Below are 72089 nucleotides of genomic sequence, written 5' to 3' on the forward strand. Positions count from 1 at the left end.
ACTACATGCTCTACTCGGACTACTTCGCCGACGCTCCATTGCACGATGAGAAAACATTTCGGCGCCGTTATCGGATGAGCCGAAAGCTTTTCCTCAAGATTGTGAATTCCATCCGGGAGTTCGACAGCTACTTCAAGTGCAAGATGGATTGCACCGGCACACTTGGATTCACCTCAATGCAGAAGTGCACAACAGCTGTGAGGATGGTTGCATACGGAGCTCCCGGTGATTCACTCGACGACTATTGGCGCATGGCCGAGTCCACCACCATTGAGTGTTTCTACAAGTTCTGCAGGGCAGTGGTGGCAGTGTTTGGACCGGAATACTTGCGAACACCCAATGGGGAAGACACTGCTCGGATTCTAGCACAGAATGCAGCAAGAGGATTTGCTGGGATGCTTGGAAGCATCGACTGCATGCATTGGAAATGGAAGAACTGTCCATTTGCTTGGCAGGGGTTGTACAAAGGCGCCAAAGGCGGTTGCAGTGTGGTACTTGAGGCAGTGGCCACACAGGACCTCTGGATTTGTCATTCTTTCTTTGAGATGCCAGGAACTCACAATGACATCAACGTCCTAGAGTGCTCCCCTGTCTTTGCCAAGCTTGTTGAAGGTCATTCTCCTCCAGTGAACTTCGAGGTCAATGGGTGGCAGTACAACAAGGGGTACTATCTAGCTGATGACATCTATCTGAGATGGTCGACATTTGTGAAGACCATCTCGAACCCTGTGCCAGGAGGCAAGAATTCCTGGTTTGCGAAGGTTTAGGAGGCTTGCAGGAAGGATGTCGAGCGGGCATTTGGTGTGCTCCAATCTCGATTTGTTGTTGTCCGGTTCCCTGCTCAGACCTGGTCGAAAGATCAAATGTGGGAGATCATGACTTGCTGTGTCATCTTGCACAACATGATCATTGAGAGCGAGTAGGAAGAGCCAGTGTTTAACACTGAACCATATTATAGGCAGGGTCCTCTTTCCCAAGTTGATCACCAGCTACCGACAACCTGGACTGACTACCTCAATATGCGTTCGGAGATCCGAGACCCACATGTGCATCAAGAACTGCAACACGATCTGGTGGAGCACCTATGGAGGCTCAAGGGCGAGGCCAGGGTGACGTGGGAATGACGTGTGATGAAACTTGAGTTTTTATTTGTTAAACTATATAATTTTTATTGAACTATTTGTTGAACTATTTGATTTATGTGATGTAACACGCAAAAACATGCCGAACCATGCCGAACTATGTGACGAACTAATTGATTTATATTTGTATGCGAAAATTCACGCTGAAACACGCCGAACCGCACCGAATATGGGCAGACTCACGCAGATACCGGGTCGTTTTTGGACACAATTGGGTCGAACACTGGGCCGAAATCGGCGCCTGGGGGCGACGGCTGGGTGCCCAACCGCCCCCAGCACCGAGTATATCGCCGGCTCACCCCCATGCTACTCTTTTTCGGTGCACTTGGGGGGGGGGGGGTGAACGACTGGAGATGCTCTAACCACGCTCATGCGGCGGCTATGGCGGCGATAAGCTTCTCGGCAGCGCCGCTGCATCGACCTTCCCTCCTCCACTTCCCAGCAAAAGGAAATCGGCCACCGTCGCTGCTACGCCTTCCTCTGTTGGCCCCCTATACTAGCCAGGGCCCAGGGTGAGATCTTTCTCCTCTTGGTCGTCGCCATTCTCCTCCTCCGGCGAGAACCCATCCGCCTCTGACTCCTCCAAGCCCATGGCGAGCGACCGCTCCTCCTTGTCCTCCGGGTAGCCTTCCTCCCCGTCAGATTCCAGCCATTGGACCCTGGTGTCGCCGGTCCTCATGACTGCTCCCGAGCTCCCGCTATGCACAAACTCCATCGTCCATACAGTATCCAGTATCCACCATACCGATGTCCCTCCGCACACCCTCCTTACTTCGGTTGATTGTTACTTCATCCTTTCTGTTTCCTCTTCCCCTAATTCGATCCCCATCAAGTTTATAATTTATTTTTGCTGACGTTATTTTGTTTACTCCCAGCTGAATGCATTTGCTCTAAATTAATGGGTTCGATCTTTGTTCTGCTGGGTGTTGGGTTTCTCTTGCCGCTCCAATCGGCCAGGTCAGTATCCAAGTCATATTACTATGTATCATGCCACTCCTAAGTGAACCTTTGATTGACATAAAAAACACTACTAGTTGTTCTTGTTGCTGTATGCAGAAGGTTTCTTCAATACATAAATGAGAAAATAAAATAGTAATGTTGTAGAATGGACACATATGTACTTAGCGAATTAAACTTCACATCAATGAAAACGATAATAGCCCAACTATACATATATGATACTGATCGTAAATCAAGAATAAAATAAAAGGATTGTGTAAACAAGACAAATATATTAATTGTGTATTGGATCAGCCTAATGTTAGAAAAAGGTAATGCACATGTGAACCCACTTGTGAAACAATTCAGGCTTGCTAGAGGTAAAACTAGGGACCATCCTGGCTAATGTGTTGCAGTTAGGGTGTTGGCTCCATAGGTTAATAGTACCACTACCTCTTATCATTTTTCTTTCCAAGAAAATCGCTTAGTGATATTATATTCTATGTCCATATGATGTAGCATTGCAGTATGTGTTTCATTTGGTTGTTCAGCTTTAACAACTTTTGGTGATTTATAGCTCTTTTTTCGCACAAGCCTATTGCTATCCCTGCAGGTCGTGTGTTTTTCTTAAAAAAACTATCTTTAACTGTTGTTTGCACAAGCCTATCGCAATATCCTTGAAATGTTCCTTTGTTGTTTACATGCTCATGTTTTTATTTAATACAACCATGGCCTAGGAATGAAGATCCAGAGGGGTTCCCAGTTTGATGCTAAGTACTATCAAAGCAAGATGACCCAGTTGTTGTGAGTCACTTCTCTACCAGTTTTGTTATATAAGGTTATTCTTTCTTATACTATGATACCATCTTTTGTATATTGATTGCAATATGTAGAACCAAATTGATACTGAGGAGTTTGTCACTTCATATGCTTGAAACGCATGAGTATTGCTGATATGAAATTCCAAGAGAACCTTGAAATGCATGAGTACATTATTTCAAAATTGTATCCATATGGTCACCAATAATAATTCTGCCAGTTTGCATCATTTGATACATAAGAAACTCAAAGTCGAACCCAATGAAATAATGCTGGCTTTTAGTCAAATATATGAATGTTGATAAGCTATGTGATTTATTTATGCTTGGTGACTCATAGTGAGATATACTTCCTCTGACTTTTGAGTTTACCTTCACATTTATCATGCTAATAGGAAAATGCTACTGAAAGTGGAATAAGGCACTCACGTTAATATCTTTGTTTCCCCATTTCCTTGAATTACTAAGTTTCTCCAATATCATCTTTAGACAACCATGTCCTCGATCATACATTATTAAGAGTCCCCAACTTGCTATTTCAAATATTGTTTCTATTTTTGGACCATTTGATTCAAGAGTATTGCTCACTTGGACATTGATAAGAGATTCAGTATAGATACAACATGATGACACTGAGAATGCCATCAAGGCATACCATTTTGTAACCAAAGATATGTTTACTCATGTTTCACCAATTCATTTAAATGTTGTACATTTTTTCTTACTATTGTTTCATTCTTCATGACGCAATTAAACATTTGTTTCCTTATCTGCATGAATGATGCTAACATTCAGGATATATATGATACTAAGAAATGCGATCTCATGATCAACTATGTATAAATTTCTGTTAACAACATTCATGATGGTTGGAGCTATATTTTGAGGAATACACACGTAATCTAATGGGATTAATCTTATGTAACGTGTTTTCAATTGTCAGATTATGCATTGTACTCATTGATGTTGCCAACAAAGTAATGTCGTAACAGTTGGGCTGCATGGTGACCCTCCTAAATGTGGAACATATTGGCACCCAATCATGCCACCATATATTTGCATAAATACATATTATTACCTTGGGGGAATAGACATGCACTGCAACACAGGCCATCATGGTCCAAACCAATTCAAGAGGAAGTTCTCCATATAGTAGTACAACTTTTGAAATTTTGCATCATAAGGCTACCCATAAAATTAATTGCCATGTTATCTTAATTTAACAAATAGAGTATTTGGATTGATATATTTGTATCTAACCCTAACATTATAATGCCAAAATGTATGGGCGCAGCAACGCGCGCCATCAATGATCTAGTGTAATATATAGTGAAGTTGCCATGTTCATCTAATTGAAGTTGCCAAGTAGTGGGAACTGATAGTTACCATGTTCGTACAACTAAACATGCCATCAGACAGTAGGGTTGACATGCGTGGAGACAAAGCTGTCGTGCTTGGCAAAACATTGGTGCCTCCGACAAGAACAAGAAAACGGAGCAATATGACATGTAAACCCGCGGGAATTGGCCGTACACATGGAAATACGAAAGAAGGGCAAAATCTTACGTGTTTCCCTACTTTGTGGACTTCACATACTCGATAGGGAAATGCTTGATCTGGACCTTCGAGCCACTGTAGTGACGCGCCCAGGTTTCCTTCAAGTTGTTGATGAAAAACTCTGTGTGAGAGCGAAGCGACTCGTGAACTCCCGAACGGATTGAGTCGAGAACTTCGAAGCGTTGCTTTGCCAAGTTGATGCAAATCGTCTAGTAGTGACCAGTTTTGTTGTGTGGGTCTTCGGGAGTAAGCTCTTGAAACATCGCGAACATCACCTGCACATTCCGCGGGGAAAAATTGTCAAAGGTAAAAGAACCGTAAGGGCTAGTTAACAAAACAGGGAGGTAATACTAAGAATAACAGCCGTGTGACAGTGGGTGAAGGGTGTAATGGGACACAACATGTTGATCATGTACAAGCAAAAAAAAGCAGTGGTGAAAAAAGATTTCACCAACCGAAAAGGAAAGGCTACATATAAATTTCTTCATTGTGAGCTTGAAGTCACCATGCTGGTCAAACGCTTTACGAATTTGTTTGTGTGAGAAGTCTCCATAAAAAATCCTCCTCATGATAGTTGTGCTCATAATGATCTTATCGGATGGATGTCGACGTGGTTGTTGATGAAGCCAATACCCGCAGAGATAACATTCTGGGATAATCTCCCGGTAGGCATCACGGACTCAGCGATATCATCCATGTGAATAAACGTCTCATGGCAGTCGATGACCTTAGTTCTGTCCAAACATGAGCTAGAATGAATGAGCAAAAAAAAAACTGGTACAGATGAAGAAAGGTCTGAACTAAAAAGGTTTGGGCAAGAAGTGGAGGATGAGAAGCAACTTACTCTCTGATTGCATTCATATGCTTGTTGTTGCTTCGCGCATTTCCAAAACACCTAACGATATCATAAAGTGCTTGCTATTGCTTTGTGGCCTTTATTGTAGGTTCATAGTCCACTTCCGGGGGGGGGGGGTTGCACAACCCTTGCCCGCCGCATAGAACCTGGGGTGGCGCTGCTCTGCACATCAACAAAAGTGGTAGCGTGTGCAACAGGTGTGCTAGAAGGGGCTTTTGTCTGCATTTTTTTCTTGAGGAGCACATCCTGCTCCATCTTGCATAGCACTTCATCCATTGATGATGATATCTCCACAAGTGATCATGCGTGTGGTAAACAAAGTTGTCACGAAGGATATTTGTAAATGCCCATACAGTTAATAGACAAAAAAGATGACAAAATAGGCAGTGGACACATGGAGTACAACGTGTTGGAATTGCCAACAAAAGAAAAAAATGAGGTTGCCACCGCAAAAAGTGATATGTGGATAATACCTTGAACAATAGGCTCGGCAAATTTGACAGCCTTTCTGCCATCTACAATTGGCTGCGCCATCATCTGTTTCGGCTGTGACAAGAATGCATAAGACACCGGGATAGCATCAACTGGCTCGATTGGCTTGCTCAAATCAATTCCGAGGATGTACGGTGGTGGTGTGAAAGCCATAGGGTGCCTGAACTTACGCTCATTCTGCTTGTCAATCACACGAAGAGACGCTGCCAACGGAGACAGATCAACAAAGACGTCCTTGTCAACTGATCCGACGTCCTTAGGATTGGAAGTGGGGCGCGGAGTCGTGTCCGAAATATTGATAGGCACCTTCTTAGTTGTCCCTTTCACTGGATAGTCAACTCTTGGAGTGTAAGGGACCCCCATATCCAGTGGGACACGTGTGTGCTTGAGCGTTGGATTTGGATGAATCTTTTCTTTCTGAGGGACTATCGGTTCCTGGGCAGTTCCACCTCCAAGTACATTTGTCTGAACTGGATCGACAGTCTTGCTCTGGAGGGTAGGCGGGAATAAGGTTGAAGCAGATACATACCGTGTGTGCTGACGATGCACGTTGCCTGACTGATCAACTTTGTTCCGAGGGCTCTTCCTGGTACTGACTACCTGTTTTGCTGATTTCTTGTCGGCAACGTGTGGAGCAGATTTGGAAACAGTGTGCGGATGAGCGGTACGAACATGCGGGATAGCCTGATGTGCTTGTTGCGTGACAGCCGGACCCTTGTTTTGAATAGCAGTTGCGGTGGCCAAACTTGTGCAATATTTACCTACTGAACGAGGTTTCTCAGACGTATCAACAGTGGAGTTTGGCGCATTCACCTTAGGCTGGTGTGCTTGGTGCGGAGGAACAGACGGTACTGGGCTACCTCCGAGCCCCTGCCTCATGGATACCAATGCCGGCGCAACCTCAGTTGATCTTGGGGAGATCAATTCATCAGAGCCCCTGATGCTGCACCTTCATTGCTGGTCAACACGGTAGCAACAAAAGACAATAACTTGGTTGGTGCATGAGAACTAGTGGCAGCAGGTGCTTTGATGAAGACCACATTGTCAGATGAAGCAAGATTAGCATGCATGCGCTGCAACAGGTCTTTTTCGGTAGGTTTAGTCATATGACCAGACATATTGCTTCTCATCTTTAGCCTGCATGCAAGTAAGGTAGTAACAATAGAAAGGTTGTAAGTTGTCATGCATGAAAGGCATAAGTAAAATTTGACGTGGTGTAATGAAGGTTAAAGGGCTCGAAACAGATGGAAAAAAGTTGGAAGTATCAAAGAAGCAGAAAAGTTGTCATGTGATTAATAATTTGTAAATATGAACAAAACTAAGGTGAACCAGCAATAAAGAGTGCACAAGTTATGGATCAGTAGGTAGTGATGAAAAGCCATTTCTGCAGGGGTTCAAGTTACCACATGGCGGGTACCCCGAAAGTTGGCGCATGTGGTAGAAAAAATGTAAGGAAGTAAAGTTGCCACCTTAGCGGGTATGAGAGCAAAAAAGTGGGAGGTGACATAAGTGTGCAAGGTAAAAGGTTGACATGTATGGACAACTAGAAGTTGCCATGTACTGTACGTAAAAGTAGACATACGAAAACATAACACTTAAAAATGTACGGTAATGATAACTCCCGAACGTTCGAGAGTTAAGCATGGCAACCCGAACGGGTTTAGATGGCAAGTTTAGTTTGCGTGAGATTTTGGAAACATGGCAATTTTCTGTCCAAAAAATGAAAAAGGATGAAGTTGCCATCCCATATGAACTGAAGTTGCCATCCCCTATGAACTGAAGTTGCCATCCCATATGAACTGAAGTTGCCATCCCCTATGAACTAAAGTTGCCATCCCCCATGAACTAAAGTTGCCATCCCCTATGAACTAAAGTTGCCATGTAAAAACGTTCGGGACGAAATGCTCAAAATTCGAACGTTCGAGAGTTATTGGATTCCGTATGTCGTAGTGCTTACCTTTTCCCTGCACCCCTTATGTCCTCAAGAACAGCCAGATCCCCTGTGTTGGAGGATGCAAAGCAAGGAGATGAACATGTAGCCGTCTGAGCCTTGCCTGCACGAGTAGAAGATCTGGGTGGATGTTGGGCAATTTTCTCTGTGGTTACTCTTTCGCCAGCGGTTGCCTCCCTACAAGAAAAACAAAAAGGCACTAGTTGTTGAGTGGGAAGCATGAAGCAGCAAATAGGTATAATAAATAATAAATGATTTACAATTGCAAGAATCAGTGGTGAACAGGAAAGTGTACCTCTTTCTAGCAGCAACGGGGTCCAACTTTGTCCTTTTAGAAGCAACTTGAAGGTCTGCATCTTGTGCTTCCCTATCCCTTTTCGAGGCTTGAGTACCAGAATGACCACCCAAACACTATGCAGTGGATGTCTCAGCACCTCCGCAATTGTGCTCAGGCGACGTGTCATGCTCGTTGCCGTCCATTCTGTTATCGCCATCATTATGGGTGTCATCTTGCGGGTCATCGTCGTTGTAGTCACTATCGTCAACTGATAAGTCTTCATCGCTAGGGGGTACCTCTTGTGAATCGTTGTGGTCATATCTACCCCTAGACCCAGTTGGACAAGAAGTGCCACCACAAACAAAAGAACGAAACTGGTTGGCAACTTCTTCTCCGTCACCAGTCGACATTGCAGTCCAGCCCCGTACAAGGTTGCCGAGGTTGGTCACACTGGACGCAAACTGACCAACGAGATTCTCGATGTTACTTCGCGCCTGCATTTGGAAAACACAAAAACAAAAAATGGAAGAGATCAAAAATGCTCAGCCAGGAGTATGAGTTATGTTGAAAAAAATGGTGCATCAGAAAATTGTGTGGTACTAATAGTTAAAGGGCATGAATCATGTGTGTGTCTATCCATCCATTTACTGAAGTTGTCGGGGCCCCCGAAGATGCTGTAGTGAACATTGTGTTGTCCCATAAGCTGAAAAAAGAAGAAGAAAAGGTGGCAAGTTTGAAAAGTCGGTAAAAATATATATGTAAACTAAATTCAGCGATGATATGTGAAAACTAAATTTGGCATGGTCAATTATGAAATTAACCATGATCCATAAACTACATTTACAATGGTGAAATAATTAAATTTGCCATGATTAATTATTAAAAAAATTGTCATGCACAAGTTCTAAATTGAAAAATTCAAAAATGGTACTTTCATTAAATTTGCCATGTTTTAGTTATCGTTTCTCGTGGCAATTAGCGATCACTTTTCATGGCAAATTTTTTTTGAAAAAAATGGTCGCAACTATTTGATGGACGGTGAGTTTGCCATGATCCAGGAGAACTTTGTAAGTGTGCCTTGTTGAAGTGATCATTTTAAGGGGCAACTGTAGAGATGTACAAAAACATGGCAATGAAGCCATGTGACCTGAGTTAAACTTGCCATGGGGTAAATGTATAGTGAAATTATGATTTATGTAAAAAGTAAATTGCCAACGATATGACAGGAAAGAATTGGGCCATGGGCCGTAAAGTATAGTACGGGTAGAAGGACTAACCTATAGCTTGCCAAACGTCCCATCAGGCCTCCTGTCCGCAGCGAGAACATCCTTGATTGCAGCATCAGTCCAAGAACAAGCAACAAATTTGTGAGGTGGAGGCAGTCCACCAAACGGGTTAAGATTGACAGTGCTGATGTCAAGCTTATCGACATACATGAGCTGAAAAGAAAGTGTGAGACATGCAGGTGGAGCCACTGGCATAGAAAAATGGTGTAATGCGTAAAATGAGTAAGAAAGCACTGTCAAGTATGGGGAGGGGGTGTGAATAAGAGTGTAAAAGTCAGATGGTTTGGCATGAAAGTAAACTTGCCATCAGATGCAGCCGACAACCTTTGTTGAACGCTTTGTTTGATAGTGAAGTGTGAAGGAAATCAACTATGAACTTGCACCAGTTCATGTTGGCAACATTCCCTATTTGGTCCTGTGAGATGGAGGAAATGACAAAAGAACAAGGAAAAAGGCGTAAGCTGCAACATTATGTTGGTGAAGAAAAAGGAGATAATGATCTTGAAAGCTAACAAATAAGTGAATGAATAAGCATGTAAAGGTGCACCCGAGGGTACATGGCAAAAAGTTCATACCAAAACAGGGAAGCATCTGCTGTTGGGGCGTAACGATGTCGTGGGAGCAAACACATTTGAGACCAGGTACATAAGCAGCTTCCTCTTGAAATCATCATCGCTTGTTTCCATCGCAGCAAGCATGTTCGCAAAAGCAAAGTTCGCCAGGAGGGTCGTAAGCCCAGGGAACATTTCAGGAAAAAGACGTGCTTGCACTTCCGTATTGATCTTGTATGGGACATCCATGATGCCATTGGGGACACCAAGTGTATTGAAAACAGATTCCTCATCTAATGGAATCCTTCCACGTCCTGGTATGAAAAATTCCCTCTTGTCCAGATGGTATAACCTCGCAAGCTAGTCGCATGGGGTTATTCAGGTTAGTGCACTGAATGTTCATCAATGCCTACATCCCCATTTCCTTTGCAGCTTCTTTCTGGGCAGCATCGAAATCTTCATACAGTCCCGTTAGGCGTTCATGTGATCCCCTGTTGTGCGCGGCTTGCTGCTGTTGAACACATGTGTAAAATTTAAGTTAGAAAAAGGTGATAATAGGGGCTTAGGGGTTGGTACCATCACATACAAAAACATGTTTAACATGAAAAGAGAGATAGAGTCATGTGGACTGTACATACCTTCTTTGCATTGTGATTAGCAGCACCCGCAACTTTAGCTCTGGGCGGCATGAAGTCATCATCGTCGGGGTCAGGGGCGTTCCGAACCATGGTGCTGTCAAAAAATGGCAATAGGAAACGTCAATGCAACCTGAGTGGTAGTAAAGTTGCCGTCCTAAAGTGTGAACTAAGTATGTGTATTAGAAGCTGACAGATGGGAAATGTGAAAGAACAAATAAAAAGAATGTTGCCATGTGGCCGACGATCAAGTCACACTAACAGTGCGCCAGGTGGTCAGAAATGCCATGCAAAAAAAACTAGGACATGTACATATGTTAAGTAGGCAAAGTTGCCATCAAATGGAATATATCTGCAAAAAAACTACATAGATGGGTATGAGAGCACTGTAGTTCCATCCACACTATAGATGTAACATGTGGTAAATTGCCATCCACTAAGCTGCAGTCAGCAGACATAGAATATGCCTTCGGAAACATAGTTCGCATGAGTCACTCTCTTTGAAAGTCGGACATATATATGTAAGAAAGTGCAGTTGCTAGTAGTAATGTCAGAAACTTGCCATCGGCATGAACGGGGTCAACATTAGGAATGAAGGAATCTCACATCATAGAGAGACATGATAAAATGTACTTTGTGTGTGTTGCAAAAGCAGCATCATCTGGCTGTATATAATGAAAAAGGTACCTCAACAACAGGAAAACAGAGTGTACTCTATTCTAAGCAGATGAAATTCCAGAGTATAGCACACAAAACATGCTGATGAACAACTTTGGACAAAAGTTTCCATCCTCTGTCTAGTAGACAGTCAAACAAGTTGCCGTCTGGGGGTATACTAGTGAATCTAATAAGTTGCCATCCACGAAAAATATTGCATCCATATTTTACTCTAACAATGGCAACAACCCACATGTGAGGTTCAAAATATGCACTGCACTAACATCAAATTTGTAGATGTAGCACTCCACAAATCACTCTGCTCTAGCATTAGATTCGTGGGCCTAGCTTAAGAACAGAAAATCCGTATGTCACTCTGCTCTAACACCGGATTTGGGGATCTAGCTTAAGAACACACCCAGATAACATGAGGAAACATCCATAGACGACATGAAAAAGTGTGTGCGCTGTGACTGACCTCATCGAGGAGACGGAAGCTTCGGTGGTCGCCAGATAGGAGATCCACCGAGGAGTAGCTCCGACGAGCAAGCGCTTGTACACCCAATCTCTGACACAAATCCGTCATCACCTCGCACACAAGCTCCGCTGGTCGACTAGATAACTTCTTCCAGATGAAGCACTCGACTCGCTGGTGCAGCCTGCAGGTGCCCCCAAGAACAACGGCAGCCGGCTGATATCCGTCGGCTTCAGATCTCGCCGGAGAGAACGAAGTACGCGGGTGGTATTGAAACCACCCAGCGAACGGGCGGGGGAGAGGGGTGCAATGCATATGGGAAATGCAAGCAAATAGAGAAGCGGGAGGGGAAAAAGGGGGCGCACGGTGGCGGTTTTGCCTTGGTGTAAGGCAAGTGCTCAGCGGAGTGGTGGGGGAGGAGAAGTGGGGTGGGGGAGGGGAGTTCGGACCGAGAAGCCAATATCCCGAATGGGTGGTGGCTGTCCTATGTGGCAGTGGCTCGAGTCAAGATTCATGCAAAATGAGCGTGCGTCGATCAGCGCGTTCGAACCGAGGGGCTGTGAACGCGGACGTTCAGCACTTATCGATACTGTATTTTTGTGCAGAAATAAAACTTCTCGGAATGACCTGAAAATCCTCAGAGACACGTTTTGGAATTAGTAAAAAATATTGGCGAAAGAATCAGCGTGAGGGGGCCCGCACCTTGTCCACGAGGGTGCAGGGCGCCCCCCGGGGCGTGCCCCTGCCTCGTTGGCCTCCTAGACCTCCACCGACCTCAACTCCAACTCCATATATTCACTTTCGGGGAGAAAAAAATCAGAGAGAAGGATTCATCGCGTTTTACGATAGGGAGCCGCGGCCAAGCCCTAATCTTCCTCGGGAGGGCTAATCTGGAGTCCGTTCAGGGCTCCGGAGAAGGGAATCCGTCACCATCGTCATCATCAACCATCCTCCATCACCAATTTCATGATGCTCATCGCCATGCCTGAGTAATCCCATTGTAGGCTATAGTCACCTACTATGTGTTATGATCCGGCAACCCGAAGTGACAATAATCGGGACCACTCCCGGTGATGACCGTAGTTTGAGGAGTTCATGTATTCACTAAGTGCTAATGCTTTGGTCCGGTACTATATTAAAAGGATGCCTTAATATCCCTTAGTTTCCAAGAGGACCCCGCTACCACGGAAGGGTAGGACAAAAGATGTCATGCAAGTTCTTTTCCATAAGCACGTATGGCTATATTAGGAATATATGCCTACATTACATTGATGAACTGGAGCTAGTTCTGTGTCACCCTATGTTATAACTGTTGCATGAGGAATTACATCTGACATAATTATCCATCATTGATCCATTGCCTATGAGCTTTTCACATATTCATCTTTGCTTAGTTACTTTCCTGTTGCCACTGTTACGATTACTACAAAATTGTTGCTGTTACTTTTGCCACCGTTACCGTTACCTCCATACTACTTTGCTACTAAATACTTTGCTGCAGATATTAAGTCTTTCAGGTGTGGTTGAATTGACAACTCAGCTGCTAATACTTGAGAATATTCTTTGGCTCCCCTTGTGTTGAATCAATAAATTTGGGTTGAATACTCTACCCTCGAAAACTGTTGCAATCCCCTATACTTGTGGGTTATCAAGATCTTTCTCTGGTGCCGTTACCGGGGAGCATAGCTCTATTCTTTGTGTCACTTGGGATTTATATTTGTTGATCACTATGAGGAACTTGAAAGATGAAAGAACCAAGATTTTCCCCTCAACTACGAGGGGAGGTAAGGAACTGCCATCTAGCTCTGCACTTGATTCACCTTCTGTTATGAGTAAATTTGCGACACCTACACCTGCACCTACTATTGGTTCTGATATGTCGCATGTTATTGATGATGCCACTTCTGCTATGCATGATGCTTATGATGAAACTACTTCTATACTTGATAATACTGTGCCATTAGGTGAATTTCTTGATGAACAACTTGCTAGGGCTAGAGAGAATGAAATTATTGAAACTGATAATATTGATGAAAGTGATGATGAAGATTCTCCCCCTAGATATGAACTGCCTGATGTGCCTGAGGGTTAAGTTATGGATGAAGAAACTACTAGAGACCATTTTGCTTGCAAAGATAGATATGATCTTAAGAAACTGTTAGCCAAGCTTAAAGAAAAGTCTTTGAATGCTAGAATGAAATATGACCATGCTTTTGCTACTTCAGCTATCTGCGTTATTGATAAGGATTATGAATTCTCTGTCGATCCTGAGTTAATTACTTTGGATGAATCTGGTCCTTTTTATCACTATGAATCTGAAACTATTGAGGCACATCTTACTAAATTGAATGATATAGCCACCTTATTACTCATGAGGAAAAAATTCGCTATTATTACACCCTTAAGTTTTTCTGTTCTCAATAAAGGGTGATGCTAAAACATGGTTTAATTCTCTTGCTCCTGCTTGTGTGCGTAGTCCCCAGGATATGATTTATTACTTCTCTGCTAAATATTTCCTTGCTCGTAAGAAACAATCTGCCTTAAGGGAAATATATAATTTTGTGCAAATTGAAGAAGAGAGTCTCCCAGAAGCTTGGGGGAGGCTTCTCCAATTACTTAATGCTTTGCCTGATCATCCTCTCAAGAAAAAAATGAAATACTTGATATCTTTTATAGTGGACTAACCAATGCTTCCAGAGAGCACCTGGATAGTTGTGCTGGTTGTGTTTTCAGGGAAAGAACTGTTGAGCAAGCTGAGTTGCTATTAAATAATATATTGAGCAATAATAATGATTGGACACTTCCTGAACCAACTCCTAAGCCAACTCCGAATAAAAGGGGTATTCTATTTCTTAGTCCTGAAGATATGCAAGAGGCAAAGAAATATATGAAAGAAAAGGGTATTAAAGTTGTAGATGTTAAGAATTTACCACCTATTGAATAAATACATGGTCTTAATAACCCGACACAGGTATTAAAGGTAAATTCTCTCTATAGATTTTATGTAGGTGATATCCCTTTTTATAAGTCTGCTAGCCAATGCTTGGATGAGTTTGATAATTTTATTGTTAAACAAGAAAACTTCAATGCCTATGTTGGTAGACAATTGAAACATAATGCTTATATGATTGAACACTTGAGTGATTATATGTCTAGAGTTAAAGGTGACCTTAAGCTTATTAGTAAACATGCATCCGTGGTTACCACTCAAGTAGAACAAGTACTTAAGGCACCAGATGATCTGCTCAATGAATTAAATAATAAGAACCATGATAATGCTGTTAGAGTCATGACTAGAGGTGGTAGAATGACCCAGGAACATTTATATCCTCAGGGCCATCCTAAGAGAGTTGAGCATGATTCTTAGAGAATTAATATTGATGCACCTAGTCCTTCTAAGAAAAAGAAAAAGAAAAATGACACTACAAGAGATTAGTCCTACTATGACGAGCCAAAAAATGTCATCGAACATCTAATAACATCACAAATTACACCTGGGTGACATTTTATGGGCGTCATAAGCATCGTCACGGAATCCCCGTCACAAATTACTCTTGGTGACGGCGCGCGCAAAACAATGTCACTGAAAATGAGACCTTCGGTGACGTTTTCTAGAACGTCAACAACTTCCTATTTCTACGACGGTGGATTAATGTCACAAGCTAGGAGCAAAGATGCCATATTGTACAATATTCAATGATGGAGCAATGTCATTGACTTTATGCCACGTCAACAACCACACAGATACCCCGCTAGTAGCATCACTACTTTCATTATTGATTAAGATGACATCATCAAAATATATTTACTATATTTTGGATAATTTGGAATGAATTATCAGATCCACCACATTGCAAATGCATATCACAGCAAGCATCACATCACATTATATATATATATATATATATATATATATATAAAAGTTATGAGACAAATAACATTATAAATTGAAACAAAAGAGAAATCATATTATATATTCTATCTCTTAGCCAAATCATCCTCTAAATAGAAGTGAAAATAAAAAATAACACTGACTCAAGTTTGACACGACAATACACAAGACAATGGATTCTTGCTGAGTTGCTTGAGCCCTTAAGAAAATCCAATCAGGTTATTTGTATCACGCTGCTTCTTTTCCGAGGCTTGATTCTTCTCTTGTTGTCTCTTCTTCACAGCTTCCAATTCTTATTGATGCTTCCTTTGTATCTCTTCAAATGCTCTATCTTGTGCTTCAAGTCTCACAACTAACTCCCACCAATGCCTATAAATTGAGGAAACACAACAACGTGTTGCATCTTAATGAGATGAAAACATACAAGATAATAACATATAATAGTACCACTAAGAAGCATACAATTTACTAAATTGTGAATCTGAGTAAATTATTAACTAAATTTGCGAGTATGCGGATGGGTCAATAAAACGGTATATTAGTTTGGCAAAACAAGAAGACACAAACTTTTATAAAAATTGCTAGTCAAAATAATTTACATGGATCCCTGCTACACTTTTAACTAGTGTGTTGCTTAAAGTCTTAAGTAGCATGTGAATGACTAGTGAGTCCACTAGGGCAGCGTACGACAATGAACTATAATAATCTACTAGACATATTTCATAATTAGTTGCATAAGTATAGTTGTTTGACGCTTTGGTTACTACAAAAGTTTAGATCAGCACATCACTAAAAAAACAGATCAGTAATGTACCAAAAATTTGCAGACCAAAACACAAAAATGTTTCTTTAGTAAGGAGTGACATCCATTCATCCATTCAATATATTGAACGATCTCAGAATAATGCAATATCTAGAGGTCATCACCCAACCACTACAGGCCAAATTATTCCTATTAACTTTGTGTTTTCTCATCTCTGAGTTGATTCAGACATGCTATGAATTTGGCCGTTCATCACCTTACGTACAACCAAGTGCCATAAGCAACTAGCACTAGTACAATTGTGTGCTTACTCACCTTCCCCGGCAGCTATAGCTAATTGTGTACTTGCACTTCAGTTGTACAATGCTTCCTCGATCTAAATATAACAAATAAAAATACAAGTTATGCACAAAGGAAGGACACGATGAGCTTAAATGTTAGGCATACACAAACAGGTAAGGAATTGTCAAGTACTGGACTGTAAGAAAACAGAAAGTGGAGAAGCAACAAGCAAGTAGTAAAATGTTTAAGGTTCAGACTTTACCAACATAGCAAGGTCGATATGATTATCTTGATATTGCAAACCCAGTCCTGGTACCTACTGTGAGCAGCTGATTAATGCACCTGCATTATAGGGGAATAAAACAGTAGAGAAACAATATACTAACAAGTGTTCACATGGAGAAAAAATATTACAGAATAACATAATCATTTTCTCTTTTACCAACAGTATGAGCATCTGAATGAACCTTTTAGTATACAGATTTTTTAGCAGCTAGCAACTATGGTATGGCCCATGATACAAGCCGTTGACATATCCTTGTTAACTGTTATCACAGAATATTGACTTCTTGTGCATAGTTACTAATAAAAGGCTATTCCTAGTACAGTTTCACTGTTAATACTCTGAACGTAGAGTCTAGTCACATATTAGATGTTCTTGAGCATGCTGGAGATTGCATAATCTTGCAGCTTAAAGTGGAAACTTGAGTTGAAATTATCCATTGTAGAAATTTAGAGATAGTCAGGAACATAGAAGTATAAACCATACCTTTGATAAGAGCAAAGGACATTGATCTTACTCCTGATCTAGATGAACTGCAACTAGGAAAGGAGATCTCAAATAGGTGGTTAGAAGAATCAAATTCCAGATCACAAATCTTACATCAGGAAATTGTGGAGGAAAAAGGAAGCAGCGAACTATTACCCTCGCGTAGTTGAAGGGGAGCAGATCTAATGGTCCTGTAGCCGGGTTCCTTGCAGAGTTTCCGACCCATCCCCTAGCCTATCTGCATCATCGGGTTACCTCTCCCAAACCTGGTGTCTCCCGCCGCCGCCGTCTTCTTGGTCGCTGGACAAAACCAACCTTCTAAATCACCATCTACATCTCAAGTAGTGAGTCATGGAGGGGTGGTGAGGCAGCGCCCAGATCTTGGTGAGGTTCGAGGTGAGAAACGAAGCTTGGGAAGGCGTCAGAGATGGAGTGGGCGATGGTCGACAAGCCATCCAGGAACTGGCGGTGGAGGTAGCATGGAGGTCGGACTAGGCAGCAAACGGGGCAGGTTGGCGTCGGTGTAGTGGTGGCTGGGGACGGGGAAGCGAACAGAGAGGGTGGGGCGGCAGACTAGAGGGCAGAGGCGGCTAGGTGGGGAGGGAGTTCGGGTTGCGTTGCTGGCGGCGAGTAATTTGGAGGCGCCGCTGGTGAGATGAGATCTAAGTCAGGTGCAAGTGGGTACAAGTGTATTTGGGGATTTTTTGGGCTAAGGTTTTATTTGAAGGCACAAAGCATGGCACGAGAGAGACCTACGCTTGGAGCTGAATTCTTTTCCTTTTTGTGCTCTGTGGTTCTCAATTCTTGGTGTGGCATCGTGTTAAAAGGTGGGTGATAAGAATTAAAAAAATCCCATCGACTCTTATATTTCCATTTTAACTTTTGAGATAGAAATGTAACAACACTAGCTCACGAGTACACAATTGAAGGTTTTTTGCATAGCCACTAACTATTTATTATGTTATAGATATGAAAATAATATTCACTCATTTCCGCTTGGATCCCTTATTTTATTTTTTATTTTTTAGATAAACAACATCAACTCACTGACGCTCGATTCAGGTTTTTTGCCCAACCACTACCTATTCATATTAGAAAGAACAAAATAAGTTTTACCTTTATAAAAAATAATTACTATAAGTATTTTCATGCCCACTGCCTATTATATTATATTGAAAATAATAATGACAACACTCAATAGCCTTCAAAAAAAACTATGGCAGGTCCCACTGCCAACACGGACGCATGGGTCCAATCGCTCAATAACCGAAGACCTAGCTATGGCGGGTCTAACTACTATATCGTAACATGACAAACATGATATACACAAATTCATAGTACTCGGTGACTCTAGCGGGCTCGTCATGGAAATTACCAAAACGTCAACAAAATTGGGAGTCGGGTGTGCTGAAAGGCCGAGGAAATTCAGTGACGTTCATCGTCACCGACTTGCGGCAATTGGTGACATCACCTATGACAACATCACACATTAGGAATTTTTGTGACGTTGTCCACCATCGTCATGCGGATTTTTGTCACAGTATGTCAATTTTGTTGTAGTGTGATAGGACTTTGCAAGCTTCTAGTGAACCTACTGTTGACACACCTGAGAATCCCAATGATATTTCTATTTCTGATGCTGAAAAGCAATCTGGTAATGAACATGAACCTAGTGATAATGTTAATGATGATGTTCATGTTGATGCTCAACCTAGTAATAACAATGATGTAGAATTGAACCTGATGTTGATCTTGATAACCCACAATCAAAGAATCAACGTTATGATAAGAAAAACTTCGTTGCTAGGAAGCACGGTAAAGAAAGAGAACCATGGGTTCAGAAACCCATGCCCTTTCCTCCTAAGCCATCCAAGAAAAAGGATGATGAGGATTTTCAGCGTTTGCTAAAATGATTAGACCTATCTTTTTACGTATGTGTTTAAATAATATGCTTAAAATGAATCTCTATGCTAAGTATATGAAAGATATTTTTACAAATAGAAGAGGTACCGGAAGCTGAAATTTCCACCATGCTTGCTAATTATACTTTTAAGGGTGGAATACCAAAGAAACTAGGAGATCCAGGAGTACCAACTATACCATGAATCATTAAAAGAAACTATGTTAAAATTGCTTTATGTGATCTTGGAGCCGGTGTTAGTGTTATGCCTCTCTCTTTATATCATAGACTTGATTTAGATAAGTTGACACCTACTGAAATCTCTTTGCAAATGGCCGATAACTCAACCGCTATACCCGTCGGTATTTGTGACGATGTGCCTGTTGTGGTTGCAAACATTACTATTTTAACGAACTTTGTTATTCTTGATATTCCCGAGGACGACAGTATGTCGAATCATCCTTGGTAGACCCTTTTTGAATACTGTAGGGGCTGTTATTGATTGCAACAAAGGCAATGTCACTTTTCATGTTAATGGCAATGAGCATACGGTACACTTTCCGAGGAAACAACCTCAAGTTCATAGTATAACTATTGGAAGAAATTCAACGATTACTATTGAAGGTTTTGAATTTCCTCTTCCTACTGTCAAAAAGAAATATGATATTCTTATTGTTGGGGACATGCATATCCCCGTTGAGGTAACCTAGTGTTATTCGGAAATTCTCTGGTTTCATATTATTCAGAACAAGTTTGCTAACAAGACTTGATCAACCTTGTTAGTGGATTCCTTTTGATGAGCATGAGATAGATGAAGTTCGAAAGCACAACTCTCTGTACCCTCCTTTCACATTCTGTTATTTAGATTAAATAAAGTAAAAATAAAATGTTCTCTCTGTTTTCTGAATTATCTATGCAATAAAAATACCCTGAAAATAAAAGTTCTCCAAATGCCCTGAAAATGGAGTATGATTTTTATAGAATATTTAAGAATTTCTGGCACTCAGAACACACCAGGGTGTCCACCATTTGGCCACGAGGGCACAGGGCGCCCCCCCTGGGGCGCGCCCCCCTGCCTCGTGGGCCCCATGTGCCCCCCTCCACTTACTCCAGCACCCACTCACTTCGTCTTCCTCCAGAAAAAACTCTCCCATTGCTCAAACCCGTGTTCTAGCTTGTTTTGCTGCCATTTTCGATCTCCTTGCTCAAAGCTCCATTCACAAAACTGCTTTGGGGGATTGTTCTTCGGTATGTGACTCCTCCAATGGTCCAATTAGTTTTTGTTCTAGTGCTTTATATATTGCAAATTTTTGCTGTTGAGGTGACCCTGTTCTTGAGCTTGCATGTCAAATTTATATGGTCCAAAGTAGTTTTAATGCATGATATAGCCTCTAGGCACTTGTGGGAGTAGTTGCTATCAATCTTGTTGAGTTTGGTTCACTTTTATTTTGAGTCACTAAAAATTTTAGAAATTTTTCAGAGGAAGAAAAATGTTTAGAAAAATGTACCAAGGTGGTTCTTCAAGGAAGCAAGAACCAAGGCTCGCGATACGTGAGCCAGAAAATGAACCACCAAGGGAAGCTCAAGTGCAGCCTTATGAATGGCCGTTGGAGGAATTTATGGTCCAAGCAGGCTTCAAGGATGAATTTGATGCATATGTACGCAATGCTGATCTTGGGGACTTCGTGTATGATAAGTGCTGGCAGTACTCCTAGCTCACTGATTCCTTTGTGAGGAGGTCTAAATTTTCATCCACGCGCAATTCTCAGACTGTTTTATTTGATCTATATGATAAATCATATACCATGGACCTAGAAGATTTTAATACTACTTGTAAAATCCCGCAGTGGGGCAATGTTAGTGAACCTCGCAAATCTGAATATAAAGACTTTCTTGCTAGCATCACTGTGGGAGAAACTAGAGAAATCGCACAAGCTACAATAGGGAGAATTCATTTCCCTTACATACATTATTTTTCTCTCTTTATAGGTAGATGCATTAATGATCAAGATGAGGTTTGTCACATGTGCGTTCCAGATCTTAGTGTCCTTGATGTCTACTACGCAACCTTCTTCTTGTAGACGTTGTTGGGCCTGCAAGTGCACAGGTTTGTAGGACAGTAGCAAATTTCCCTCAAGTGGACGACCTAAGGTTTATCAATCCGTAGGAGGCGTAGGATGAAGATGGTCTCTCTCAAACAACCCTGCAACCAAATAACAAAGAGTCTCTTGTGTCCCCAACACACCAATACAATGGTAAATTGTATAGGTGCACTAGTTCAGCGAAGAGATGGTGATACAAGTGCAAAATGGATAGTAGATAAAGGTATTTGTATTCTGAAATTATAAAAACAACAAGGTAACTAATGGCAAAAGTGAGCGTAAACGGTATTGCAATGGTAGGAAACAAGGCCTAGGGTTCATACTTTCACTAGTGCAAGTTCTCTCAACAATAATAACATAGATAGATCATATAACAATCCCTCAACATGCAACAAAGGGTCACTCCAAAGCAACTAATAGCGCAGAACAAACGAAGAGATTATGGTAGGGTACGAAACCACCTCAAAGTTATTCTTTTGGATCAATCTATTCAAGAGTTCTTACTAGAATAACACCTTAAGACACAAATCAACCAAAACCCTAATGTCACCTAGATACTCCATTGTCACCTCAAGTATCGGTGGGCATGATTATACGATATGCATCACACAATCTCAGATTCATCTATTCAACCAACACAAAGTACTTCAAAGAGTGCCCCAAAGTTTCTATCGGAGAGTCAAGAACGTGTGCCAACCCCTATGCATAGGTTCATGAGTGGAACCCGCAAGCTGGTCACCAAAACATACATCAAATGGCACATGATATCCCATTGTCACCACAGATAAGCACGGCAAGACATACATCAAGTGTTCTCATAAAAGACTCAATCCGATAAGATAACTTCAAAGGGAAAACTCAATTCATCACAAGAGAGTAGAGGGGGAGAAACATCATAATATCCAACTACAATATCAAAGCTCAGGATACATCAAGATCGTGCCATAGAGAGAACACGAGAGAGAGAGATCAAACACATAGCTACTGGTACATACCCTCAGCCCCGAGGGTGAACTACTCCCTCCTCGTCATGGATAGCGCCGGGATGATCAAGATGACCACCGGTGAAGGGTTCCCCCTCTGGCAGGGTGCCGGGAAGGGCTCCCGAGAGGTTTATGGTGGCTACAGAGGCTTGCGGCGGCGGAACTCCCGATCTATCTTGATATTTGATGTTTTTAGGGTACGTAGGCTTATATAGGAGAAAGAAGTCCGTCGGGAGGTGCTCGAGGGGCCCACGAGACAAGGGGCGCGCCCTATAGGGGGGGGGCACCCTCCTATCTCGTGGCTTCCTAGATGACCCCCCGGCTTGTACTCCAAGTCTCGTAGATCATAATCTTCCCAAAAATCACGCTGCCGAAGGTTTCGTTCCATTTGGACTCCGTTTGATATTCCTTTTCTTCGAAATACTGAAACATGCAATAAAACATCAATATGGGCTGGGCCTCCGGTTAATAGGTTAGTCCCAAAAGTAATATAAAAGTGTATAATAAAGCCCATAATCCTTCAAAACAGATAATATAATAGTATGGAAAAATCAAAAATTATAGATACGTTGGAGACGTATCAAGCATCCCCAAGCTTAATTCCTGCTCGTCCTCAAGTAGGTAAATGATAAAAACAGAATTTTTGATGTGGAATGCTACCTAGCATAATTCTCAATGTAATTTTCTTTATTGTGGCATTCAGATCCAAGTGATTCAAAATAAAAGTTCATATTAACAAAAGAAATAGTAACACTTCAAGCATGCTAATAAAAGCAATCATGTCTTCTCAAAATAACATGGCTAAAGAAAGTTCATCCCTACAAAATCATATGGTTAGGCTATGCTTCATTTTCGTCACACAAAGATGTTCCCAACTTCTATACCCCCGATGACAAGCCAAGCAATTGTTTCGTACTTAAATAATCTCAAACTTTTTCAACCTTCACACAATACATGAGCGTGAGCCATGGATATAGCACTATGGGTGGAATAGAATAATGATTGGGGTTGTGTAGAGAAGACAAAAAAGAGAAAGTCTCACATTGACGAGGATAATCAACGGGCTATGGAGATGCCCATCAATTGATGTCAAAATGAGGAGTAGGGATTGCCATGCAACTGATGCACTAGAGTTATAAATGAATGCTCAACAAAAGAAAACTAGTGGGTGTGCATCCAACTTTCTTGCTCACGAAGACCTAGGGCATTTGAGGAAGCCCATCGTAGGAATATACAAGCCAAGTTCTATAATAAAAAAATCCCACTAGTATATGAAAGAGACAACCTATGAGACTCTCTACATGAAGAACATGGTGCTACTTTGAAGCACAATATATGAGACTCAATAAAAAACAAGGTGCTACTTTGAAGCACAAGTGTGGAAAAAGAGATAGTAGCATTGCCCTTTTTATTTATTTTATTTTCTTTTTTTTCTTTTTTTTCTTTTTTTCTTTTTTTTTAATTTTTTTTCTTTTTTTTCTTTTGGCCTTTTTTTGGCCTTTCTTTTTTTCTTTTTGGGCAATGCTCTAATAATGATGATCATCACACTTCTATTGATTACAACACATGAATTACAACTCGAAACTATAACAAGATATGACTCTATATGAATGCCTCCGGCGGTGTACTGGGATGGTGCAATGAATCAAGAGTGACATGTATGAAAAAAAATGCATGGTGGGTTTGCCACAAGTACGATGTCAACTACATGATCATGCAATGGCAATATGAAAAAAGTAAAGTATGTCATAATGATGATGAACGGAACGGTGGAAAGTTGCATGGAAATATATCTCGGAATGGCTATGGAAATGCCATAAATAGGTAGGTATGGTGGCTGTTTTGAGGAAGATATAATGAGGTTTATGTGTGATAGAGCGTATCATATCACGGGGTTTGGATGCACCGGCGAAGTTTGCACCAACTCTCGAGGTGAGAAAGGGCAATGCACGATACCGAAGAGGCTAGCAATGATGGAAAGGTAAAAGTGCGTATAATCCATGGACTCAACATTAGTCAAAAGAACTCATATACTTACTGCAAAAATTTAGATGTCATCAAAAACCAAGCACTACGTGCATGCTCCTAGGGGGATAGATTTGTAGGAAAAGACCATCGCTCCTCCCCGACCGCCACTCATAAGGATGCACAAGCCAGGTACACTTCATGCTTCAAATTTGTTACACAACTTTAACCATACGTGCATGCTACGGGACTTGATAACTTCAACACAAGCATTCTTTAAATTCATAATCACCCAACTAGAATGACTTTAATATCACTACCTCCATATCTCAAAACAATTATCAAGTATCAAATTGATCATAGCATCCAATTCACTTCCTATGATAGTTTTCATTCAAATAACCATGCTGTTTAAGACTCTCAAAATAATATAAGTGAAGCATGAGAGTTCATTAATTTCTACAAAATAAAACACCACCGTGCTCTAAAAGATATAAGTGAAGCACTAGAGAAAATGACAAACTACTCCAACAAGGTATAAGTGAAGATCAATGAGTAGCTAAATAATTATGCAACTATGCGAAGACTCTCTCTAAATAAACAATTTAAGATCTTGGTATATTATTAAAACAGCAATCAAACAAAATAAAATAGCATTGCAAGGAGAGCACGACTCATGTGAAGAAGCAAAAACTTAGGCTCAACCAATACTAACCGATGATTGTTGAAGAAGAAAGGTGGGATGCCTACCGGGGCATCCCCAAGCTTAGATGCTTGAGACTTCTTGGAATATTATCTTGGGGTGCCTTGGGCATCCCCAATCTTGAGCTTTTGTGTCCCCTTAATTCCTCTCATATCATGGTTTCTCTATTTCTTATCAAAAGCTTCATTCACAACAAACTCAACAAGAACTCGTGAGATAGGTTAGTATAAAACAATGCAAAACCTTATCATTTTCTACTGTAACAAATCACTAAAATTATTATTCAACACTGCATACTAAATTCCTCTGCATATTTAATACTCCTATCCTCAAATAGAATCATTAAACAAGCAAACATGTGCAAACAATGCAAACATAACAGCAATCTGCCAAAACAGTACAGTCTGTAAAGAATGCAAGAGTATCAATACTTCCCTGACTCCAAAAATCATGAGAGAAAATTCCCACTGTAATAAATTTATCATAGCTCAATATGCAAAAATATTCAACATTATACCATTCTCTGACTTTTCTAGGGAATTTTTGCAACAGCGGTAAACTTTTTGTTTTCAAACAGCAACATGTATACTAGCAAAATAAGCATGGCAAAGGCTATCCTTGACTTTTTTATTGAAACTAAAGATGCAAAACATTAATCTAAATAACATCAAGTAAATACTAACAGGAGAAAATGACGCTCCAAGCAAAACTCATATCATGTGGCGAATAAAAATATAGCTCCAAGTAAAGTTACCGATGAACGAAGACGAAAGAGGGGATGCCATCCGGGGCATCCCCAAGCTTAGGCTCTTGTTTGTCCTTGAATATTACCTTGGGGTGCCTTGGGCATCCCCAAGATTAGGCTGCTTCCACTCCATATTCCATAGTCCATCGAATCTTCACCCAAAACTTGAAAACTTCAACCACACAAAACTCAACACAAAACTCGTAAGCTCCGTTAGTATAAGAAAATAAAACCACCACTTAGGTACTGTAATGAACTCATTATAAATTCATATTGGTGTAATATCTACTGTATTCTAACTTCTCTATGGTTCATACCCTCCGATACTACTCATAGATTTATCAAAATAAGCAAACAACACATAGAAAACAGAATCTGTCAAAAACAGAACAGTCTGTAGTAATCTGTATCAAATGTATACTTCTGGAGCTCAAACAATTCTGAAATAAATTTCTGGACCTGAGTAATTTGTCTATTAATCATCTGCAAAACGAATCAACCTAAAATCACTCTTCACTAAAAAATGACAGCTAATCTCGTGAGCGCAAAAGTTTCTCTTTTTTACAGCAAGATCACATAAACTTCACCTAAGTCTTCCTAAAGGTTCTACTTGCACTTTATTGAAACAAAAGCTATAAAACATGATTAATACAGTATCATAATCATGTGGACACACAAAAACAGTAAGGGTAAATATTGGGTTGTCCCCCAACAAGCGCTTTTCTTTAATGCCTTTTTAGCTAGGCATGATGATGGCAATGATGCTCACGTAAAAGATAAGAATTGAAACATAACGGGAGCATCATGAAGCATATGACTAGCACATTTAAGCGTAACCCACTTCCTATGCATAGGTATTTTGTGAGCAAACAACTTATGGGAAGAATAATCAACTAGCATAGGAAGGAAAAACAAGCATAGCTTCAAAATTTTCAGCACATAGGGAGGAAACTTGACATTATTGCAATTCCTACAAGCATAAGTTCCTCCCTCATAATAATTTTCAGTAGCATCATGAATGAATTCAACAATATAACCAGCACCTAAAGCATTCTTTTCATGATCTACAAGCATAGAAAATTTATTACTCTCCACATAAGCAAAATACTTCTCATTCGGAATAGTGAGAGTATCATAAGGGACTTGAACACTAAAAATTGTTTCCACATTAAAAGAGTAATGTTTAGAAAAAGGGTAATCATAATCATGACAAGTTTTCTAAATATAATCATCACTACTTTTTATAGCATAAGTTTCATCACAAAAATCATCATAAGTAGCAACTTCGTTCTCATCATAATCGATGGAAACCTCTCCCAAGATAGTGGAATCACTAAATAAAGTTGACACTCTTCCAAATCCACTTTCATATTCATCACAATAAGATTCAACATCCTCCAAAATAGTGGGATCACTACTTCCTAAAGTTGACACTCTTCCAAACCCACTTTCATCATAAAGAGTGTAAGTGCATCTAGTGCCCCTTAGTGATTTTGGTGTATTGAAGACTTATAGGTTAAGTGACTGATGCGTTTGTGAGTGTACACAGGTCTATAAGTCTATGAGGAGTTTGATATTTACAGAGAAAGTCGACCCCTAAAAATGAAGTTCTTCGATTGAAGACTTTGGATTTCTGAAGACTTTCTGAAGACTTTGAAAGTGAAGAAATTGGTGTGACCTTGAAGACTTGGCAAATCATTCAAGGAACATGAAGCGTGAAGACTTTTGTCTTCGTAGTTTTATTTTCTCTTTTTTGAGTCATAGGAAACACCGTACTGTTAAAGGGGGTCGAGGAAATACTAAGGAAAAATTTCCATGTGATGCTCAACTCAAAATCCTACACCTACCAATCCATTCGAGTGAAGCCATTGGAAATCTCGCACAGTTCAGTCATATTCTTCAGTGACAGAGACGAAGTTCTTCTGGTCTCTGAGGAATTTGTTCTGACTGAAGAGTTAGGAATTCGCTAGTGCGGATTGCCTACCAAGTGAGGAACATGATAGCCCTGAGGAATTCGAACCCCCAATATTCCGACCGTTGCTGTGCTACGCGCCAGCTGCCCCAAAATATCTACCCACCTAACGGTCATATCAGACAAGGGCATTTATGTCTTATCATGTCGGGCTGCTCCCCGGCTATAAATAGCCGCCCCCTAAAACCACTAGTTGGTTGGCCGCTCCGAGAGAAACTGACACTTGTCATTTGAGAGCAACCCATCCTCCGAGGACTTTGAGTGAAAATCATCAAGTGAGGAAATCCCAAAACCCAAACCTAGAAAACCCCAAGTGATTGAGCATCACTGAAGAGATTGATCCTGCGTGGATTTGACGCTTGTTTCCTTTGAAGACTGTGCTTCTTCCAGATGGTTAGGCGTCAAGGTCTAGAGCATCCAAGAGGAATTGTGGATCACCGAGTGACCGAGTTTGTGAAGGTTCGGAAGTCACCTGAAGACTTACCACGAGTGATTGGGTGAGGTCTGTGTGACTTTAGCTCAAGGAGAATACGGTGAGGACTGTGTGTCCGGGACTGGGTGTCCTCGAGTTTAAATACTCAGCCGCTCCAACCAGATGTACAACTGAGACATCAGTTGGAACTGGTCTACCAAATCATTGTCTTCACCGAGCTACTGCTTCTATTTCCTCAACTCGTTAAATTCCTCATGTATGTTGTTGTGTGCCTGTTCATATCTGTTTGAAGACATTGACTGAAGACTTTCTCAATTTCCTCTGTTCTATTTGTTCATTATGTCCGTCTTCTTCCTTGTGTTATCCTGTGTTTATGCTTTCTGTACTCTGTACTTGTCTTCATTTCATCATGATGACTATGCTTTTGTTCTGTTATCTTCTTTTCTGAGTACTTATTCTGCTGCAAGTAGTTCTTAATTTAGGAATTTCCTCACCAGAAAATTCCTCAGTGAAGAATCCATAAAAATCACCTATTCACCCCCCTCTAGTCGATATAACACACTTTCAATTGGTATCAGAGCAAGGTACTCCCTTGTTCTGTGTGATTTTGGTTTAACCACCTGTAGTTCTAGTTATGTCGACCGCAGGTATGATCAAGGTCTCTACTGGGTGTCCTACCTTCGATGGCACAGACTACCCCTAATGGAAGAATAAGATGCGAATGCATCTTGAAGCAATTGACAACAATCTCTGGTATGTTGTTGAAAATGGTGTTCCCTCAGTCACACCTTCCCTGAATGCTACTGATGTGAAGAGATTCAAGCAACTTGATTCTAAAGCGAAGAATATCATATGTGGCCATCTGAGTAAAGGGAAGTATGGTAGAGTGAGTGCTTTGGAAACTGCTAAGCTTATCTGGGATAGGCTCTCCAAATTAAACGAAGGAGTCTCAACTCAACATGACTCTCGTGTTGATGTTTTTCGCAATCTCTTCAACCGCTTCAAAAGACTCGACAATGAAAATGTTCAGCAAACCTTCGATCGCCTCACTGATATCTCAAATGAGCTTCAAGCGCTTGGCACCACTGATATCACCGACCATGAGGTGGTGAAGAAATTGCTGAGATCACTTGATTCTTCATTTGACACTCTGGCACTGATGATTCAGGAGCGTGTTGATTACAAGTCACTTGATCCCGCTATTATCCTCGAGAGGCTAAACACTCATGAGTTCCAGCTTGCTGAGAGGAGAGATCTCTATGGTTCGAGCTATGGCAAACCACGTGCTCTGAAGGCCAAGGCAGTCTCTGATTCTGAGGAAGAAGACTCTACCAGCAGCCTTGGTGATCCTGAAGAACTGAGCCAGGAACTAGCACTGCTCGTGAAGAAATTTTAGAAGTTTTCAAGACGTGGTCGCTTTGGAAAATCCTCAAGGAGCAACGATTCCTCTTCTGGTGACTACAAGAAAAGGCTGTGCCACAAATGCAAGAAGCCTGGTCACTATATTCAAGATTGTCCTCAGTGGGACAAGGAATTAAAGAAGAAGAAATACAAGGATTACAGTTCTGATGATGCCAAGAAGAAGAAGAAATCTTCAAAGTCTTCATCATCAAAATCCTCAAAGTCTTCATCCCACAAGAAGAGCAGCTCCAAGAAGGCTCAAGCATTCATTGGCAAGGAAATGGATTCTGAGGCTGAATCTGAGGACCATGAGGAAGAGGAGGCATCCGAGGAGTCTGAGTCAGGTGTGGCAAGTCTAGCTCTTGCTACCGCATTTGTTAGCAAGTCTATCTTCAACTCTGAAGAAAATGGCAACACTGTCGGCTTTCTGGGAATGGGCCCCCCAGACATGCCTGCCTGCGGCCTGCGGCGTGGCTCAAAGGGGGGCCCAGCACGGCCCATCTTCATCAGCACAAGCTCAAGACCCTCATGAGGGGCCAAGCCTCGTGGGGCGGACAACAAGGAACTTCCTCAGGCATGGCCTCGTCAGGCTGGCTCACGAGGAGGCAGAGATTTCAAGGCGGGGTACCTCGCGAGGTGCCCATGACGCAAGCCATGACGACCAATGGCGCCTGCCGGGCGCCAGCCCGCGCAGTGTCCCTCTTTCCTCTTTGGTGCAAGGGGAGCAAGCGCAGGCGAGAGCATTAAGCAAAGGCGTCCATTTCGGTGCAACAAGACCAAGACCAGTCCAACGGCAGGATGGAGGTCACCGTGGAGCCCAAGTCGGCGTCACCACCATAGCCTTTGACAGGCGAGGACCAACTTTAGTCAGGATAAGTGTACTAGATGTTCCCCTTCAAATTGGCCAATTGTTGGCGCCCTTCCCGCTCAATATTTGGGAAGAGGCCCAGGGCCTTCGCCTATAAATAGGACTAGCCACCCACAGGGTAGGGGGGATCGATCAATCCATCCGACCGGAAAAAAAGAGAGCGACCACAAGAACAGACCCTCGCGAGGCTGTTCTTCCTTGTATTGTTCATCATCAGCCCAAGAGGCAATCCACCACACCACACACTGGAGTAGGGTATTACACAACAATGGTGGCCTGAACCAGTATAAATCCTGTGTCTCTTGTGTTGTTCTTCTCGTAGTTTAGATCCTAGCGATTCGGCGAGGAACAGGTAGGTAGAAGGTGGAACCTCCGCGCGCACCCCAGTGTTCGAACCTCAAGGGTCTGCCGGAACCCGAAATCCGACATTTGGCGCGCCAGGTAGGGGTGCTCCGGACTTCGTCTTCCGTTGCCCTGTTCTCCTCCGACCATCGCGACCATGTATGACGCACGCCAGGTTCGTGCCGAGCGCCGAGCCGCCCTCGCTTCCCGCGTCGCCCAGACGGCTCCCGTCGGCGGGCGCCCTCGTCGTTCCCCGTCGCCTGCCGTCAACGCCGCCACCGGCCCGGCGGGGAATGAGCAGCAAGCATCGTCCCAACACTCGTCCATGAGGCGAGACGGCCGTACCGCTACGCCCTCGCTCACCCCCGCTGGTTCTTCATCCCGAGCGCCCCGTGCGTCCATGGAGGCTCGAGCTGCACTCATCGCGGCAAATGAGCTAACGTCTATGAAGAGTGGCTCGACCGAGTCGCTGAACTCGTCCGTGCCGTTGGGGGCTCCCCCGCGCCAACTTTCTCGCTGCACCGCGCCCCGCCATGCGCGGGCAATGAAGCTCCTGGGGCGCCTTAGCCGCCTCCCCCTCAAGAAGGCGCCCTGGCTCCAAGGCGCGCGGCCCCTGGGTGGAACCCGCCCCGTCAGGAACCAGCGCAGCGGGAGCAGAGCTGCCAAGAGGTCCCACGCCCTCGAGAAGCTGCCCGAGCGCTCCCTGCTCCGGCTCGTCCCGACCACGCTCCTGCTCCAGCATGTCAAGACCCCGCGCTGCACCTAGCTGCAGCGCACGTTGACCCGCAAGACCGAGCCCTTCGTCCTCCAAGGCCTCCTGTGGCCACAGCGGGCTGCCGCGCCTTCACCACCGAGCTACGCACCGTCGCGTGGCCCGGCAAGTTCAAGCCAGACCTGCCTCCTCGCTACGACGGCACGGCAGACCCTACAGAGTTCCTTCAGCTCTACGAGCTCGGCATTGAGGCTGCCAACGGAGACGAGAAGGTCATGGCGAACTGGTTCCCCATGGCTCTCAAGGACGGGGCCCGCACCTGGCTTCTGAACCTGGCCCCAGGCACGATCTCCTCCTGGGACGAGATGCACACCCGCTTAATTGCCAACTTCCAGGGTACTCGCGACTGGCCACCCGCCGTGAGCGACATGCGCCGCATCAAGCAACAACCGGGGGAAACCCTACAGAAGTACATCCAGCGCTTCAACAACGCGCGCCTCAAGATTCCCAAGGTGACCGAGGAGGCCATCATCTCAGCCTTCTCTGATGGCGTGCTAGACGTCAAGATGAAGGAGGAGCTTGCAATGCATGAAGATCTGTGCACTTCCTTGGAGCTGTTCAACCTGACGACCAAGTGCGCCAGGGCTGAGGAAGGGCGTCTCTCCCTCCTCGAATTGCCTGCCGCAGACCCTGAAGAGAAGAAGCCCAAGGCAAAGGATGTGAAGCGCAAGGGGGCTGCCATGCTCGCGGCAGAACCAGACACCAAGCGGGGCAGAGATCAGCCCGAATCCTCCAAGGGCAGTCGGTACTGCGTGTACCACGACCTCCACACCCACAACACCAATGAATGCCAAGAGCTCAGGGCCGTGCATGAAGGACGGACTGGCCGACGTCCCGACCGCAACGACCGGGGCTACGGACGACGAGGAGGAAGGAACGCAGGACGCTGGGAAGACCGCGGCCCACGTCAAGGGTGGCGCCACCAACCTCGCGAGGATCGCTGGCAGGACCCGCCTCGCGAGGGAGGCTGGAGGGATCAGCCTCGCGAGGATCGCCCGCAAGGTAACGCAGGCCTCCCTCCGCTACCGCCACAACCAAGGAGAAATGAGGACCGTCATGAGGACGAAGGGGCTGGGGGCTTCCAGGAACCACGTGCCGCCTGCATCCTAGGCGGAGCTCAAGCCTCAGCCTCTCAACGCATCTTCAAGCAGTTCTCCCGCGAGGTGAATGCAGTCCTCCCCAAGCTCAAGGCCACGCGCCCTCTCAGGTGGTCGGCGTGCGCCATCACGTTCAGCTCAGCGAATCAGCTCAAGTGCGCGGCCACAGCCGGAGTCCTCCCGATGCTTTGTTCCCCAATCATCAGCAACGTGCTAGTCACCAAGACCCTCATCGATGGCGGGGCAGGGCTCAACGTCCTGTCCGTGGAAACATTCAACAATCTCCAAGTACCCTACAGTCAGCTTCAGCCCACCAAGCCTTTCTCCGGAGTCACCGACGGCTCCACGGTCCCGATTGGGCAGGTCCGCCTCCCTGTCACCTTCAGGGCACACGACAACTACCGTACCGAGCTCATCGACTTCGACGTCGCCCACATTCGCCTGCCGTACAATGCCATCCTTGGGTACCCAGCGCTGGCCAAGTTCATGGCCGTACCCACCACGGCTACAACGTCCTCAAGATGCCAGGAAGTGGCGGTGTCATCACGGTGCCCTGCGAAGAGAGAGACGCAGTATGCTCCCTGGAGAGAGCCTTTCAGGCCGCATCACTGGAAGACCCGGATTGTGGAAGCAGGAGGCTTCCCGAGGCCGCCCCCAAGAAGAAGAAGACATCGACCGGCCCGGCCCCTCAGGAGGCAGGTCCCTCTGGGCCCGCGCCTGCTCAGGGGGAACCTCCCTACATCGCATAGGGAAGCGCGCCCTGCGCCCTCCTCAAGCAGGGTTCGGGGGCTCTCCCCTGGAGGTCCCTCGACCTCGCCAAGGTCACGAGGGAGGCGCTTGGGCACCACGTGGAGGCGTGCTTCGAAGCACGTTTCCATCAAGAATGAGCAAGGCAAGGAGGGCCAAACCCTCAGGAGTTCGTCAGCAAGACCATTCAGGAGCTACAGGAGTCAAGGGTCATGAGAGGCAGCCGCCGCTTACCCGCTGTGGCCCCCCATCCAGGCGAGGATGGTAGGCTGCGCGTCTGCATCGACATACAAGGGCTCAATGAAGCTGCGTCTTAGGAGCGCCTCTGGCCTTCGCAAGTGGGACGCTACAAGGGCCCGCCCCACAGCTACGTTCGCATGCCTTACGGCTTGCCGAAACGCGGCTGCTACGCACTGGCCCATCATGAGGGCCATCCTGGAGGCTCAAGAGATCAGGCGTTCTGCAGCCCTGGCGGAGATGGAGACGGTCTGCGAGGAGCCACCAGCGCCTCCGGAGCCTCCCGAGGCCCCAGGGCCTGGGGGCTCATGAGGATCTGCTCCCGCAGCCCACCGAGTCTACTGCGTCAACACCCCTTCGTCTTCAGCATCGTTAGGTGACATCTTTCTAGTTTCATTTCCAACTGGGAGCACCCCTAGGGCTGCATTATTCCCAGGCCGCATGGGTCCGTCCCTGTGGCATGTATCTCTTTTGTTTCATGTTCTTAGCCCACTCTACTGGGGGCGCCCCTCGGGCTGCATTATCCCCAAGCCGCTCGGGTCAGACCCAGTGGCATGTACCCCTCTTGCATTTATCTTAGGGCCGTGTTTTCGACCCGTCATGCTTGTTGCTTGGTGCCTGTTTATGGTACCTCTTTTTCCTCCTGGATGTCGCAAGCTTGCGCGTTAAAGGGGGGGTGCCTGAGCATCGCGACTCAGGGCTCCTACCGGCTCTCCGGCCCTCACCCTCTGGTCTGCCCACGGCATCGCGCCCCGGCACACCAGCGACGGCTGAGACCAGCCCGAGAGCCGGGACCCGAGGATGTAGAGTTTCGACATCTAACCAAGCTTGCGTGTTAAAGGGGGGGGTGCCCGAGCATCGCGACTCAGGGCTCCTACTGGCTCTCTGGCCCTCACCCTCTGGTCTACCCACGACATCGTGCCCCGGCACACCAGCGACGGCTGAGACCAGCCCGAGAGCCGGGACCCGAGGGCGTAGAGTTTAGACATCTAACCAAGCTTGCGCGTTAAAGGGGGGGTGCCTGAGCATCGCGACTCAGGGCTCCTACCGGCTCTCCGGCCCTCACCCTCTGGTCTGCCCACGGCATCGCGCCCCGGCACACCAGCGACGGCTGAGACCAGCCCGAGAGCCGGGATCCAAGGACGTAGAGTTTCGACATCTAATCAAGCTTGCGCGTTAAAGGGGGGGGTGCCTGAGCATCGCGACTCAGGGCTCCTACCGGCTCTCCGGCCCTCACCCTCTGGTCTGCCCATGGCATCGCGCCCCGGCACACCAGCGACGGCTGAGACCAGCCCGAGAGTCGGGACCCGAGGACGTAGAGCATCAGCATCTATCCAAATTTGCAGGAACACACTCCAAGATAAGGCCCAGAGCCAGGCGCAACCCGCCTTGAGGTAGGGCCCCGTGAGTCCCGCCCTGGCTCACGGGTGCCTAGATACACCTCGTCAAGCCCTACCGTGCCAGCCACGTGTCAGGGCGGGGCTGTACACGCCCCGGGGGCTCCTCCCGGAGGGGAGCCTCCTCCCATGCACCAGTGGAAGCACCATGCTCCGCGCTGGCTGACGACACTATCGAGGAGCGGCTATGCCTGTACGCATACGGAAGCGCTATGCTCCGCACTGGTGATAAACAACTGAGGGTGGCCCCCTGGGCCGCATCAACCTCAGGGAGCCCAGAGCTCAGTGTCTAGCCTCATCGCAATGCCTCCCCTCGGGAGTGCCGCGCGAGGGGGCTGGGCACGGGGGCTACGCGCCTGAGCCACGCCCAGGCGCACGCCACCCAGCCAGGCCCCCGGCCTGGTTCGTCGCGCGTCCCTCCCTGAGCGGAGCCAATGTATGAAGGCCGTTTGAGCGTCAAGGGGGACTCCTAAGCATCGCGACTCAGGAGCCTAACTGGTCACATAGCCCCTCACTCCTTGGTCCCGTCCTGGTTTCAGGTCGGGGTTAACGGCGGTTGAGGTATGCGCGGGGCCGGGCTCTGTAGACGTAGAACGATAGATCCACCCCCACATCTCACCTCCCTACTTGTTGTTCGGGCGCCAAGGGGGACTCCTGAGCATCACGACTCAGGAGCCTAACTTGTCACGTAGCCCCTCACTCCTTGGTCCCGTCCTGGTTTCCAGTCGGGGCTAACGACGGCTGAGGTATGCATGGGGCCGGGCTCTGCCGGCGTAGGACACAAGCAAGTAGGAAGGAAATAGCGCAAATTTCAAGGAATTCAAAAGCAAATATTATAGTCCATACTGTTATCACAGCACCAAATGCAAGTTTTAACGCCTCCCCGAGGCCTGATACATGTGCAGAAACTAAAAGCAGGGCGGGAGCCACAACGAAGTCACTTGCCGGCCGTGGAGTTGCGTGGAGCGGGTTTGCCTTGTGGAGCTACCGGGCTAGCAGCGCTCCACTTCGGCCTGGTGCTGAAGGCCCGGAACTTCCCCAGCAGAGCCTCCGCACGACCCTTCACAGCCTCAGCAGCGGCAGCGGCATGCTCGCCACTCGCCGGCTCCAGCAGGCTGTCGAGGTCGACGTTGGGGTCCCAAAGATAGATGTGGGTGAACACCCGTGTCAGCGCCGCAGAAGACAAGACGCGTGCCTCGGCCTCAGCCGTAGGGCCGAGGCCAAGGGCGACATCATCAAGGGCACGAACCAGGAAGGGAAGCAGCTTGGCGGGGCCGTCCTCCTCGCCGGCAAGCGGGCTCTCCAGGCCGCTCTCATAAAGCGTCTTCAATGAAGCTCGGGCCTTCTCCTCCATCTCCGCAAAGGCCACACGATCCTCGGCAAGAACCCGTGCCTTTCCTTCCAACTCAACCTTCCTAACCTCCATCTCCTGCTCCAGCGCGCCTAGGCGGTCACGGCGCTTCTTGAGCTTGGTGTCCCAGTCCTTGACGGCCGCCTCGCGAGCCTTCATGCCGTCCTCCTGCTCCAGGCGAAGGCGAGTCGCCTTGGCGATCCGGTCCTGCAGGCCCTTCAGCTCGCCCTCCAGCACCTCGCAATGACCTCGGGCATTAGCTGCCTCCCCCAAGGCGGCATCGTGGGCAACCTTCGCCCCAAGGACGGCCTGCTTCTCCTCGTCACAGGCCGTCGAGGCCTGGACCAGCGCCGCCCGAATCGAAGCATCAGAGCGAATCCAGCCAGAGGCTAGCTCCAAGCGCCCGGCCACCAAATGAGGGTCGGCGCTCAGAAGATCCCGCCGCAGACGGTCCAGTTCAGCAGCAGCATGATCCAGGACAGTAGGAGGAGACGTGGAAGCAGTAGTCAGCATAGTAGGAGGAGAAGGCGGCAGCGTGACCACGATGTCCTAAGGAGGAGCCTGCTGCGCCCCAGCGGCTGTGGCGACGGCGTCAAGCGGGGGCGCCTCAGGGGTCGCCAGGGCCATAGGAGCCGAGCTCGCCCCAGCCGGCTCGGCAGGGCCTCGCAGGGACGCCTAGGTAGGAGAGGCCCGTGCGTCACGTTCATCTTCTTTCGCGGGCAGAGGCGCTGCCGCGGATGGAGTCTCAGGAGCCCCCTTCGGCTTCTTTGCCGTGGGCGCCAACCTAGCCGGGAGATATGAGCGTCAAGCCTCAGCAATGAAACAAGAAATAAGACAGGGATCAAGCACTTACAAGTCGTCGCCCGCAGACTCGAGCAGCCTCCGGCTGTACTTGAAGCCTGAGAGCCGGTTGCAAGGGTCGGCCTCAGGGAGCGCGGGTGCAGCTGGGGCGCCTGCGGATCGCCTCGGGGCTGGGGCGGACCCGCGGGGGATCAGCCCAGTCCGGTCCTTCTTCAGAACCGGGGGTAGGCTCCCGCCGCCCTGCTCGCCATCACCCTCGTCATCATCGCTCAGAGAAAGGCGGAGAGTGCGGGACTTGCGCCGAGGAGGTGGAGCCCTTGACTCTGCCTCAGAGTCAGCCCCCTTTTCCCGTTCCCCTTCCTCCCTCTCTTCGCTGGAGTCGCCGGAGGATATGTCCACCATGTCCTCAGGAGCCTCCCCAGGCACAGGCCTGTCCCCGTCGAGGATGGGAATGGAGCCCACAACCTGCTCCCAGTCCTCACGAAGGAACAGGGGCGTCGGAGCGCCCTCCAACCTTGCCACGTCGCCCCCGACCAAAGACTGGAGGACCGCGGCCAGATCCTCATCGGCCAGGACCACGGGGCTTGGGTGGGGCCTCCACATCGGAAGCGAGTACTAATGAAGCGGAGCCAGCTGATGCTCCAGGAACTCCCTCAGAAGAGAGGCTCCAGTCAGCTTCGCCGCCGCCATGCTGGCCGGCCTCAGATCCGCGTCCATCTTCTCCAACACCAGCCTCGCACGGGGATCCACAAGCTCCACTCGAGACCAGTCGTTGGAGCTTGAGGGGAGCCCCGTGGGCAAGGCCAGCCGGGGGTTGACGCGCCCAGCATCAACAAGGACCCACTTGCTCCTGAAACCCTCAATCCTTTTCCCGGGATTCGAAATGGCGATGGAGCTGCCGTACGCGACGAAGCTCGCACACGCAGAGACGGAGCCGCGAGAGGGCCAGAGGTAGAAGTAGTGGCGCAGCAGGGCCACAGAGGGCTTCACCCCCACGTGAGCCTCACAATAGTAGGCGAAGATTGCCAGAAGGAGGACTGAATTGGGGTGGAGATGCAGAGCTTGAAGGTTGTAATGGCAGAGGACGGAAAAGAAGAACTCAGAGAAGGGAGGCACCAGACCTGCGACAATGGCGCTCACGAAGAGCGGATAGAAGGTGCTTCCTTGGCCCTCAGGGAGGGCAAAGCCGGCCTTGAACACCTTCGCCCCGTCAACGCCCTGCGCCGCTGCCAACTGGCGCACCCGGGCAAGGCTCGCCTCCGACACGTTTGGCGAGTCCAGGGCGGACGAGTACCAAGCTTCGGCCGGGGCCTGGCGAGGCGCCATGGCTGGCTAGGGCGCGTGGGTGGAATAGATCTAGATTTTTCGAAGGAAAGAAGGAGAGGCGCAAGAAAGGGGATCTGAGCAGCAACTGGAGAGAGCAAAGGAGGCAGAGGGCAGATGCCGCTCCTTATCAACTAGTGCGGTTGTGGAGACACCCATGTCCAATCAACCGCCACGCGGCGCCCAAGGCTGCAGGCTGTTAGGGCCCATGACGCTTCGCACTTGCCCTTTCGCCTCTCTGCTCGGCCAAGTCCGGGTGCGCCTTGGGCCCGGGGGCTACTATCGGTGTTCTAGGAACGGTGGCCCCCAGACTTTCCTGCCTGCGGCCTGCGGCGTGGCTCAAAGGGGGGCCCAGCACGGCCCATCTTCATCAGTACAAGCTCAAGACCCTCGCGAGGGGCCAAGCCTCGCGGGGCGGACGACAAGGAACTTCCTCAGGCACGGCCTCGTCAGGCTGGCTCACGAGGAGGTGGAGAGTTCAAGGCGGGGTACCTCGCGAGGTGCCCATGACGCAAGCCATGACGACCAAGGGCGCCTGCCGGGCGCCAGCCCGTGCAGTGTCCCTATTTCCTCTTTGGTGCAAGGGGAGCAAGCGCAGGCGAGAGCATCAAGCAAAGGCGTCCATTTCGGTGCAACAAGACCAAGACCAGTCCAACGGCAGGATGGAGGTCACCATGGAGCCCAAGTCGGCGTCACCACCAGAGCCTTTGACAGGCGAGGACCAACTTTAGTCAGGATAAGTGTACTAGATGTTCCCCTTCAAATTGGCCAATTGTTGGCACCCTTCCCGCTCAATATTTGGGAAGAGGCCCAGGGCCTTCGCCTATAAATAGGACTAGCCACCCACAGGGTAGGGGGATCGATCAATCCATCCGACCGACAAAAAAGAGAGCGACCACAAGAACAGACCCTCGCGAGGCTGTTCTTCCTTGTATTGTTCATCATCAGCCCAAGAGGCAATCCACCACACCACACACTGGAGTAGGGTATTACACCACAATCGTGGCCTGAACCAGTATAAATCCTGTGTCTCTTGTGTTGTTGTTCTCGTAGTTTAGATCCTAGCGATTCGGTGAGGAACAGGTAGGTAGAAGGCGGAACCTCCGCGCGCACCCCAGTGTTCGAACCTCAAGGGTCTGCCGGAACCCGAAATCCGACAAACACCAACAACACTGATGAAGGCAATGGTGACTATGCTCCCACCTATTGCTTCATGGCAAAGGGTGCCAAGGTAACTAAATACCCCTCCTCTGAATCAAGTGAGGATGAATCTGATGAAAATCTTAAGTCCAGCTACTCTAAACTTGCTAAGATTGCTGTGAAACAACAAAAGGCTATTGAAAAGCTTCAAAACACGCTAGACAAAAGTGATGATATGTTGGGTGATGAAATGGACCGCACTAAAGACTGAACTGAAAATCTTCAAAGACTTCAGTCTAAGTTTGACAACCTTCAAAGTCGTCATAACACTCTCTTATCTGATCACAAGAAGCTTTCTTATGAATTTGTTCAAAGAAAGCAAGATCTTGAGAAGCTAAGAGTGAGTTATGAAGATCTTCAGAAGGAGCGCGATTCATTACTTGCTCAACAAATTAGCGCTACTCAGGAAGATTTGTTCCTCCATGTCTGAAGTGCATTGAACATGAATCTGCTAATTCTTCACCTGAATGTTCAAATGCTTCAACTATTACAAATTCTTCATCTGTCTCTGCTATCACTAATTCCTCATCTGAGGACATTGCTAGTACTACTAATGATGCAGGGCTGAAGGAATTGTACACGACAGACATGTACAAAATCCTCAAAGGGCATCAGATTCTTTGTGATGTGCTGAAAAAGCAGATTCTCAATAGAAACCCTAGGAAAGAGGGTATTGCCTTTGAGAGGAAACTCAATGCTCATGGAACATATTGGAAGCCTGAGCAGTACCCCAAAACCTCATGGGTTGCTGCAAAGGGACCTCCAGTTGATCCATCCAACTTATCTGGCTTTACATGTGAATCTCCTCATTCTTCTGATGAGTCATTTGACTCTAACTATAAACTGTTCAAAAATCAGAATGGTGAAGTATTTGCTAGATATGTTGGCACTAACTGCAGGAACGGTTCCCCTATGAAGAAAATATGGGTTCCCAAAAGTTATCTTGAAAGTCTTCAGGTGAATGTCCTCATGACACCACCTGTGAAGAATAGGAACCCCAGATCTAATTCTTCATATGGACCTAATTCTTCACGTGGATCAAATTCCTCATATGATCATCATCGTGCTAACCCTTCTGTTTCACAGGGTAGAGCTAAGGGCTATGAATATGAACGTTATTCTTCAAATCATTATGTTTATAAGTCCTCGAAGAATTTCTCTGCTTATTCATATGCTTACCCTAACCCCTCTTATGTGAAACGAAGCGGACTAGCTTCTATGCCACCTTTCTCATATGGTGCTCGTAGAGTGATGAACTCTTTGCCAACCCTTCAGATGTGGGTGGTGAAGAAAAAGAACTAATCTCTTATGCAGGCTCAGGTCTCCAGACGTGCTTAAAACGTCTAAAGAATTTGCTGGAGACCTGAACAATGCCTGAAAGGACGCAGGCTAATCATGAAGAAATGAATTTTCATTTCTCACATCCTCATACTGATATATCTGTGCTATTGCTTGATGAAATTGAACTGATGATATTGATGTCATATTCTTCACTGATGAAGTATATGAGTTCGTAAGATGCACTAATTCATCTGTAGGATGATCAGCCCAAAGCAAACGAGTGGGTCCTCGATAGTGGATGTACAAATCACATGACGGGTGACAAGAATCTATTGATGGATGCTCCTTTATCACCATCACATCTGAAGCATATCATCTTCGCTGACAAAGGCAAAAGTCAGGTATTGGGTCTAGGTAAGGTTGTGATCTCAAAGGATCGACACATGGATAAAGTCATGCTTGTCGAGTCCTTAGGATACAACCTCACGTCTGTCTCAATTATTTGTGATCTCGATATGGTTGTTATCTTTGGAAGATATCATTGTGTTGTGATCATGGAAGATGACCATTCCAAAGTCTTCGAAGGCTTTAGGAGAGGAGATCTGTATATTGTTGATTTCTCTACAGGACCACAACCAGCCGTGTGCTTACTTGCAAAAGCTTCAGAAGGCTGGATATGGCATCGACAACTTGGTCATGCTGGCATGAGGAATCTGCACACGCTTGCAAAGAAGAAGCATGTCATTGGCATTGAGAATGTCAAATTCCTCAAGGATCACTTATGCGGAGCTTGTGAAGCTGGAAAGATGACAAAGGCCAAGCATCCAGCAAAGACTGTCATGACTACCACTCGTCCATTTGAATTGCTTCACGTGGATCTCTTTGGTCCTAACCACTATTCTGAAATTCTTAATGATGCATCTCAATATGGATTTGTTATTGTTGATGACTATTCTCGTTACACATGGGTGCACATTATCACTTATAAACATGAAGTGCAGGAAGTCTTCAAACGATTTTCCTCGAGGGCTTCAACCAACTTTGGTGGGAAGATCAAGCACATCAAAACTGACAATGGGACCGAGTTCAAGAATTCCGGTCTGGATGGCTATCTTGATGAACTTGGTATTACTCATGAGTTATCTGCTCCTTATACTCCTTAGCAGAATGGCGTCGTGAAGCGCAAGAACATAACCCTTGCTGAAATGGCTTGCACTATGCTTGATGAATACAAGACGCCTCGTCGCTTCTGGATTGAGGCAATTGATACTGCGTGCGATGTCATCAACATGGTATATGGAAAGCACATGAAGGTTTTATGCTTGGTTATGGAAAGGACTCACACACCTACAGAGTCTTCAACAGCGTTCTTCACAAAGTTGCTGAAACTGTAGATGTGCGGTTCGATGAAACTAATGGCTTGCAAAGAGAGCACCTACCTTCTGTGATAGATGAACCAGCACCTGAAGATTCTATCAAGTTCAAGGCTACTAAGGATGTCATTCCTACCGAAGAATCTACTGAAGAATTCATTCCTGATTGTGATGATCACCGAGCTGGCGCACTTGAAGAAAATGGTGCTGAAGAAAATACTCCCAAAGGGAATGCTGATCAAATTCCTCGAAGACAACCCACTCATCCTCACATTGCTAAAGAAGTGCAAATTGAGAAGATCATTGATGACATTGAAGCACCAAGTCCTCTCACTCGCTCAAAATCTTCACATTTATCTAAATTTTGTGGGCACTTTGCTTTTGTCTCTATCTCAGAGCCCACTAAGGTAGATGAAGCATTTCTGGAGCCTGAGTGGATTCAGGCTATGCAAGAAGAATTACATCTGTTCGAGCTCAACAATGTCTGGGAACTGGTCAAACGTCGAGATCCTCGCGAGCACAACATCATTGGCACAAAGTGGATCTACCGCAACAAGCAAGATGAAAATGGCCTTGTGGTGAGGAATAAGGCACGACTTGTAGCTCAAGGCTACACACAGGTTGAAGGAATTGATTTCGATGAAACTTTTGCATCTGTTGCTAGACTTGAGGCTATTCGCATATTACTTGCTTACGCTAACCATCATGATATTATCTTACAACAAATGGATGTGAAAAGTGCATTCCTCAATGGTAAGCTTGAGGAAGAAGTATATGTTGGCCCCCCCCCAGGTTTTGAAGATCCAAAGAATCCTGACAAAGTCTTCAGACTCAACAAGGCCCTGTATGGCCTCAAGCAAGCCCCTCGGGCGTGGTATGACACTTTGAAGGAATTCTTCATGAAGAAAGGCTTCAAACCCGGTTCACTCGACCCAGCTCTTTTCACTAAATCTTATGATGGTGAATTGTTTGTGTGACAAATATATGTTGATGATATTATCTTTGGTTGTACTGACCAATGTTATAGTGATGAATTTGCCTATATGATGAGTGAAGAATATCAAATGTCTATGATGGGAGAATTGAAATTCCTTTTAGGTCTATTCATATCGCAGGAGAAATACCTCAAAGAAGTTTTGAGGAAATTCGGCATGCAAGATTGCAAAGGGGTCAAAATTCCAATGCCCACAAATGGCCATCTATGCACCGATGAAAATGGTCAAGACTTCGATCAAAAGGTATACCGCTCCATGATTGGCTCTTTATTGTACCTATGTGCATCTAGGCCAGATATTATGCTTAGTGTTTGCATGTGTGCCCGATTTCAAGCTACACCGAAGGAATCACACCTTAAGGCTGTGAAGCATATTCTTCGATATCTAGCTCACACACCAACACTTGGATTATGGTATCCCAAGGGCTCTTCATTTGATCTCGTTGGATATTCAGACTCTGACTATGCTGGCGATCGCGTGGAACGCAAGTCAACATCATGCACTTGCCATTTCCTCGGAAGATCTTTGGTCCGTTGGTCCTTGAAGAAACAAAACCGCGTATCTCTCTCCACTACAGAAGCTGATCACATTGCTGCTGGATCATGCTGCACTCAATTATTATGGATGAAGCAAACTCTCAAGGACTATGGCATCAACGTGAAGAATGTGCCCCTCTACTGCGACAATGAGAGCGCTATCAAGATTTCTTGCAACCCAGTTCAGTACTCGAAGACAAAACACATCTAGATTCGTCATCATTTTCTTCGTGATCATGTGTTGAAGGGCGATATCTCCATCTGCCATGCAAGAACTGAAGATCAGCTGGCCGATATTTTCACTAAGCCCTTGGATGAGAAGAGATTTAGCAAGTTGCGGTGTGAGCTAAATATCCTAGAATCTTCGAATGTTCTCTGAAATGGACACTCATCCTAACACCTATGCTGACTTGATGACTTAGATGCGCAACACACAGAGTAACATTTTTCTTCAATCAATGAAGACTAACCCTCTAAGTGTGAAGAAATTAATGAACAAATTGATTCTCAGAGCCCTATGACAATTGTATGCGGTGTCTGAAATCAGCTTTCTTATACGGTGGGTTACGCCACCACCCAAAGTTGAAAATCTTCAATTTGAGTTTTTTTTTCATTTTTGAAATTCCTCAGTTTTCTCAAATTCTTCAACTTGCAACGTCTTCACTATTTCCGTCGTTTGTCTTCAGTTGATTATATATATATATATATATATATATATATATATATATATATATATATATGAGTTTATGTCCTCTACAACATTCACTTATTGCTAATTCTTCAAGTTGACTTTTTCCGCTAAGTGAATGTGATCAGACCCTTCCCCCTCTATGCTGGACTCAATCTAATCTTTTCACAAATTCTTCATGTGCGTTCTGATTTGAAACTCGTTCAAAATCTTCACTGTGTCCTTGACAGCTAAAGAAATTGCGAACGGTAACTTAAAACTTATCTTATCTAAATTTTCGGCTTTGCCGCTCAAACCGTTCTGCTTCTCACGACAAATACTTATCTATTCACCCACAATCCTACATGATCGCCACCTCACAGTACATGGGTGACACATGTCACATGAATGAGAAGAGCCAGGGGCACGTTCGTCCGAAATCCTCGGGCGCACAGTTTTTCACTGCCGCTATAAATACTCCTGCCTCTTCCTCACTTCACTTTTACTCCGCTCGACCTCTCTCCTGCTCGAGCTTCCCAAACCCTAGCGCCGCCGCTACTTCATCGTCGCCGGTGAGGAAGAGCTTCACTGCCTCGACCTCGTCACCGTCGTACTCGTGCCGGTTGCGGATCTCTTCACTCGGCCGCCGCCGTAGCCGTCTTCCTCTGCCGAGTTAGGGCATGGAAGATCTGAACGGACGAACTTCACTTCTGCACCTCTCAGTTTGTCGTGTTCTTCACTTCGGGTAATTAAAAGTTACCTTTATTACCCGCTTTGATTCATGTGTTTTCTTAAAAAAATCTTCAAAGGTGTTTATTCTTCAAAATTTCACACACTAAACACCTCACATGTTATCTGTTCTTGATTCGTTTCTCTAAGCAATGATTTTCTTCAAGATTCCTCAATTGTGTGGATTTTCAAATCTGTACAACTCTGGAACCTAAGATAAAGAACGCTTAGTGAAATTCCTCAAGACTCATCGGTCAAATTCCTCAAACCTATTCTCTTTTTGAAAATCTTCTGAGAACGCATATGACCTCTCCAAATTCCTCGCAACTATACTCTATTCACAGGTACAAATGTCCGCTGCTAAATCACTAGGTTCTCATCAACTTAACTCATTTGCAGCGCTCCTCGAAGAAAAGTTGCATACATCTTCAGAAACTTTAGTTGTTCATCCTCAGCTGAAGAAAATGGCTGATGGCAAGAAGCCACAAAAGGGAGGAAAAAGGCCTGAGGTCAACACAGCGTTTGAAATCCCTGAGGATATTTATGCTGGATATTGCACTCCAGATGAGGCCAAGTTTGGCAAGGAGGACAAGAATCAGCGCAAAGTGCGCATACAACATATTGAGAGGAGATGGGCATGGGAATGGAGGGAGTACAGGTATGTTACTCCCAAGTACATGAAGAAATTCGCGCTCAACCCTCCATGCTCAAGACCTCCATTGAGACCTGGCCAACTAGCAGATCCCACCAGCCTCAAGCGCGGTGAGGACTATGCTGCTGAATGGGCTAGGCGCCAGGCCAAACTAGCCAAGCAAGCAAAAGAAGTAGTGAGGAAATTCAATGAAGATTCTGCTGCTGCTGCTAACGCTGCTGAGGCCTCTGGCAGTAAGCCCAGGAAGGCTATGCCAAAGAAGCCTGCCCAGAAATCCAGTGCTTCTCCTTCAATGCCCTCACAGCTAAGCTCCTCAGCAATGCCCTCACGGCCAACATCTTCAAAGCCCTCACGGCCAATTCCTCAGTCTGCTCCTCCTCCTCCAAAGTCCTCAGTTCCTCCGACAAAGTCTTTGGCTCCTCCGACAAAATCTTCCGCACCTGTGCATCTTGCCACGTGCCAAAGGACTCAAGGCATCTCTATTGCCTCAGGAGCATCTGCTAGCTCCACTGCTTCACCGAGTTCCACAGTCGGACCATCCCCGCTGAAGAAAAATGCCACTTCAGGACGAGACCTTCGCCCAAGTCCTCACAAGAAGTAGGTTGCCTTCCAAATCCCCTCTGATGACGATGAGGCTGATGATGAAGAACTTGCTGAAATCATCAGGGACAGGCAAGCCACGGCCGCTAAAGCCAAAGGCAACAATGTGCCACTAATGCTGGATCCCAAGTTGATCCTTGATTTTATTGACTTGTGGCACAAGGACCCCACTACACCTTTGCCGGAGATGAATCTCACTCCTGGTCAAAGCCATGTTCTCACTCAGTTCATTGAGGAAGAGAAGTGGAAGTATGAAGAAGGACGAAGATTGAAGAAAGCGCAATACAAGAAACAACGCTACCTCAAGGACAATGTCCTCACTCTCACTCTAGATCAGCTCCTTGCCTTGCAACAGAAAATCAAACAACTGAGCGATGACTTTGCTCACTACTATGCTGATTGGAAGGGTGCAAAGGTTCGGTTCGACAATCTGACGAAGACTTTCTCTTCAACTGCCTCTGCTCCGGTGCATGTTGAAATTCCTCAGGCTGAAGCATCTACCCAGCCCACTGAAGAACATGCCAGCACCGCTGATGTCATTATGGATGTTAAAGAAAAAATGAGAGTACCAGGGCTGATGACTCCATTCCAGCCGCTGATGATATTGCCAGGGCATCCACTAGTGATGCGTCTGAGGAAAGTGAACAAGTCAGGGCAACTGCAACAGTTGCGCCTGAAGAAAATGCACCTCCTGCACCTACACCAACTCCAATCATTCCATCTGCATCAGATGTGAAGAAGACAAAGGCTGCAGAATGTGCAACGATGAAAAAGAGGAAGGCATCAACTTCTTTAAATTCTTCAGCTCCGAAGAAGACGAAGACACTGATCAGTTCAATTGACAATCCAATTGATGCCGTTCCTGTCTCATCAATGCCATCAAAGGACCTTGTTCCTTTTGGTGAAGAATATGAGATTCCCGAGGAATCTAATGAAGAAACTCCATCTGCTGCTTCGATATAGCAGTTGGACGAAGAAATTGAAGTGGATAAGATCCCTTCAACCCCAGTCATTTCCTCACCTATGCCTCAGTTCACTGCTAAAGAGGCAGGTGTTGAAGAACTTGAAGATTAGGATGTGGACATCGGATGTACCACACCAGTGCTGAATGATGACTTTTGGGAAAGTCAGCACCCCAATTCTCCATTGTTCACTCCTCTCCAAGTTGTTCCTTAGTCCCCAGTTGCTACAGAAGTACGAGTGGAATCTGATTAACCTCGTGCAACCCCATCCGTCAATGAGGAAATTCCAGCCACTAGCGCTGATGAAAATGTGAATGAAGAAGAAAGGACTCAGGCTGCAACTGCAGAAGAAACTGAAATTCCTCAGCATGAGGAACCTGAGATTGCGATTCCTGCGGTGGTACTGCAAATCACTGACACTCCTCAGCCCAAACCAAAGAATCCCTTCTCCAAGAAGCCAAAATTCAAGGCTGATGATTTCTTCGGCGAGCACATATTCTTCACTAAATTCAACCCTTATGACAATGCTTGTCTTAGAAGGAAGCGTTTCTGGACAGCCAGCCAGGAAAACTTCTATTCCTCAGTTCTCTTTGACAAGGACAAAGTCTTCGATCATGAGCACATTCCTCACATGGACATGGAATCTATGCCTTGCTTCACGCTGGTTCTCAGTATGCTTCACGATGCAGGCTTGCTGAATTTCTGCTCTGACATTGTTGATTGGAATGAAGAGCTTATTCTTCAGTTCTATGCAACTTTGCATATCACAGGCGATGCAGCTGACGTCAACTCATGGGTGTTGGACTGGATGACTGAAAACACTCACTACAAGGCACCAGCCTCTGAATTGCTTCGTGCCTTGCCAATAAGTCCTCCACCAGAAGGCACTCGCTGTTTGTTTGATGAACCTGAACTTACAGATCACTATATGCAAGTGCCCATGAAGCCACTGAAGCCTGGACAAGCTCAAAGGACCAAATTCCTCGTGAAGGATTTGCTGTATGTGCCCAGAACCATCTACCGCATTCTGACAAAGACCATGAGTCCAATCAAAGGTCATGATTCATCTAATGAAGAAATTGTGGGGATGATGAAGAATATGCTCTTCAACATCATGCATGGTATCCCTATCAATTACCATGATTTCTTCATGAGGACTCTTGCGAATGTTGCACTTTCACCATTTGAGTTGAAGCCTTATGCTCCATGGATCATGAGATTCCTCAGATCAAGGTCTTCACTCAACTACAAGGCTGATACTCTTAACCATGGCAGCTACTTGCCCCCAATTGAAGTCCTCAAGCGGACAATTTCCTCATCCGATGAGAAGGGCAAGTCACCAGCTGTGATCGATGAAGGCATTCGTCCATTGGATGGTCAGTTCCGTAAAGCTGCATCTTATTCCACCAATGGTGACTCTGCCACACATGATTCTGCTACCAATGCTCCAAAGTCAAGTCGTCAAGCTACTGCTCCTCGTGTGATGACTGACCGTGAACTGCTTATAAGTCTTCACCAGAAGGTCGATCGGAATCACAAATGGGTTAAGCGTCAGTTTGGCTCTATTCTTCACAACATGACCTCTACGCATAATGCAGTGAAGAAAAACCACTACTACCTCCATGAAGTGTTTGATCGCACCTGGGCTATTCTGTCACATCTATATGGTGAAGAAGATCTGAAGTAAATGGGCTTCAAGAAAGACTTTGAGTGGTCTGCACCTCCACCGAAGAGATACAAGAAGATCAAGGTTCCTCCACTGGCCGCAAGCTCATATTCTTCATCACACGCCACGGACGAGCATGAAGATTTGGACGACACTACATCAGGCCCTACATCGACTCAAGACCCTGACAACGCTGGCGCTCCTCCATCATCATGATATTCTTCAGGGGCGTTAGTCCTCAGTTTCAACCCTTTTGGTCATTCGATGACAAAGGGGGAGAAATTTGAGTTAGTCTTCAAGCGGGTCTATATATGGGCGTTTTTTTGCTAAGTTACAACTCTCGTTCTTCCGATGACTTTGCTGGATCGAGTTGTAATCTTAAACTCTATGGTGGCTTGATACTTTTGCTGCGTTACTCTGCATGCTTATTCCTCATTAATGTTAATGCACACATGCTGAATTACATCAGTCACCATATTTCATCATGCATTTCAAATTCCTCATGTTATATGTCAAATGCGTGTATGAATTACGAGATACAGGGGGAGATCTCCATGATTATACTCTTCAAGTGTGCATTGCTTCAAAAGCAAATTCCTCACGTTGCATATCTTCAGGGAGAGTTCTTCTATATCTTGCAATCAAATTCCTCAATATCAGTATTTACACCTCATACGATTATCCCCATGGAAAACTTAACCTATATTGTCATCAATCACCAAAAAGGGGGAGATTGTAAGTGCATCTAGTGCCCCTTAGTGTTTTTTGTGTATTGAAGACTTATAGGTTAAGTGACTGATGCGTTTGTGAGTGTACACAGGTCTATAAGTCTATGAGGAGTTTGATATTTACAAAGAAAGTCGACCCCTAAAAATGAAGTACTTCGACTTAAGACTTTGGATTTCTGAAGACTTTCTGAAGACTTTGAAAGTGAAGAAATTGGTGTGACCTTGAAAACTTGGCAAATCATTCGAGGAACATGAAGCGTGAAGACTTTTGTCTTTGTAGTTTCATTTTCTCTTTCTTGAGTCATAGGAAACACCATACTGTTAAAGGGGGGTCGAGGAAATACTAAGGAAAAAATTCCATGTGATGCTCAACTCAAAATCCTACACCTACCAATCCCTTCGAGTGAAGCCATTCGAAACCTCGCACAGTTTAGTCATATTCTTCAGTGACAGAGACGAAGTTCTTCTCGTCTCTGAGGAATTTGTTCTGACTGAAGAGTTAGGAATTCACCAGTGTGGATTGCCTACCAAGTGAGGAACATGATAGCCCTGAGGAATTCGAACCCCAAATATTCCGACCGTTGCTATGCTACGCGCCAGCTGTCCCAAAATATCTACCCACCTAACGGTCATATTAGACAAGGGCATTTATGTCTTATCATGTCGGGCTGCTCCCCAGCTATAAATAGCCGCCCCTACAACCACTAGTTGGTTGGATGCTCCGAGAGAAACTGACACTTGTCATTTGAGAGCAACCCATCCTCCGAGAACTTTGAGTGAAAATCATCAAGTGAGGAAATCCCAAAACCCAAACCTACAAAACACCAAGTGATTGAGCATCACTGAAGAGATTGATCCTGCGTGGATCCGACGCTTGTTTCCTTTGAAGACTGTGCTTCTTCCAGACGGTTAGGCGTCAAGGTCTAGAGCATCTAAGAGGAATTGTGGATCGTCGAGTGACCGAGTTTGTGAAGGTTCGGAAGTCACCTGAAGACTTACCACGAGTGATTGGGCGAGGTCTGTGTGACTTTAGCTCAAGGATAATACGGTGAGGACTGTGTGTCCGGGACTGGGTGTCCTCGAGTTTAAATACTCAGCCGCTCCAACCAGATGTACAACTAAGACATCAGTTGGAACTGGTCTACCAAATCATTGTATTCAGCGAGCTACTGCTTCTATTTCCTCAACTCGTTAAATTCCTCATGTATGTTGTTGTGTGCCTGTTCATATCTGTTTGAAGACATTGACTGAAGACTTTTTCAATTTCCTCAGTTCTATTTCTTCAGTCTGCACATCTTCTTCCTTGTGTTATCCTGTGTTTACGCTTTCTGTACTCTGTGCTTGTCTTCATTTCATCATGATGACTATGCTTTTGTTCTGTTATGTTCTTTTCTGTGTACTTATTCTGCTGCAAGTAGTTCTTCATTTAGGAATTTCCTCACCAGCAAATTCCTCAGTGAAGGATCCATAAAAATCGCCTATTCACCCCCCTCTAGTCGATATAATGCACTTTTAAAGAGGCATGCTATCATCATAACAAGTTTGCATATCAAAACATGGGATGCTAAAAATATCATCTTCATTAAACGTGGCATCCCCAAGCTTGGGATAAACATTAATTCCAGAAAATATATTCTCAAATATTTCATCCTCATCAAAAATAGCTTCCCCACGCTTGGGCCTTTTCATATCATAAGCATAATTACTCTCATTATCAATAGTATGGATAGCACCAATAGTATAGCAATTATCATCATCACAATGAGTAGTAGGAGCAACATCATTTGGGAGGGATACCTTTCTACCTTTGTTGCACCTTCTTTTCTTTTTCTTCTTCACATTATGTGGGGGTTCAACCTTCCTCTTTGAGCTCCTTATTGACGAGATTGGTTGAATAGAAAGCTCTTCCTCGTTACCTGATTCATCAGAAGAAATAATAGGAGGATATTGGGAAGTCTCTTCCCTTTCATTAGAATTCTCATCATCTTCTATTTGCTTTCTTTTCTTTAGGTAATTGGCAATATAAGGATTTTCAATGCAATTCACCGTACAAAACATATAAATCTTCTCTAGATCAAAATCAAGAAATCTATCAAGATTAAATTTTGGAATACCCTCAGTTATACGTTTCATTTCTTCATACACCAAAAGAAGACTAAGCACTTTATGATGCCCAAGGGTAATCAAGTTATCACAATTTTTGGACACGATTAGATCATGAAACAATTTGCATTGGAGATTTAAATGACCATGTTCGTTGCAAAGTTCACAAGGGGCACGAAAAATATTGAATCTTTCAGCACAATCATCAAGCCTTTCTTGTAAACCTTTAGTTTTTAAATACTTATGCCTCTTGCCATATCTATTTTCTCTATTTGGTGTGTCCATGCAAACCCATTCTACACCACAAAAATCAACATGCTTATAAGAGACATTTTCATCATAACTAGTGCAATCATCATTAGTACTATGGATATTCAAAGAGTTCATACTAACAACATTGCAATCATGCTCATCATTCAAAGATTTAGTACCAAGCATTTTAATGCATTCTTCTTCTAGCACTTGAGCACAATTTTCCTTTCCATCATACTCACGAAAGATATTAAAAAGACGAAGCGTACGAGACAAACTTAACTCCATTTTTTTGTAGTTTTCTTTTATAAACTAAACTAGTGATAAAAGAAGAAACTAAAAGACTCGATTGCAAGATCTAAAGATGTACCTTCAAGCACTCAGCTCCCCAGCAACGGTGCCAGAAAAGAGCTTTAGTTGACGGGGTGTGACTGTCGTTTACCTTGCCTCCCCGGCAACGGTGCCAGAAAAGAGCTTGATGTCTACTATGCAACCTTCTTCTTGTAGACGTTGTTGGGCTTGCAAGTGCACAGGTTTGTAGGACAGTAGCAAATTTCCCTCAAGTGGATGACCTAAGGTTTATCAATCCGTAGGAGGCGTAGGATGAAGATGGTCTCTCTTGAACAACCCTGCAACCAAATAACAAAGAGTGTCTTGTGTCCCCAACACACCCAATACAATGGTAAATTGTATAGGTGCACTAGTTCGGCGAAGAGATGGTGACACAAGTGCAAAATGGATAGTAGATAAAGGTATTTGTAATCTGAAATTATAAAAACAGCAAGGTAACTAATGGCAAAAGTGAGCGTAAATGGTATTGCAATGGTAGGAAACAAGGCCTAGGGTTCATACTTTCACTAGTGCAAGTTCTCTCAACAATAATTACATAGATAGATCATATAACAATCCCTCAACATGAAACAAAGAGTCACTCCAAAGAAACTAATAGCGGAGAACAAACGAAGAGATTATGGTAGGGTACGAAACCACCTCAAAGTTATTCTTTCAGATCAATCTATTCAAGAGTCCGTACTAGAATAACACCTTAAGACACAAATCAACCAAAACCCTAATGTCACCTGGATACTCCATTGTCACCTCAAGTATCCGTGGGCATGATTATACGATATGCATCACACAATCTTAGATTCATCTATTCAACCAACACAAAGTACTTCAAAGAGTGCCCCAAAGTTTTTACCGGAGAGTCAAGAACGTGTGCCAACCCCTATGCATAGGTTCATGAGTGGAACCCGCAAGCTGGTCACCAAAACATACATCAAGTGGCACATGATATCCCATTGTCACCACCGATAAGCACGACAAGACATACATCAAGTGTTCTCATAAAAGACTCAATCCGATAAGATAACTTCAAAGGGAAAACTCAATTCATCACAAGAGAGTAGAGGGGGAGAAACATCATAAGATCCAACTACAATAGCAAAGCTTGGGATACATAAAGATCGTGCCATAGAGAGAACACGAGAGAGAGAGAGAGATCAAACACATAGCTACTGGTACATACCCTCAGCCCCGAGGGTGAACTACTCCCTCCTCGTCACGGATATCACCGGGATGATGAAGATGGCCACCGGTGAAGGGCTCCCGAGAGGTTTCTGGTGGCTACAGAGGCTTGCCGCGGCGGAACTCCCGATCTATCTTGATATTCGATGTTTTTAGGGTACGCAGGCTTATATAGGCGAAAGAAGTCGGTCGGGAGGTGCTCGAGGGGCCCACGAGACAGGGGGCGCGCCCTATAGGGGGGGGGAGCCCTCCTATCTCGTGGCTTCCTAGATGACCTCCCGGCTTGCACTCCAAGTCTCTTGGATCATAATCTTCCCAAAAATCACGCTGCCGAAGGTTTCGTTCCATTTGAACTCCGTTTGATATTCCTTTTCTTCAAAATACTGAAACAGGCAATAAAACAGCAACATGGGCTGGGCCTCTGGTTAATAGGTTAGTCCCAAAAGTAATATAAAAGTGTATAATAAAGCCCATAATCCTTCAAAACAGAGAATATAATTGCATGGAACAATCAAAAATTATAGATACGTTGGAGATGTATCAGTCCTCAAGAGTGCAGTACTAGGTGATAAACAATATAACTTGGGGGCCATTGTTGCACGGAGGTTACACATTAATGGTAATAGTAGAGATTTTTTGGGTGGAATTTATGCAACTCCTGTAGCCAATTATCTTGGTATATCCATAAATGGAAATGATATTGAGTTGCCACCTGCTTATCTAGATTATAGTGCTATGGTTCACCATCAATTTCTTGAGAGGAACGAACAATTCCTCGAGTACCAACTAATCTTTGACAGACAGCGTACTGTCCATGTTACTCTCCCTGTCCTACTTTCTTTAACTTTCAGGAAAAAAGGAGATATTTTATAACCAGGGAGGAGGTAAGCGAATATGAGAGGAGGACGGAGGCAGCTCGCCTCCAAGAAGCAGTTCTCTAGGCAGTAGCCGCTGCATCTCAGTACAACCCCGACTACGACTTTGGATATCCGCCAGGCCAGCCATGGGTGTAGACCAACTTAGGCGAAAAACCCAAGCTTGGGGGAGTACGTATTTCTCACCGACATTACATTCATGTTCACACACTCATTCTAGTTATCGGTGTTCATACTTTTTCATCGTACTATCCATGCTAGTTTATTTTCTTTTCTTGCTCTCTTCTCGTGTGTTTGAAAAACCTTAATAAAAACCAAAAAAGTTAGTTGTAGCCTTTAGCTAGTTTACTTTCCATGCTTGTAGTAGTAGTAATTAAAAGAAAACCCCAAAAAAATTCCTGTTCTTCTTTTGCTTGTTGGGAGCTTTCCCGTGTAAATAGTTTTAGTACTTTTCTTTTCTTTGGGGGTTGAGAGGAGAAGACCATGATGAAAATGTTGAGTGGCTCTCATATGCATTATTGTTGATCTAACCAAGAGCCCATATTACCTTGTCTTATCCTTTGAATTAAATGTTTGCAGATTCCAGCTTAGTCCAATGCAAGTGCACTATTATTATTATCCACAATGTTTGGTTGTGCGAGTGAAAGGCAATAATGACGATATGTGATGAAATGATTGAGATGAGAGGAGCTGGTATGAACTCGACCTGCCTTGTTTTTGTAAATATGATTAGTCCATCATTCCTGATTTAGCCTATTATGGATCAAACATGTTTGCAATGACAATTAGAGATTATAGTTGCTCGTGCCATGCTTAATTAGCTAGGAGTTTATAATGGTTTACCTTGCGTGCCAACATGCTATTAAAATGGTTGTGATTTGGTATGATAGGGTGGTATCCTCCTTTGAATGATTCGAGTGGCTTGACTTGACACATGTTCACGCATGTAGTTGAAACAAAATCAACATACCCTCCACGATATTTATGTTCATGGTGATTTATATCCTACTCATGCTTGCATTAATTGTTGGTTAATCTTAATGCATGTTGATGACTGTTGTCGCTCTCTAGTTGGTCGCTTCCCAGTCCCTTTCTAGCCTTCACTTGTACTAAGCAGGAATACTGCTTGTGCATCCACTTCTATAAACCCCAAAGTTATTCCATATGAGTCCACCATACCTTCCTATATGCGGTATTTACCTTCCGTTCCAAGTAAATTTGTATGTGCCAAACTCTAAACCTTCAAATGAAATTCTGTTTTGTATGCTCGAATAGCTCATGTATCAACTAGGGTTGTCTATATCTTCCATGCTAGGCGGGTTATTCTCACGATGAGTGGACTCTGCTCATCATTCACGAGAAAATGGCCGGTAACCGGGATGCCCAGTCTATGCTCAAATCAAATCAAAATAATTGCAAACAAAACTCCACCAGGATTGTGGTTAGTTGGACGGCACCTGTTGTTTCGGGCCAGCCATGGATTGATGTTCGTTGGTGGTGGGGCAGTATAAACTTTACCATTCTGTTTGGTAACCGCCTATAATGTATGTAGCATGGAAGATATCAAGATCTCTTTGTTGCTATGTTGACAATGAAAGTATGACACTCAAAATATTATTTATCTCTATTTCAAAACTCGGGCTTTGTCACCTCTGCAAATCCCTGCTTCCCTTTGCGAAGGGCCTATCTATTTACTTTAAGTTGAGTCATCATCCTCTTATTAAAAAGCACCAGTTGGAGAGCACCACTGTCATTTGCATGCATTACTATTAATTTACATTGAGTATGACTATGACTGGATCTCTTTTGCCATGAATTACAATGTCTAGTAAGTCCTTGATCTTCAGGGGTAGTCTGCATTTATGTTTTGCGGTCTCAGAAAGGGCTCGCAAGATACCATCTTGTTATATTATATTAGGATTGTTTTGATAAAGTATTGTCATCTAAGATTTATTATTATTTCTCGCTAGTTGATTATGTCATTGATATGAGTAAACATGAGACCTAAATGTTATTGTGAATATGGTTAGTTCATAATCTTTGCTGAAAACTTGAATGCTGGCTTTACATATTTGCGACAACAAGATCAAACAGAGTTTGTAAAAGATCTTCCTTTTCACTTTAAGTTTGTCAACTGAATTGCTTGAGGACAAGCAAAGGTTTAAGCTTAGGGGAGTTGATACGTATCTACTTTTCCAAACACTTTTGCCCTTGTTTTGGACTCTAACTTGCATGATTTGAATGGAACTAACCCGGACTGACGCTGTTTTCAGCAGAACTACTATGGTGTTATTTTTGTGCAGAAATAGAAGTTCTCGGAATGACCTGAAAATCCTAGGAGACACGTTTTGGAATTAATAAAAAATATTGGCGAAAGAGTCAGCATAAGAGGCACGCACCCTGTCCACGAGGGTGCAGGGCGCGCCTCCTGCATCGTGGGCCCCATGGACCTCCACCGACTTCAACTCCAACTCCATATATTCACTTTCGGGGAGAAAAAAAGCAGAGATAAGGATTCATCACGTTTTACGATATGGAGCCGCCGCCAAGCTCTAATCTTCCTCAGGAGGGCTGATCTAGAGTCCGTTCGGGTCTTCGGAGAGAGGAACCCATCGCCATCGTCATCATCAACCATCCTCCGTCACCAATTTCATGATGCAAACTGCCGTGCGTGAGTAATCCCATCGTAGGCTTGCTGGACGGTGATGGGTTGGATGAGATTTACCATGTAATCGAGTTAGTTTTGTTAGGGTTTGATTCCTAGTATCCATTATGTTCTAAGATTGATATTGCTATGATTTTGCCATGCTTAATGCTTGTCACTAGGGCCCGAGTGCCATGATTTCAGATCTAAACCTATTATGTTTTCATGAATATATGTGAGTTCTTGATCCTATCTTGCAAGTCAATAGTCACCTACTATGTCTTATGATCTGGCAACCCCGAAGTGAAAATAATCAGGACCACTCCCGGTGATGACCGTAGTTTGAGGAGTTCATGTATTCACTAAGTGCTAATGCTTTGGTCCAGTACTCTATTAAAAGGAGGCCTTAATATCACTTTAGTTTCCAATAGGACCACGCTGCCACGGGAGGGTAGGACAAAAGATGTCATGCAAGTTCTTTTCCATAAGCACGTATGACTATATTCGGAATACATGCCTACATTACATTGATGAGCTGGAGCTAGCACTACAAAAAATACACTTCCGTGATGATACGTGTTTGTCACAGTAGGTCGTGTTTTTTGTCATGCATGTACATCCATGACAAATTTATGACAGAATCAAGATAGTCATACCTGTGTTGTCGTAGAAGTGTTCCATGACATTACCAAAATTATCATCATGGAAGTGTCCACTTCCATGACGATAAATCGCGCGTCACAGAAGTGCTTTCGTCAAGGGTGACCAACACGTGGCATCCACCGTAACGGAACGCCGTTAAGCTATCGGGTCGGGTTTTGGATCCGATAACTCGTTAATAGCCCCGACCAATGGGGATTTTCCACGTGTAAAATCATCATTGGCTGGAGGAAACACGTGTCGGCTCATCATTGGGACAGATGTCATCCACTCACTGGATAGAAGGCGCATATGATACGTCGACACGTGGCACGGCGCAACAAGTTTAAATGGGCCGTCCCAACTAAAGGCCCACAAGATTTTGCGGCCCTTAATGGGCCGGCCCAGTTAAAGGCCCACGAGATTTTGCGGACTATAATGGGCTGGCCCAGCTAAAGGCCCACAAGATTTCACAGGACATAATAGGCCGGCCCAGGTAAAGGCCCACAAGATTTTTGTGTGCCATAATGGGCCGGCCCAGGTAAAGGCCCACAAAATTCTTGCGGATCATAATGGGCCGGCCTAGCTAAAGGCCCACGAGATTGTGTCGACATTAATGGGCCGGCCCAGCTGTAGGCCCACAAGATTTTGAGGACCCTAGTAGGCCGGCCCATTAACTGGCTGCCATGTTTTGGGCCAAATGCCGGCCCATAATTGATCCGGTCCATTAATGGCCTGTCACGTTCCCGGCCTAATAATGGCCCATATAAGATCCAGCCCGTTAAAAGCCTCCCACTTTCTAGGCCAAATCACGGCCCAGATCAGGTCCGGCCCTTTAAGAGGCTTTGGGCTCAGTTATGGCCCATATCAGATTCGGCCCGTTGACTGGACGCTATGCTTTTGGGCCCACTTGCTAAAGGCCCATTTAGTAATTCGGCCTAATATTAGTTTCGGCCTGTTAAGGGCCCATTTAACATTTCGGCCCTATATTAATTTTGTCCTGTTAAAAGCCTGTCATATAGTTGGGCCTAACTACGGCCCGGTTTGCATCCGGCCTGCTCGCAGCCGATATCTGATTGGGCCAAACAAGGACCGAGACAACTTTGGCCTGTTAAAAGCCCATGAATTGATTTGCACAATCATGGGCCGAGGTCCATTTCGGGCTGCCGCCGGCCCTTGAGCTATTCGGCATGTTGCAGGCCCAGCCTACTTCTCAGCCTCCTAAAAGCCCATTGAGTTTTCTTGCGAAAAGAGGACCGGGGGTTACTCGGCCTATTAAAGGCCCGAATCTACTAGTGGGCCAGTTTGACGGGGCCCATGATGCGGATCATACATCATGATTGCATGATGGCCCAATTATGTACCGTAATTTTACGGTTTGGCTGGTTTACTGCGAAGACAGGACATATATACAGTAAAATAACTGCATCATCGTGAATAAGAAAAAACCTAGACTATACAATAAACAAATTACTGCATATTACATCCACTGGGCATCAAAGTTCGCCACTATGATAATAAAACACAAGCAGACAGCAGATTACATACACTGGGCATCAAAGATCGCCACCAGTGCAAATAAACATGCTGACAAAATAATATACAAAACCGACAACACTTAAATAGAGTTCAAGAAAGGTTAGCCCTGCTGGGGAGCTGCAGCGCAAGCAGCTGAGCAAGATGATGAGACTGCGCTTGTTCAACACTTATATCTTCCTCACTCTGAAAGATAAACAAGCAGACAGATGACAGGTTTCACACATAAAAGTATCAGTGCTGGCAATTCATCACATTTCTTACTGACGAATAAAGTGACACAGTTTAAAATTGCATTAACACAATATGGTATTGTTCAGGTCAAGACATGGCAGGAAATGACATTGTGAAGGAGTTGGCAGCTTCGAGACACCACTAGATTACAGATCAAGAACTCATAAGTATCAATGGTTAGTGTGCTGTCAATTAATCCCATTTCAGATTGGCAAATAAAGAGATGGTTTAAATAATAGTAGAATGATATGACATTGTTCATAGTTAAGACATTGCAGAATATGACATTGTGCTGTAGTGGGTAGGTTCACCACACCACTGGATTACGGATGAAGAACAGAAGCATACATGCAGTGCAAAAGAAGATCACTTGCTCTGAATAGTTTAATTTACATGGTATGAAGAAGGAACTTGGTTGTACAACTGAAAACTTAAATTGAGAAGGACAAACTTTTGTTTATGAACTTACATAATAAACTTTAAACATGCAATTTGATGCAAACACCAAAAATAAACAGCTGTTGCAGTCATGCCTAACCAAATATACACAACAAAGTTTGAAGGCTTGAGAAGGACAAACTTACATTACTAGTGAAGACATGCTCTATAAAGCCCTTGTCCATGCTGATGGGGGGGGGGGGAATTCAAGAAGTTTAGCACAAAATCTTCTTCATAAGCATTGCCTTTATTCTACATTTTGTTAAGAGTAAATATAGATGTGATAATATACGAAAAAATGGAGAATATTTAAGATAAGATGAAGAGTGATGCTACATAACCAAGTAGCTATAAATGTATGTGCAGCGATACAGGCAAAAGGCACAGCCAAGAGCAATGCACAACTAAACTTCTTCAGTACCAACCTTATGGTAAGAGTAAATATAGATCTGATGTGTAGAAAATGGAGGGCAAAGGAAAATAAGCTGCAGAGTGATGGTACATGAACAACTACCTATCAATATAAGTACACTAATAAAGGACAACATGTACTTACAAGAACAATGCACAGCTAAAAAAATTCATTGGCATTGGATATATTCTACACTAATGTAACCATTCATACAGATCAGATAATTTGGAGCGAACAATTAATAAGCAAGCTATCATGCATACTGCTGTCACATAATGAACCAAGTATGTATGCAAGTACAGTGATACATGACAATGGGTACTAACAAGAGCAAATCAGCAGGCAGCATATTTGCGATATCCTGTCGTTCTTTTCAAACCGGAATTCTTCTTCGAGCTGATTTCTTGGAAAAAAGATCCGTAAAGCACATGCGGAAAAGTAGAAGTTCAAATTGTCATGTGATTTCATAGACAGTACCTCATCCTGGGAACGAGACCAGTGCATAACAAGGTTTTTCCATTCAATGTCTTCTAAATTTAGCCCTTCACCGGAAATTCGTTTATAGACTTGCCATCAAAGTGTGATTTCCTCAGGTAACACCGATACTGCTGCAATGCTTCCTTGAAAAGCACAAGCAAGATTTGCTCGTCATGACTATCCAGATTGACCCTCACCTAGTTACAACAATGTAATGTAAATCATTGATGTGTTCGATCAGCAGAAAACAGGAAAATAATAAACATGAATAATAGCACTTACACGTAAGTTGGACAGGAAGATGTGAAAATGGTGTTTGTCTTCACTATAATCTTCCCATGATGGGAATATATGCATGTAGTCCCTAACAACATTGAAAGCATTGTCTTCTAAACTAGGAATAAATGGAATGGGGTTCCAATCTGCAGGAATTGGCCGTCTCTACAGTTGGGATAGGTCTTCGGCCGATGGACTTGCTGTACTTTTTGCTGGAGTGGGATTTTTCTGTGGTACGGCTGGTGCTATGGCAAATGAAATCGGTATACCTTTTGCTGGAGTGCAGGTCCTGTGTGGTGGGGCTAGAGGTGTGGCCAGTGAAGTATGGGTACAGTCTGCTGGAGTCATTCCTATGTTTTGTGTCACTGGTTGTACAACCAATATAAGTGGGGCGCTGTCTGATTTCTCCGGCACCACTAGGTTTTTCAATGACTTTGCTGGTGCTCCTTCAGGTTCGGCAATCACGCTCTTCCTTTTTGATGTCTAATGCATAAGAACAACATTTTAGTGAAAAAACATGGTATGACGACAGATGGAATATGTATTGATAATGGATGGGCATGGCATCTCGAGTTATATGATGAGTAAACTAAGCAGATGGTGGTGCAACAAAGTACAAGAAATGCAAGACAACATATGCAAGATACGCGCAATCAATGAAACCTTGCCAAATTAGAATAGGCACCTTGATGGGTGAACAGGACATGCCATCTGCCTTTGACTCCTCGAGGATAGAATAGTCATTAGGATGATATTCTGAACAAGAATCAACAGGTGGGGAGCGTACGAGTTTCATTGCTTCCAGAATGGCACACAATGCCTTGGTGCCAATTTTGTAAGTCATTGCAGTGTTCCACAATATTCTTTTGATGCGCGGATTCTGATATTCACTATAATTGCGTATAATATCTGAGAACCATGAAAACATAAATAGTTGTGAGATTATCTTTGTAATGTAGATGATATTCTAATATAGGGGCGCCCGTGTAAACACTTATGTGCTATCACTGAATTTTGATGAGAGAGCTCATGTGTGCTGTAATATCGTGCGTGCATTTATATAATCTAGCACAAGTACACAAAAAAATAGGCTCCAGAAGTAAGGATAGTTGGCAGATGATAGGTTCATAATATACTGTATAGAGAGTTTATTGCCAAACCATGATAACAGGAGCACACATCAACTAGGCAGATCATAGTGTACATAATTAACAGGGGTACACCATAACCACGATATATAAATTGGGGAAGTGGAACTGGCTTGAAAATACGGTGTTGTATTGCCGCTAGTAATTGAAAGCCGATCGATCACGTACAGGCCAACACTATCGAACATGGAAAAGAAGAGCAAGAAGATTTTGGATAATAAAATGTTGGTTGCGCAGTGCCCACACATGATGAACCAGAGCGCATTAAGAATGCAACTCCCAGCTGTCTCTCAACCATTTCAGGCGGTTGGATGAAGATCCTACGTCTCCTGACCCTTCTTCTTCCTCGTCTCTGACTCTTCCCATACAGAACACCGCAAGGGCCGCCGGCCGGACCACCGGCCCCCACTGCATGTGTTCCTCCGCCACCCCCACCCCCAACCGTGTCGAGTTTTCTTCGTTCAACGAGGCCCCACAACCAACTGAGCCCCTTGGATCGCACCGGCGAACTCCGGCGAGCTCCGAAAAATCGACTGACCCAATTTTGAAATTTAGTCTACTGTGATTTAACTAGTGTGGAATATAAAAGGGGAAAACCATAAGAATTGGGAGTATAGTGTTGAGCGTGCCATGGCGGATCTGAAGGTGCAAATCGGACAAAGGCAACTTCGCAACCAAGACAAGAAATCAGAGTAAAGCAGTGGCGATCTATTTTCTTGCTGCGATAAATAAGTTGAGCAGATACGAAAGAGTACCGCCACTGGTGCGGCGCCGTGTACGCATCTGCTGAGAATTTGACGGTGATGCGGTAGCGATGGCTATCGGCAGCGTGGAAGCAGATCTAGGAGGGCAGACGGTGGCGGCGGGGCATGGTGGACGAGATGGTCGTAGGAGCGGCGCCGGCAAGGTGGATGACGGCGGGGATGAAGCGAGAGGACGGGATGCAAGGATCCCGGTCGGAAGGCGTGGATGAGAGAGGTCGATCTCTTGTAATGGACGGCGGCGTCGGGGTATCAGCTCCGGCATGGTGGAGGAGGACAGCGGTGGATAGGGTGGCAGACGGCAGCGGACGGAGGAGGGTGGGGTGGAGAGGGTATTTTGGCGCCCACGGAGTACGAATGGGGAAAAGGGAGGTAGAAAGGAAGGGGGGAACCATGTATTCAGGGCGCGCTTGTCTCAAATGCGAGGAAATTTACAAACTTAGCCCCTGTTTCAAATTTCTACTACATCACAGCAACATTAGTCGGTTGGGGATAGGACGGTAATCTCGCATACACCGAATATTTGCCGACGAGAGTTTGTTTTTGGCGCCCACCGTGTATGAATATGAATCGGGGAGGGAGTCGATTTCGGCCGAGGGCACACCGTGTTTTGGCGCCCACCGTGTATGAATCCGGGTGAGAGGCGGTTACATCACGTTTGGGTGAAATTACAAACCTACCCCTATCGAAACCTATAGATATCCAACAGATAGGCTTTGCGTGGACGGGATAGGCAGTAGTGATTTCCATCTCGCAGATTTTGGTTTCGGGCGGTTACTGCGACTTTCCTCGCTTCATTCAAATTTTGCACAGTGCACGCTTATCGTGCCAACTCAATTCGAATCCCGTTTGTATTCTACTATTTTTTTTCGGGCGGGATCCATTTTCAATTGGAATTACATTCTATATACATCATTTTTTATATATACTTTCAAAAGCACAACAAAGAATTCTGCTCCTTTATATGTATAATATGATTTACAAATACAAAGATCTCGAAATGTTAAGGTTGAATTCGAAAAAATTTAACCAAATTATGTTCTACTAAAATCTATTGATCAGTAATATCTACATATTAAATAACATAGATGTGCATGAATTCATATGAGTATGCATGTTTGATATATCAATTTTGGTTCGAGTATGGATTACATGTATCATCATCTCGAATTCAAATATTTCAATCCCTTTTTTGTTCACTCCTTTCACGCCCATCTCTCTCGCATGCATGCTCCTTCAGGTAGCTATCACTATCTTTTCTCCAGCTCACCCGCACGCTCACTTCATGTTTCTCCTATCCTCGCAAACATGGTCTCTTGACGTCTCCCTTGAGAAGTGTCACACTCTCCGTATCATTATACATTACATGGTTTTCATTATCTCTCACGTCTCTACTGTTCTCTGGTATCACTCGGTACCTAAGCTTTCTTTTTCACCACCACACACAAGTCTCCACTCGTCTTTCACTTTGTCTTTCTCTCTATGGGATTCTCTCACACACCCTATATGTCTCTACATATGACTCATACCACTAAAATTACTCTCTCTCTCTCCTGTAGACACAACATTTGTCACGATCTCCTTTTCGTCTCCATCCTAGACTGACACCGATCAGACAACCCCGACTACCGTCTCCTCTCTCTCTCACACAGACACACACACACAACTCCTGCTTCCACTCCCCTTCCCGACTACCATCTCTCTCTCACACACAAAACTCTTGCTTTCGCACCCCGACTCATATTTCTCTCACAAACATTTATCGACTAGCTAGCCTCTAGATAGGTTTATACACCCGCACACTCATGCTTCCACCATCGCATACATGTCTCTCTCCCGCTCCTTGTATCTATGTAGCTTTATCTTCCCTTCTTGAGACACGCCCTCTCGATCGTGCACACACACACTATCGCCTCATTTTAAGCTGATACCTATCGCACACACACTAATTGTGTCTTTGTCACACATGCACTCCGTCCTCCTCCACTCTCCCTCTCTCTCTCACACACATGGGCTTCTTGCAACAACTAGCAAGATGCCCATGCATTGCACGGAACATCAAGATGCATTTGTATGAGTAGTTTATCTTGTGGGGGAAAAGGATGAACGAGGGAAGACCTTATTTGCAAATGTGGAGAGGGGTGTGGGTATGTTTTTGCAAAATTGCCATAGTTTCCTTCCTATCAGTAAAATATAGATCGGACGGCCACACGATCATCACCGACAATGCTTTTTATAAGAGTAGGGATAAAAAATAGAGTTGGTCATGATGGTGGGACTGCCATCCTGCAATGTAGGTCGTCCGATTTATATCTGACGGATAGGAGGAAAATATGGCAATTTACCCACACTCTTCACCACATTTGCAGATAAGGCCTTCCCTCGTTTATCCTTTTCTCCCACAAGATCTTGATGTTCCATGCAACGCACGGGCATCTTGCTAGTAAGAGTAGAAATTAGACATATACCACTTCTCAAATCTTGAAACCAACAACATTCCTCCCTTATCTCATCAAAACCGCCAAAGGAATATATTTTGAGTGAAACATAACATATTTTTAGTGATATACGTATTTCAAAACTAGACTTTTTTTTCTATCAAATAGGTGAATATGTATCAATCTACTTCGATCGTGTGGCAATGCATTGGCATATTGCTAGTAGTTATTATATTTTTTTGGACACCAGACAAACGGTGGAGTACATATACGAAGAGAAGAGGCGCACGCACGCAGTCGGCCTCTCGCTGTCTCGCACACATGAGTGTTACGTAAAGGCGACGTTAACAAATAATCCTTAAAACCCTAGGTGCACGATTGCTGCATTCGCGGGTACCGGGTACGTGGTGGAGCACCTTTGTAGGAGTTGATGGTCGGGACCACAGGTGAACGACTTGGAGCGCGGTGGCTCGCCAGTTGCCACAGATCGAGTAGCCACGTTTAAAATATTGTTTTTAGCGGGGTTAAGAGTTCCGATTTTCAATGGCACGTTATAAGTAGTAAGTAGTTTTTAGAATGATTGGTATGGAGCGAAAATGGAATTCATAGTACTACGTACCTCCTTGGCGTATGGTTGTATGGGTTTATGTTACGAGATGTTGAACCTGGTAGTTCTAGGGAAAATACTATGGTTTAGATTTAGATGCTAGTTTTCTGTAATCGGAAGGGGAAACCCTTCTTTGATTAAAAAAAACTACTACCTCCATTCTGGTTTACTAGTCCCCATCGTACTTTGGGTCAAAGTTTGTCCACAAATTTTACTTGTAAAATGTGAATGGAAAACGAGATTTTGTTATACCCAAACAAAAAAGGATTGGAGGGAGTGATTGCTCTGACACGGACGCGACCTCTCATAGCGCAGGTATTGAACCGGGGCGCCGGGCAAGAGGGCCGCACTCGCTGCAGGCCCGGCTAAGCATGCCTCCTCGCCGCGTGCAACCAGCTTAAGACTACCCCGCCTGCCTTCATTGAATCCACGCATGTGCCGGCAACATGTCCTTCCGTGAGCCAGCAGGCATTTTAGAACACAAAGAATGACTAAAATATACTGTTTTAGTTCTAGACGTATTTTAGTTCTATACACAAAGAATGACGTCCGGAAATACTTGTCATCAAAATGAATAAAAGAGAATGTATCTAGACGTATTTTAGTTCTAGATACATCTCTTTTTATCCATTTTGATGACAAGTATTTTCGGACGGAGGGAGTAATTAATTTACGCATGGTCTTGACTTGTTGTGCTTGCACTGGTAGCAGGAACTAGTAGAGGTTTTTCTTTATTTATAACTCTCCTCACATTTTTTTGGCTTTGAAGTGAATCATGGTTGTGGACATTATGTATGAATGTGCAGATATCTGTGAACATGAGTTTGATGTGGAAGTTGAACTTGGAATGTCGGGCTTGCGCGTGAACTATACCATGTCCAATGCTTCGTCTGTTATTGTTTGGAAAGTAATTGCTGTTATTACATGACCCAAAAAAAACATTTTGTGCCACATCAGTAGATGCACAGACATCACAACAGGCATGCTGACTGGATAAACATTTGAACCTAGCTATTATGAAGGAAATTTTGTATTGACAACAGTTTTAGATAGCAGGAGACGCCTAGCCTGCTCTGCCTCTGCTAGCTTATTTCTGGCTTCTTCCATCTCTTCTTTGGCTTGGGTGAAGAGAGCATCTGATTGCTCTTTTCGCTTCTTCAGGAACTCAGCTACATTCTCAAGGGCTGCTGCACGCTTTCTTTCAGCCTTTACTAATGCCACGAGGACACGAACAGCTGACGACTCCACCTGGCTTGTGTGTAATCCAGCATCATCTGGGAATTTGCACCTTGTGTCTAATCCAGCATCATTAGGGAACTGGCACCTTGTGTGTAATCCAGCCTCATTTTGGAAACATGATCTCGAGGTTGACCATACTTCCCTCCTCGCAGGAACTGCATCCTGACATGAAGTTACTTCTTTTTTAGATCAATACTCAGAGAAACCTAGATCCATTTAGTAGAAGCCAGATAAACAGAACTCGGAGAAGTGAATTCAAAAGGAAAAGAAATATAAAAACAGACTACAAGGTGAGAACACCCACTTCCTACATCAAGTTAAAAACGAAAGCATTAGGACGATTAAGACTCTTCTTATTACACATCGAAGAACACCACGCTTAAGAGAAACAGAAACTACAACATATACACATCGAAGAACACGAGGCTAAACGAAAGTAATTGAAAGGGTGTTACTTACCAAAGCTCGTTTTACAGGTTCGGTGCAGCTCCTCTTTAACTTGCCACGCTCCTTGAAGATGTCCCGAATATCCCGTGTTTGGTCTTCATTGCTCCTCTGCATGTTCACACTCGTGGTTTTAAAATCTCAACATGGCAAGAAAAATACTACTAGTAATACTCGCTCATCTTGTGGGCAACATTAAAGCACTCGTCTGCCATGTTAGAGCATCTCCAACAGAATCGCAACGCGCGGCGCTTTAAAAAAGCGTTTACAGTGCTGAGATCGAGAAGTAGATACTAGAGAGTAGAGGATAGTTCTCAGCATAGATAGATAAAAAAGATACCCATACCCCTCTCCAGATTTGCAAATAAGGCCTTCCCTCGTTCATCCTTTTCTCCCACAAGATAAACTACTCATACAAATGCATCTTGATGCGTGCAACGCATGGGCATCTTGCTAGTTCTAAAAACCTTTCCATCATTTGCCACACTGCTGGTTGCAGATGAAAAACCTACCCAAGCACAGCGCGATACAGGAGCGACGCACAATTACAGGCTGATATTCTGTTGGACAATGGAGGCTATAACCAATTACTTTTACGGGAACAATAGCACCCAGGAAAATTGAAGGGTAGGTATGAACAAAATTGGAACTGCACATGTACTGCTAAGTGATTCAATACACACATTACCAATCGAGGAGGAGAACGATGGTCGCGGCGGCCTCTGTGAGTCATGGTCGGCAACGGGAGTCAGTTCATTGTCCATGATGGTGGTACTTCTGCGCTTGGCGTCGGCTTCCGGGAAGCAGATCCAAGACCGTGGAAGACGACGCCGGGGAAGAGGCTCCGTCTACGACGACGACGGTAGACCGGCTCCAATGCGGCATACGAGGTCGTCGATGAGGCAGATGCGCTGCGGTGGACGAGTGCGCCGATGTAAAGGGGAGGAGCACGAAGGCTGCGGTGCCGTGGAGAAGTCTATTTTGCGGTGGGGATAGAAAATGGGGAGTATTCAGGTGTACTACTCTGGGTGCCGGGGTGGGGCTGGCTGGGTAGGGTGAACCTGAAGTTACGAAAACAACCCCTACCAAGCGTCATCCGTAGGCCTGTTCCGAAGGCTATGATGGTAACTTCCCACTGCTCGAATCAGGGTCGCGGGAGATTTTCCCGCCGACCTCAAAATTTTGTGACACTGGACTCCCCGTGTGGCGTGTTGAGTGATTCGGCTAAGCAACTAGCGAGTAGTAGTAGTAAACTCTGCATATTAGGTTTGACCGAAGTCAAACTTCCTAAAGTTTGACCAAGTTTATATAAAAATATAAACATTTACCATAACAAATATGTATGATGTGAAAGTACATTCAATAATGAATCTAATGGTATTTATTTGTTATTGTATATGTTAATATTTTTTGTTATAAGCTTTCTGAGAGTTTACAAAACTTGACTTTGACCAATGCTAATACGCGGACTAAAATAAAAACGGAGGGAGTACACATTTGTTTTCTTAGTTTGTAGTGAACTAATCATTTGTTGAAATTGTGAAATAAATATATTAGGCTATTGACTTCGAATGTAATGGTCTATACAATTCAATAGTTACAATCATTGTCGAATCCCAAGATGTATACAAGGTCTATAGTACTTCACAACATGCTCAAACTCACATAATCCCAGTCAAATGAGAATCTAAATGCATTTCATAGTTATTACTTTGTAGGATGCAACAAAAACAACCAAAACTCTACATCAGCCATTATAGAAGCAACATTTTGACATATCCCATTGTGTGAATGAAACGTGCAGAGAGAGCTTTTGAAGATGGAGCAGATAGGGCGGGAAAGATTGTATGTATGTGGACGAGAGAGTAGGAGACAAACCTAACGAGACAGAGAGAGAGAGAGAGAAAGAGAAAGAGAGAGGAAGAAGTTAGGTCTGTGAGAAAGATGGAGACATGTAATATACGTGATTCTGTATACGTGGAAGGAGAAGAGACAACATGTTTGATGAGAGAGCTAGAAAAACATGGACGAGAGGGGAAGGATCTCATGGGTTGAGGGATTGACAATTTTGTGCGGGGGAGAGAGGGATTGGTAATTTTGTGCAAGAGAGAGAGAGGGTGGGGGGAGGAGTCAGTCAGCCGTCGTCACATCACCCTGCTTCCAAATGACCCCGCATTCTCTAGCGCGGTGTGTTCGCCATCTTCGATCTGCTCGATGCCCTCTTTGAAGATTGAGGTGTTGTGCATGTTGGGGTGCAAAGAAGCACAAGCGAGAGTGGTCGCCGTATAACCTTGGATGGGGATGAATTGTGTGCTCGGGGGAGTGTGTGTGTGTGTTGTGCTATGTGTGTGTGTGTGTCAGATATTGAGCGAAAACAAACCTAAGGAGAGAAATGGGTATTCACGAAGAGATTGTGCGGGCCTTGAGGTGGGCAGGGGTCGAGTGAGGGTGTCAAAATCTGCGCATTGATGCATATGTTGCATGCGATCGTGCGAGGGACGGACGAATCGAGAGAGATGGTTGTTGTGTTACGGATGCTCCTCTCTCTCTCTGTCTCTCTCTCTCTCTCACAAACACACACACAAACACACAAGTAAACTAGAAGACTGTTCTCTCATGTATACAATACGTATGGGCGTTTGTCTATGTCTCACTCATGCATGATCATTTGCGCATTCACACCTCTCTATGTCTGTATCACACGCACACCATCTCCACATTGCCCTTCCGCCACAACACACATATGGACACATACACACGTTTCTCACAGTCACACACACAAAATAAGTATTAAAAAAACTAGGGCGCACCTAAAACGTCCAAATCCAAATAAACACAAACTGGAGCTAAATTCAAATATATGGAAATATTGCAGCGTCAAGAACTTTCCCAGGAAAAAAAAGTTGAGTAATATTCGAGGATTGTTTTCACACACACAAAAAGGTTCGGTGGATGTCCTTCGAGCGCGACACGGTGACGCACCGTTCGATCGACCGCGCGGCCGCGGTTCACGCGCTTGCACAAGATTCCGTATCGTGGCTGTGGTACTAACTTCAATTTTTTTAATAAAAGCGCTGCCTAAGTCTAATGTTTACGTGTACTACTACCTCCGTCCTGGTTTATAGGTCCCCTTTGTAGTTTGTGTCAAATTTTGACTAAAGATTTAACTAACAAAATGTTAATGCATGTCAAGAAAAATTATCTCATTGGATTCGTATTTGAACATAGTTTTCAAAAATATAATGTTTGGTGACATGCATGAACATTTTGTTAGTTTAATCTATGGTCAAAATTTGGCACGAAACACAATGGGGACCAATAAATCCGGATGGAGGTAGTAGTACGGTTTTCTTTTAAGTTTGACCAGCCTCATATAAAACTAAAGTACGCTCCCATACACGCACTCATCAATATACCGCCGCCGGCGTTGTGCATGCCGGCGCCCGCCTGCTCCGGACAACAATTTCTCGCCCATCACCGCCATGTTGCCGCCATCCCTGTGCCATGAAGCCGAAGGCTCACCCGCTCACGTCGTCTGCAGTCCCTCCTCGCCATGCCGCCGCACTTCCAAGCATGCGAGCAGCTGGTGGAGCCGCGTCTATGCACGCAGCGTACGAAGAGGAGGACGAGCGTGTGCTCTAGCACGTCGGCGAGGAGGAACTAGCGTGTCATTGTAATCTCCGCCCGCGCGGAGGAGGCGCGCATGGTGGGTGTCGCGGCAGAAGCCGGTCGCGCGTGCGTCGAGCCCGCAAACCGGGTGCGGACGCGGAATCTACCTTCGAGACCTTGAATGCCATGTGGATCCTGCAATCTGAAGGAGCAATTTGGGTCAGTCGACTCATGTGAGCCGTTTGATGCAACATGGATGGCTAGAAGGGCTTGTTCCACCTCTTCTGCCGTCTTCTTCCTTCGCTCCGTCGAACTTCCTTCACAAATTGACTGACCCAAATTATACTACTAGTACGAACGTATTAAGTACAGTAGGAACACGAAGGTACGAGCAGTAGTACCAACTGCAAGAAGAACAGTGTAAGATATAGTACTAGTACTACTCTACGTACTAAAGAGTTCAAATAACGAGAAAGAACATAAACATAGTTCTGCTGGGGCCTCAGCACAACACACCCTTGAAAATAAACTAAGCAACTAGTCCGCTTGACACTGCAGTA

At 44.9% G+C, this 72089-nt stretch overlaps 1 pseudogene; it reads right to left on the reverse strand.

The window, feature by feature from the left end:
• Window positions 1-5036: 5036 nt before the first annotated feature.
• Window positions 5037-37560, reverse strand: LOC123158207 (uncharacterized; annotated as a pseudogene).
• Window positions 37561-72089: the final 34529 nt, after the last annotated feature.

Source organism: Triticum aestivum, chromosome 7B (assembly GCF_018294505.1).
Source record: "Triticum aestivum cultivar Chinese Spring chromosome 7B, IWGSC CS RefSeq v2.1, whole genome shotgun sequence".
Lineage (NCBI taxonomy): Eukaryota > Viridiplantae > Streptophyta > Magnoliopsida > Poales > Poaceae > Triticum > Triticum aestivum.